Consider the following 60857-nt stretch of genomic DNA (forward strand, 5'->3'; position numbering starts at 1 on the left):
GTGGATAAGACGGAGGCTTCTTCTTTTCCATATCCCCATCTGAAGATGCTCCAACTCACCTGGTTTTGACCTCGCAGGGGAAAAGACATCTTTTATCGAATGGCTCCAAAAGCTGTCTGATTCTTCCGGGCAGAAGGAAAAGCAGGTCTTTCTCGTTCAAATTGTAAGCTCAGGGCTCTTCTCTTTTCAAACACAGCTGCAGGGATTGCTTTATCAAGGAGAACTGCATGGCCAGACGGAGGAGGGGTGGGACTTTAACCCTTTCCTCACTCTACTGTCTTCTTGCTGGAAATGCTCACCTGATTGTACCACCACCACTGGAGAGAAAAAATACAGGGAACCACAAGTTTTTCTCCTGGGAGAGGTGTTTTCTTCCAGGCAGAAAATGTTAGGGGAGGATAAAGTTAAGGTTTCCCCATAGTGTTGTCTTCCTTAATCAGCAGCTGTGTTTAAGAACATAAGTAGAGCCCTGATGGATCAGATCAGTGGTCCGTCTAGTCCAGTATCCTGTCTTACATAGTGGCCAGCCAGTTCCTCTGGAGGGCCAACAACAGGGCAGAGAGGCCGAGGCCTTCATAAGAACATAAGAAGAGCACTGCTGGATCAGGCCAGTGGTCCCTCTAGTCCAACATCCGTCTCACACAGTAGCCAAACAGTTCCTCTGGAGGGCCAGCAACAGGGCACAGAGGACGAGGCCTTCATAAGAACATCAGAAGAGCCCTGCTGGATCAGACCAGTGGTCCATCTAGTCCAGCATCCTGGCTCACACAGGGGCCAACCAGTTCCTCCGGAGGGCCAGCAACAGGGCATAGAGGCCGAGGCCTTCCCCTGATGTTGCCTCCTGGCTCTGGGATTCAGAGGATTACTGCCTCTGAATGTGGAGGTTCCCTTAGTCATCATGGCTAGTAGCTACTGATAGACGTATCCTCCATAAATCTGTCTAATTCCCTCTTAAAGCTGTCTATGTCTGAGGCCGTCACTACATCCTCTGGCAGTGAATTTCACATTTTAATCACCCCCTGCATAAGGAAGTATTTCCTTTTGTCAGCTTCATTGGATGGCCTCGAGTTCTAGTATGTTGGGAGAGGAAGAAAAATTCCTCGTGGTCAACTCTCTCCACGCTGTGCATACTTTTGTAAATTTGTCGTTTTTCTTCCCTCGTCTCTTTTCTAAACTGAAAAGTCCCAGACTCTTCAGCCTTTCCTCATAGGGAAGGTGCTCCAACTCAACTTGCTTGTCCTCCTCTGAACTTTTCCCAGCTCTGCAGTGTCCTTTTTGGGATACGGTGACCAGAACTGCACAAAGTATTTATGGCCGTATTAACCCATGGCCAGGTCCCTAGACTTTCAGGTATTTCGGGACCCCTCCAAAACTTCAGTCTTTCACCCCCATTACACCTGACAACCTGACCCTGACACGGTAGGTACTAGACCACAGTACATAGCCCTATATCCATTTTGAGGGTCTCCTGAAGAATTCTATTCACAATTAAAAAAAATATTTTTGTTGCGTGAGTAGAACTCTTCAGGAAAGCACATTTGTGGGGTATAACTGTTCAATACTGTAATACCTTGAAGTGAATAAATTTTTCATTATTTATTTTAAAAGATATATCATTTACGGGTAATTGTTTTAATACAAGAGACAATTTGTTCCACTGCAATAAGGAAGCGGTTAATTATCTTATATTACAGGTTATATATTACAGGCTGTCTGTGAAGAGAAAATAACAGTGCCACAGTCATGGGGGGAAAGTGATGGGCCCCTAGGCTTCAGCCTAGTCAGTATTATGGATAAATACAGCCCTGACAATATTCCAAATAAGGTTTACAAAAGAAAATAATGTCTTTTAAAATATACACAGAAGAAATCATCAGCCGTAGAAGCGCCTTCAGGGGATGTGTTTAATGAAAGAAACTGCTATCCAGAAAGAGAGGAATACGCGTAATGTGATTTTGCTCTGTGCACTCAGCTCCAGGGAGACCAATGGGCTAGAAATGAAAAGAAAGAGAATTAAAATAAAACGCAACAGAAGCACATGAGGGAGTTTGGTGTTGTGGTTAAGTGTGCGGACCCTAATCTGGGAGAGCCTGATTCCCCACTTCTCCACTTGCAGCTGCTGTATGACCTTGGGCAAGCCATAGTTCTGCCAGAGCTGTTTTTGAAAAAGAGCAGTTTCTGTCAGAGTTCTCTCAGCCCCACCTGCCTCACAGGGTGTCTGTTGTGGATGGGGGGAAGGGAAAGGAGTTTGTAAGCCACTCTGAGACTCTGAGTGAAGGGCAGGGTATAAATCCAATCTCTTCTTCTGTTCTTCTTCTTGTTCAACTTTACCACTTCAGGGGTAGGGGAAATGGCATATTTGAATCCTCCTCTGCATAAAAATCTTCCGCATGTATATCACAGCACAGGCTAGGGTGAAATCATTCTTCATAACATGTTTTTTGTGTGTAGGAAGTTTAATTTATGTGGAGAAGCTTTTGTTGGTGTGTTTGCATATTTGGGAGTATTTGAATTTAGCAGGGCTTTCTCCCCCCCCCCCCCAGGTAAACACACCAAGAGTCAGCCTGTGCCATGAAAAACAGGTAGGCCCTACTTCAGTAGCCACTCAGCTTTCCTAGGGCTTTGGCAGAGAGATGAGTACTGAAATTAATTACGCAATATGAAGAGCGAGAGATGTTCCCAGCAAATAAGTTCTCGTTTGCATATTAAAGGTGCAAATGCAACTGAAGAGGACATTGGGCGTCAACGTGGCAAAGGAGGTTCACCGTGGGCAAGTGCAAAATAAGGCACACTGGAGCTAAAAATCCCAACTATAAATGCACGTTGATGGGGTCTGAACTGGCGGAGACCAACCAGGAGAGAGATCTTGGAGTTGTGGTAGACAGCTCACTGAAAATGTCAACTCAGTGTGCTACGGCAATAAAAAACACAAATGCAATGTTGGGGATTATTAGGAAGGGAATTAAAAACAAATCAGCCAGTATCGTAATAAAGGTTTCCCTTGCTAGAACACTAGTCATATCCGACTCTAGGGGGCGGTGCTCATCTCAGTTTCCAAGCTGAAGAGCCAGCGCTGTCTGAAAAGGTTTCCATGGTCATGTGGCCGGCATGACTAAACACCGAGGCGCACGGAACGCTGTTACCTTCCCACCGAAGCGGTACTATTTCTTCCAGGGGAAACAATCTCTATCATCTGCTGATCAGTTGTAATTCTTTGAGAACTCCAAGCTCTACCTAGAGGTTACAAAAGCTGAGGGTCACAGTGTTAGGAAGATATACAAAAGTATATAGCACTGTGTATAACAGATGTATGTTCAAGGTAAATCAAATTTGGTGCTTTTCTATTTTTTCCCCCTGTACTGTTATATAAATATTGGTATCAAATATTATCAAAAATAGGTTTCATCCAAACAAACAAAGCTGCTATCTTAAGAGTTTTTGTGCTTACAAAGAAAAATTATTGCGCCTTAGCCAGTTTGGTGCAGTGGTTAAGTGCGCGGACTCTAATCTGGGAGAACCGGGTTTGATTCCCCACTCCTCCACTTGCACCTGCTGATGTGACCTTGGGTCAGTCACAAGCTCTGGCACATCTGTCCTTGAAAAAGAGCAGTTTGTGTCAGAGCTCTCTCAGCCCCACCCACCTCACAGGGTGTCTGTTGTGGGGAGGGGGAGGGAAAGGAGTTTGTAAGCCGCTCTGAGACTCCAAGTGAAGGGCGGGGTATAAATCCAATCTCTTCTTCTTCTTCTTCTTTATATACGTCAGTCCTTGAAAAAGATTCGTATTCGAAAACGGGTAAATTACTAGAGTCCCGTGGGACTGGTGGTTGTGATACTGACAAGGTGCTGTCTGAATATTGGTACAGAATATAAACCTGCACTTTGATGTTTTGCTTGGAGGTTGGCGACCTTAGCTAGAATACATTATGTTGGTCTTTAAGATGCTACTGGTCTTAAAGGTGTTACTTAAGGTGCTACTGTGCGCTATAAAATGTTATGGTCATAGTTATAGAAGGGTCATGGCAATCATATTTTTTAAAACTAATATACGCAATAGTCAGATCAGGCTAGCTTGCAGCTTTCATGCTAGTAGCTGTTTCAGCTCAGAAAGTAGAATTTCGGCTTATGATGTTACACAGCTTAGAGGGAACATTGCCAAGTACCAGGAATGCAGAGCATCACTGCCCCAGACACAGTGCTCCATCTATATGTGGTGGCTAATAGCCACTGATGGACCTCTGCTTCATATGTTTATCCATAAGAGAACATAAGAACATAAGAGACGCCAATGTTGGATTAGGCCAAAGGCCCATCCAGCCCAACACTCTGTATCACACAGTGGCCAGAAATACCAGTGCCATCAGGAGGTCCACCAGTGGGGCCAGGACACTAGAAGCCCTCCCACTGTTGACCCCCCCCCCAGCACCAAGAAGACAGAGCATCACTTGCCCCGGAGCCCCTATCTATACCTTGTGGCTAATAGCCACTGATGGACCTCTGCTCCATATGCTTATCTAATTCCCTTTTGAAGCCGTCCATGCTAGTAGCCGCCACCACTTCCTGTAGCAGTGAATTCCACGTGTTAATCACTCTTTGGGTGAAGAAGTACTTCCTTTTATCCGTTCTAAAGTTTTATCCATGTTTCTTCATGTCTGCTAGCACTGTGTTGTAAGAGCAGTGCATTACTTACAGGGGGATATCAGGTGTTCTGTGTTGAAGAAGAAGAGGAGGAGGAGGAGATTGGATTTATACCCCACCCTTCACTCGGAGTCTCAGAATGGCTTACAAACTGCTTTCCCTTTCCCTCTCCACAACAGACACCCTGTGCGGCTAAGTGGGACGGAGAGAGCTCTCTCGAGGACTGCTCTTGAGAGAACAGCTCTGACAGAACTATGGCTTGCCCAAGGTCATCCAGCAGGTGCAAGTGGAGGAGTGGGGAATCAAACTCGGTTCTCCCAGATTAGAGTCCACACACTTAACCACAACACCATACTGGCTTTGTGAGTAAGTTTGTGAACCTCTGTCTGGGGCTTAGAGATCTCCTGGAATCACAACTGATCTCCAGACTACAGAGATCAAGTTCCCTGGAAGAAATGGCTGCTTTGAAGGGTGGCTCTAGGCCATTATACTCCACCGAGGTCACTCCCCAGTCTCCACTCCAAAATCTCCAGGAATTCCCCAACCCAGGGCTGGCCACCATGCTTGGGAGGATTATTTGGTTGGGCGGGAATGAGGATATTTTGTGGTTGTCACTCAGTGTTTCTGCTTGGGTTTTTGCTCCATAGGTTAAGGCTGTAGCTCTATGCACAGTCATTTAGGGATAGGTTCTGCTGAAACCAGTTGGGTTTCCTTCTGGGTAAACACACATAGGATCAGGTCGTGTTTTTAAAAATAACGAGACTGTGCGCCAGTGTTCCCTCTAACCTGAGTTAGTGTGAGCTAGCTCACTGTTTCTTGGCCTCCGGCTCACGCGTTTTTGTCTTAGCTCGGGAAGGAGGGCTCCAGGGCAAACTAACGTAGGCAGGAGCCAAATGGCTCGCTCACAACTTTAAGGCCAGTCGCTCACAAAGTAGAATTTTTGCTCACAGGACTCCACAGCTTAGCGGGAGCATTGTATTCCTTGATACACTGAACCATGATCAAATTGTTGTACGATTTGGGGCTTTTTTGGGGGGGGGGGGAGAGGGAATATAGTATCCTACCCCGAATATCCAGAACAGAGTTTAGAGTTAAGGCGAAAATCAAAATCAATACTATCCAAAAATTGCAGAATGCCTCCCCCTTTGCCTTGGTTTCCCCCATTCTCTTCTGAACCTGGAGTAGAAGGAGAGTGAAAGACTTCTAGATGAAAACAAAAACAAAGGAGAGCTCTAAGACATCGGGGTTGAATCAGACTTTGGTTGCCAAGGCTCCATGTCCTGCCCTCTCTTCTACGATCGAGAGGGGTGGAGTGGGGCTTGGGAATGAATGGAGGGTTGGGGGAAGGGGCTGCCTTTGACCGCAAATAACCTCCCGGTGCACATAAAGTTGGGGTCTTAGAAAGGGCAGCAAAGATACACAGAGGAGTGGAGCCCAGGCATGCATGAAAAGGAACAGCGAAAACAGCACCAGAAGCAGAAATCCCACGGATGGTCATTCCCCCTGGTATGTAGTCACTGGGAAAGCCTTACCTGTTGAATTCCTGCCGGTTACAGGCAGCTGTTAAAAGCAGAGGGTCGTCACCAGGAGAGAACAGTGGCAACCGTAATTTACTAGGCTCAAATGCCAATGGGTGTTCAGGGAGAACAGAAAAAATTACTCGGTGGAATAGTTGTTGTTGTTCAGTCGCACAGTCGAGTCCGACTCTTCGCGACCCCATGGACCAGATCACGCCAGGCCCTCCGGTCCTCCGCCGTACTCTGAAGTTTGCTCAACTTCATGTTCGTTGGAATAGGCATCAGTATAAATATTGGTAAAAATGAAAATAACCTCCATGTATCTGTTTGTACGTTAGTATGTATGTATATGTTATGATTGTTTGCGTATGTTATGTAAAAAATTTAATAAAACCTTTTTGGGGGCAGTTATTAAAAAAAAAAATTACTCAGCTACTGTACTCAAAGAAAGCCGGTATTTCACCGGTGAATCGATTTGGGACAATAAGGGTTGTCCTATTTACTGGATTGTGCAATTGAAAGTTTTAAGTCTGCCGCACTGTGCCACTATATTAAGTGGGCTTTTTTTCTTGCCCTCAAGTCGCAGCTGACTTACAGCGACCCTGTAGGGTATTCAAGGCAAGCAACGAGGTGAGTTACCGTTTCCTGTCTTTGTGTCCCATAAGAACATAAGAGAAGCCATGTTGGATCGGGCCAAAGGCCCATCCAGTCCAACACTCTGTGTCACACAGTGGCCAAAACCCAGGTGCCATCAGGAGGTCCACCAGTGGGGCCAGAACTCCAGAAGCCCTCCCACTGTGCCCCCCCAAGCACCAAGAATACAGAGCATCACTGCGCCAGACAGAGTCTTCCACCTATACCTTACGGCTAATAGCCACTCATGGACATCTGCTCTTAAGAATGTAAGAGAAGCCATGTTGGATCAGACCAATGGCCCATCCAGTCCAAAACTCTGTGTTATACAGTGGCCAAAACCCAGGTGCCATCAGGAGGTCCACCAGCAGGGTCAGAACTCCAGAAGCCCTCCCATCGTTGCCCCCCTCAAGCACCAAGAATACAGAGCATCACTGCCCCAGACATAGGGCTGCTAGCCTCAAGATCCATGGGAACCGGTATCTGTTGTCGGGAGAGCTATTGTAATTCTGGGAGATCCCTGGGCTCCACCTGGAGGTTGACAACCCTAGTACTTCCTCTTGTTGGCTACAACAGGAGGGAAATCCCATCTCTGCAGCTTTAACAGGGTGAAGGGAGTTCTGCCAACGATTGTTGAGACAAAGAACAGAACATCCGGGAAGAGAAGTAGCTCTCTTTCATTTTAGCTGGCAGCCGGGAGAAGAACAATTTAAACTGCGGACTGAATAGCTACATAAATCAGGGCTGGCCCCTGCATGGGGAGGAGGAAGGGTGATTTGGGATCTATTTTACTTCATCTAGGAGCTGCGGGGCTCAAGTGGTTAAGACGCTGAACTGCAGGCTGTGGAAGGTCGGTAGTTCAGCAGTTCGAGACCCGGGTGCCGCATGACGGAGTGAGCTCCCGTCTCTAGTTCTAGCTCCTGCCAACCTAGCAGTTCGAAAGCAAGAAATTCCAAGTAGATAAATAGGTACCACTTCAGTGGGAAGGTAACAGCGTTCCATGCGCCTTGGTGTTTAGTCATGCCGGCCACATGACCACGGAAACGTCTTCAGACAGCGCTGGCTCTTCGGCTTTGAAACAGAGATGAGCACTGCAACCCTAGAGTCGGATTTGACTGGCTTTCGAGCAACGGAACCTTTACCTTTACCTTACTTCATCTATACCCCGCCTTTCCTACGAATGGGGAACCAAATAGGGATGCCATGGATCCAGCATTCGATCCACAGTTTCTCAACTGGGAGGGAAAGGTGCAGCTCAAAACCACATTCAGATACCCCTGGAGGCAATGCGGTACTGACTGTGAAGTCACTCCTGAATGGCCATAAATCTATGCAGAAGGTACCATAAAATCCGACGCTCAAAGGAAGTGAAACCAGCGTGCAGTGCGGAGGGGAATTTCTGTTCCAGCGTGGGTTTCGTAAAACAACGGAGGGAAAAGCCAATGCAGAATCAGCCATATAAAGCTAATTACCACTGTTATATTTGATGTAGTGGTTAAGTGCGCAGACTCCAATCTGGGAGAACCGGGTTGGATTCCCCACTCTCCACTTCCAGCTGCTGGATGACCTTGGGAAAGCCATAGTTCTGTCACAGCTGTTCTCTCAAGAGCAGTCCTCGAGAGAGCTCTCTCAGCCCCACCTACTTCATAGGGTGTCTGTGGTGGGGAGGGGCAGGGTATAAATCCAGTCTCCTCTCTTCTTCTTTTTTTCTTTGAAGTAAAGGGGGGGGGGAGCCACATAAATCCTGAACAGATTGGACCTAGGTTTGAATTCCCCACTCTGGCCACCAGTAGGGGATGGGGGGGTAGTAAAGTTGCCAGATCTGGCTTGGGAAACTCATGGAGATTTGGAGGTGGAGCCTGGGGAGGACAGGGACCTTAGCGGGATACAGTGCCACAGAGTCCACCCTCCAAAGCAACCATTTTCTCCAGGGGACAGGGACCTTAGCGGGATACAGTGCCACAGAGTCCACCCTCCAAAGCAACCATTTTCTCCAGGGGACAGGGACCTTAGCGGGATACAGTGCCACAGAGTCCACCCTCCAAAGCAACCATTTTCTCCAGGGGAACTGTGTGGTCCGGAGATGAGCTGTAATTCTAGGGGATCCCCAGGTCCCACCTAGAGGCTGGCATCCGTATAAGACCCGGGGATCCCCCAGAATTACAGACTACAGAGATCAGTTACCCTGGAGAACATGGATGCTTTGGAGGGTGGAGTCTGTGGCATTGTGCCCCAATGATGTCCCTGTCCTCCCCGGGCTCCATCCCCCAAATCTCCAGGAGTTTCCCAACCAGGAGCTGGCAATCCACCCACCCCCGCGCCAGTGGCCTAGGTGGGGGAATCTTGCAACTCTATCGAGGAAGTGGTGGCGGGCGGCTACAAGCATGGATGGCTTCAAAAGGGAATTAGATAGGCATATGGAGCAGAGGTCCATCAGTGGCTATTAGCCACAAGGTATAGATAGGGGCTCTGGGGCAAGTGATGCTCTGTATTCTTGGTGCTTGGGGGGCAACAGTGGGAGGGCTTCTAATGTCCTGGCCCCACTGGTGGACCTCCTGATGGCACCTGGTATTTTTGGCCACTGTGTGACAGAGTGTTGGACTGGATGGGCCTTTGGCCTGATCCAACATTGGCGTCTCTTATGTTCTTAAGAAGCACTGGATGTTGTACAACCAAACAAAGCAAAAAGGGTTTTCTCCGTGTGGCAGGGGCATCGACACTGGAGCTTGGGTGAAGCCTAAGAACTGTGAGCCTGTGAAGTAGACTCGTGCCCTCTGCTGGTACTATCGGGAAACAAACAGCTGGATCCTCCCCTGCCACAAATTTTGTTAGTCTCCAAGGTGCTACTGGACGCTTGCTCTTTTCTACAGCTAGCCTTTTGTGGCACTAGGGACAGACTAAATCTTACACTGGATACCTAGGAGCCAAATGGCATTGGAGGGAGGGACCCTCAGAGGGCGGACAGGAAGCAATCCAAAAACAAAAGTACACAATCCACCAAATACCTTTTATTTTGCCAATTAAAAGTGTTGCTTGTGTGTAGGTTGTGTTCTGAGTTGTTTTGTTGTTGTTGTTTGGCAAACACGCAGCAGGAGTCACTGTGGGTGTGGGGGGGGGAGGTATTTGTGAATTTCCTGCACTGTGTGTGTGTGTATGTATATATATGGTGCAAGCGGTAAAACGCTTGCATTAAAATCATAGCGAACAGCCCTATGGCTGTTCGAGACCCACCGCGGCCGGAGTGAGCTACCGGCCCTAGTCCTAGCTCCCGCCCACCCAGCGATTCGAAAGCAAAAGTAAGAACAATAAAGCAAGTAGATAAATGGGTACCTACCCTTAGAAGGGTAGGGGGCACCCTCCTCCGAAGGGGGATGTGGTGGGAACATCGGTGATGGCGACGGCGATGGCGGAGTAACGGCACAGTACGGCGATCCCTGGTGGCCAGAAGGAGGAAAGCAGCAGCGTCCGACACCCAGCGACGGCAGAAGTGAAGGTGGAGTCGCGGAAGAAGCACACGGTGACGTAAAAAGCACAGGCGCGGCGGAGCCGGATGCAGATATAGCCGGGACGGGGCTGCTACAGGTCGCGCGCCAGAAGATCCCGGAGCTGAGAAAGACTGGCCTTGACAGCAAGAATGGGACGCCGACCCCAGTGGACTGCCGGAGGAAGAGAGCCAGGGGAACAGCTATCCCACCACCTGGGTGCCGGTAGGCAGCCCCACCCCCTGTAATATATGTGGCCATAGTTTAGGGAATTAACTTGCGCTTGCAACACATCTGTAAACCGCTCTGAGACCTCCGGGTCTGAGCGGTATATAAATCGAAAATGTAAAGTCTGTAAATGTAAAGTATGTGTGTGTGTGTGTGTGTGTGTGTGTGTGTGTACACATGTCCACTTCAGTGTTCCCTCTAAGCTGATCTAGTGTGAGCTAGGTCACAGTTTTTTAGCTTTCGACTCTCACACTTTTGCCTTAGCTCAGGAAGGAGGGCCTCCAGAACAAACCAATTTATGCAGCAGCCAAATCGCTCGCTCACAACTTTAATGCCAGTCGCTCCCAAGGTAGAATTTTTGCTCACAAGACTCCACAGCTTTAGAGAAAGCATTTGCCACTGTGAGGTAATACCTAATATAAATTGCTACAGTTATGGCTTCAGTAAGAGCAATGTTTTGGTGTGTTTTTCTAAGAGGATGACAGTTACCCTAGCGACACAGACCCTTCTGGGACAGGCCCAAAGATTCCACTGTGAAGTACATCACAAATAACTCTCCTGCTTAGATCAAGGCGGTTAGCCGTGTCAGCCTGTCTGTAGCAGCAGAAAAGAGCAAGACTCCAGTAGCTTCTTAAAGACTAACAACATTTGTGGCAGGGTGTGAGCTTTCGTGAGTCACTGCTCACTTCTTCAGAGATGCTGCTGCTTAGTCTCACTACCTAATACTTTTTTAAAAATCCATAAAAAAATTGATTCAGTATTTCCCTATGGCACCGGCACTCAAGGCCACTCAGCTTTTAAAATCATGAAACTGAATCCCACCCCCCCAACAAAATATTTTTTGAATTGTTATCACCGCTGCGGTATGGTGGTTGGGGCGTTGGGCCGAAGATCTGGGTTCCAGTCCTATTCTTCCTGAGTGCTGAAAGGGGTACACTATCCTCCCTTAAGCTGGCGGAGGTTCTTTTGGTTTAGGAGCCTTCCTCTCTTAGAGGAAGGCTTCAAATTCTGCTTTTCTGAGTAGTAGGATACACAGAGAGAGCGCACGATATAGGGCTTAATTCTTGGGCATAAGGGCTTCTCCATTTTACCTTAGAAGAAGAAGAGATTGGATTTATACCCCCGCTTTTTACTCGGCATCTCAGAGCTGCTTACAAACTCCTTTCCCTCCCCCTCCCCACAACAGACACCTTATGAGGTAGGTGGGGCTGAGAGAGCTCTTTCCAGAACTGCTTTTCCAAGAACAGCTCTGACAGAACTATGGCTTTCCCAAGGTCATCCAGCAGCTGCAAGTGAAGGAGTGGGGAATCAAGTCTGCACACTTAACCACTACACCAAACGGGCTCTCAAGAATTCAGTGAGGTAGTGGTGTATGTGTGGAACTCAAGGGCATCCAATGAAGCTGATGGGTGTAGGGCAATTTTAGGGGTGCAGGCCTCCACCAGGGATCCCCAACCCCATTAGGGTTCTTTTCTATGGGTGGGGGGGAGTCTAGCTAGGGAACTCCGGCCTCCAGAGGCAGAGAAACACAGTGAGAACAGTTGCCTTAAACTAAAAGTACTTATTAACTCTAAAACCATACACAATTAAAACTTAATAGCATACATTCAATATCGATACCCAATAGAATATAGAAAAATCCCAATACCTGATATAGTGTACACTTCAGAAAGAACAAGGAATTCCTGGACTGTGGACCAAGACCTCATTCAAGACTAGGTGGGGTGTTGGCCAAACAGCCCCAAACAAAGCCCAAAGCCTCCTTTTTAAACTCTTTCAGCCAATAGGAATCAAGGGAGGAGTCAATTAAAATGTACCAGACTTGCCAAATATCAGCCCGTCCTATACTGATAATGTGAACTTTTGCCCAGATATATTTTATTAACTGCAGTGTCAGAAAGACGTAGACAGGCTGCGGTCACACGGAGCATTAGGCATGCTAGAGAGACGGAAGATAGGTGGATGTTCCGGGCGCGATCTCACCGCCACATCTGGGAAGCGTAGAGCTCCCGTGGCTCACCCGAGGCTTCACTCCGAAGATGCGCTGTAAAAAACCTCCGAGGTACTAGTTTCCGGAAACTGCGGGGCATGGGCAGGCGTCTGATCACGTTTCCAGTGGTAGTTCTGGCGCTCGTTCATGTCCCCTCGCAAAAAGGGTTTTTTCCCCCAGGTCTCCACGGATGCGCACAAGCACCCAACGGAGCATGCGCACACTTTAGTTTAACAAAAAACCCACAACCCCGTTTGCCCCGCGGCCCTACTTCTTTGCAGCGCCACAGGAGTGTCCTGTGATCGGCACCTCCCCCCTAACCACGGGACCTCCACGGGACCTCCCTGGGACGTCTGCTCGTGCAACCGCGCGTTATTTTGCCCCGGGGCAAACAGCCACACTTCCCCCACACATTTTCCGGCCCGTATGACCGGGGCCACAGATATGTTTAGGCTTTGGAGTCCTGCCCCATAGAATGTGAATTTAGGCAAAGGTACATCTACAGGGCAAGGGTATAGTTTTTACGCCTAGGTTGCCAGCAACAGCAAAGGCTTATGGGACTTTAGAATCAAGAAACAGAAGTCAGCTATAGCAAAATCTATATAGCATAGAAAAACAGAAAGGCCCAGGTTCATTGAACCCCACATTCTGCCACAGGGCAGCAGATTCAGACTGGACAAAAATAAATACTTCTTTACACAGAGAGTGATTAAAATGTGGAAGTCATTGCCAGATGATGTAGTGACAGCCACAGGAATAAACAGCTTTCAACGGGGGTTTAGATAGACTGATGGAGGATAGGTCTATCAATGACTACTAGCCATGGTGACTGAGGGGAACCTCCACGTTCAGAGGTGGTCAACCTCTGAATCCCAGGGCCAGGAGACAACATCAGGGAAGGCCTCAGCCTCTATGCCTTGTTGTTAGCCCTACACATTAACTAGTTGGCCACTGTGTGAGACAGAGTGCTGGGCTAGATGGACCACTGGTCCGATCCAGCAGGGCTCTTCTTACGTGTCTACTTGACAAATATTCATTCACTAATTCATTCCAACATGGTCCAGTCAGCTTCCTGATAGTTTTCCATATCTAGGCAACACCCTAAAATCCATCTTTCATGATGGCAGATCTCCCCCATATACGTGGTGAAATAGTAAAAAACCGCAGAAGACTGGGAGCATTTGTGAAGATGCCAGAAAATTATTGGCCAGGTTCCTGAGAGGTGTGGGAAGTTGGTCACAACCCCTGTTAGGAAAATCAAACTAAGCTTGGAAACTGGGTTGAGATGAACCTCTGGCTAGACCGAGCTTCAGAAATGGGAGTGTTTGCTATCAACACAATGGATACTCTGACAGAAATAATCTCCTGAGGGCAATTACGTATATTCCGCAACCTCCAGTTGTGAGGTGTGAGGTTGAAGAAAGTTGGGTGAAACCTGTAATTCCTGTCAGGGTGTTCCAGAACTTTCACTGTGTCTGTCTGTTCTTTTGTTCATCGCTCCGGAAGCCAAAAAATGTGTCATAGGAGAAAACAATGTTAAAATTCAAAATGATCACAATCCAAAGGGTTCACTGGGTTTATCTCCAAATTATGGTAAATTTGGACCCCCTGATGGCACCTGGTATTTTTGGCTACCGTGTGACAGAGTGTTGGACTGGATGGGCCTTTGGCCTGATCCAACATTGGCGTCTCTTATGTTCTTAATGTCCCTGGTTTATATCACCCAATGAGTCATTCTGATTGATAGCCATAATCACTCAACAGTCATTGTAATATCAGCTCGTTGAGGAAGTTTTCTCATACAACTTGTTGAGGAAGTTTTCTCATACAACGCACAGGACGTTTTCTCATACAACTGTATTGGAATATGGGTTGCGCAGAAGAAATTCCATTGGATTGTGTCTTGCGGGGGGGAGATGCTATCTTTCATTGCCACAATGATATCACTGTGACTTATAGCACAGTTGGGGGGGGGGCTGAAGAAACCTGTGGCAGAACGGGCTTGCTCTATCCTGCAGGCCCTGTTTCACCTTACCTTCCAAGGAGTTCCCAACTCCCTGGAGAGGCTTTTCTTTCACTCTTCAGTAGCTTACCACCACCACCTAATCATTGTAGGGATTTCCCACTGGGAAGATCAGGATTCAGTCCCAGCTTCTCTTCCAAGATCTGAGACTTTGCCTCTGTGTCTCCCGCTGCCCAGTGCCTGGTCACCACAGGGATAGTTCACTGCCTTGCGTGTCCCTGGAGGAATGGCAGCTTGCCAACTGCCTACCTTCCCCCTTCCTGGCGCTCCTTTTAAAATAGTGTGTCCAAGAAAGTGGAGATCCACGTGGTACAGAGAACCACCACCAGCATCCAAAGTTATAAAGTATTTGGTGTAGTGGTTTGGTGTCGTGGTTAAGTGCACGGACTCTAATCTGGGAGAACCCGGTTTGATTCCCCACTCCTCCACTTGAACCTGGCTGGATGACCTTGGACAAGCCATAGTTCTGATAAGAGCTGTTCTTGAAAAAGTGCAGTTTCTGTCAGAGCTCTCTCAGCCCCGCCTACCTCACAGGGTGCCTGTTGTGGGGAGGAGAAGGAAAAGGAGTTTGTAAACCGCTCTGAGACACCTTTGGGTAGTGAAAGGCGGGGTATAAATCCAATCTCTTCTTCTTCTAATTAAAAAGAAAATGTTTACAAGCATACTTTTAGCACAGCCCCAGATTGAGCAAGGAATCCAAAAGAAATGGGTAAAAATGCAAATCCTCTGTCCTTCTCACTATACATGCCCTAACAGATGTTACAATAGGACAGGCTCTTTAAGATTAGGATGTTATAAATCTCTACAGAGTTACCATTACCTTGCAGCTGTCTGGTCAAAAATGGCTGCCTTCCCAGAGGAGAGGCCTGCATACGCTCATGGTTGCAGCACCCAAGGGCAAAAGCTTTCTTCTCCTGCAAGGATGTTTTATCAGTTCTGTTTTCCCCTCCCACTGACCCGACCAGGCCAGGTCAGAGAAGCATTTCCTGGATCATCTTCCTGGAGAATATCCCTGGAGTCTTGCTAGGCTACAGTCCTCCAAATCTATGTTCCCTGCTTGGAAAAGGGGAGAGGGCTTGACCCACCCCATTGTCTCTAGCTAGATTTATTAGCCTATTTATATGAGTAAGCTGGAAAGCCATTGCACATGACTCACCCCCTCCCCTGTTCCTAGCCCAGAGGGGGGAAAGAACTGTTACAACACAAAAGGGGAGGTCTGGCTCATTTCAAACCTCCCAGGAGAGAAAAGGGCATTTCTTCATAAAGCGGAAGAGCCACTATGCCAGCATGTCACAGATATATCTTGGAGATACACTGGCAAAGCGCCCTGCTGTTGCTGTGCCACAGCTGGCTGCTGGCAGAAGAACTGCACAGACTGGACCAGAACACCGCCAGCACAACCCTTTGCGCGGGCAGAGGAAGGAGCGAACCCAGGGACACAACATGAGTTAGTCAGCAGGGGGGGTGGAGCGACAGCGGGGCTGCGCAGTCGCTCCCAACACTGCCTCCACGTTGAGCTCCTACAAAAGAATTAAAAATTTAAAAACGGACTGCAATTTAAATATCATAGACTTACCAAAAGAATGGGGGGAACGAAGGGATCAAAATGTGGCAAGAACCTCTCCAAACTGATGTCTAGAGCAACGCAAGAAAACCAAAACCCTTCTGACGAAGACTTCCCCCCCCACACCGTTGGAAATGGAGAAACCAGAAGCTCGGGCAAGTAAAAGGAAAAGAGAAGACTCCTTAACTCAAAAGCATTTAGAGGAGATGCTTACAGACCTAAAACAACATTTAAAAAGAACAGATAAGAAATAGCATCACTCCTATTATTAATAAGTTGGATGAAGTTAACAAAAAGATATTGGATGCACAGGCGAAGGCGGAGACAGCGGCTGCTGGCATGCAAAAGAACTCTAAAGAAATAGCTGGATTGAAGACTTTTGACGGATGGGCGAAAAGCAAGCTAATGTTGTTAGAAATGAGTTAGTCAGTTCCCTAAGCCACCTCCAGCCTGGGAATGCCCCTTCCAAACTGGTGTAAAATCAGGGCTATTTTTGGGCAGGAACGCACAGGAACGGAGTTCCGGCTGGCTTCCAAGTTGGCCACACCCAGCAGGAACGCATTAGCATAATAGGCCACACCCAACAGCAGAAACTCATTAGGATTGGCTACATTAGGGGTGTGTGGCCTAACATGCAAAGGAGTTCCTGCTACAAAAAAGCCCTGGGTTTGGACAACAAACAAGGTAAACAGAAGCAAAAGGTGGGTGTGGCTGGATGACCACACTTCTGGTAACATGTGGGTGTGGCCTAATATGTCAATGAGCAGTGCTGTCAGGGGTGTGGCCTAATATGCTAATAAGTTTCTGCTGTTGGGTGTGGCCTATTATGCTAATGAGTTTCTGCTGGGCTTTTTCTACCAAAAAAAGCCCTGTGTAAAATCATGCCATCAAAAACTGCAGCATAGCCCAGCCCCACTGGCAACCAGTTTAGGGTTGCCAACCACCACCTTGGCACCTGGAGATCTCCCGCTATTATAATTGATCTCCAGATGACCAAGATTAGTTCCCCTGGAGAAAATGGCTGCTTTGGAGCGACGACTGTATGGCAAGCGACAAACACAGGAGCGTCACTGTGACGACCTCTTATTTGGGGAGGTCTAGTTTTACTTTTAAAATGTTCTTTATGTTTGCTCTAAGGGTAAACTGGCTGCCACCAGGAATTTTAATAAATTCCAATTCTTCTCTTTGCTTCTGGGTTTGGTATTGTAGTGCGGGGTCTAGGCCTTTCGAGGAACTATGTGGTCTGAGGAAGGATTCTTTACTTATCTGGTAAACTTGAAGTGAATAAGATTTATTTAACGAAAGTATAAACACGAGGGTGAACAAGGTAAACAGTACTGGGAATGATTTGACCAAATGCTTGGTGTCTCTCCCAAGCCTCTCTCCACTGACAGGGATATTTCATAGGCAACTTTATAACTCCTTTCACTGTACTTTTCTTAGAGACTCTCAGCTTTTCAACTGTTACTCTTATAACACAGAGACTTTTACTTTTATATTCCACACAGGAACCTATCACACAGAGAACTCTGGACAAAACTCATATTAACTCTTTTACACAGCACACTCTGCTCTCTGACTCCTCAACTGTTTAACTCAACTGTCTTACCTAACAGACACACCAGATAGACATTCAAATCATCCACACAGCATCCATTCCAAAAACTCCTCCCCCTCTCTTTCACTCTATGGATCTCCATAGTCACTCACCAATCACACAACTTGCCTGTTTCAGCATTCTAGATTGTCCCACACAGCCATGCCAACCAACTTTTAAACACACACACACACACACACAGTAAAACATGGAATCGTTACAGTCACTTTACCAGGTTACTCAGCTTACAGAGCCACACAGAGCCACATTGCAAGTTTAGAAGAGAAATGCTCCTCCCTTTATTAGAGAAGGACACTGTAGTGTATCCAGCCCTGACAGGATTTGCCCAGGGACAAAACCTCAAGCTTCGCACCTAAAGACAATGGATCAGTAGGATCCTAGCCCGGCCCAATCAGAGGGCTAGGTCCCAGACCGTGAGGCCAATAGGCCTCTCGGTTCCTGTAAATAGCCTATCGGGAAGTGGGGTGTGTGTTATGGTGGTGGGTTCTGAGGAAATATAAGCCGGCCTGCGAGCCGGCCAAGGTGTCTTGTTCCTGACTGAATAAAGTATGCTTTGCTGAAATCACTCTCCGTCTGCATACTTTTCAGACACTTTGGATAGGAAAGAACAGGGACAGGATAGAGTACTAACTTACTAGCTAAAGGACGGAGGCGGATGGCGAGAGGCCCACCGGCCTCATGGTGCCAAGAGAGGACCGCATGTCCCTCTCTTGGTGGGTGCAGGCAGAGCGCAAGTCTTCATTCAGAGTGAGAGAGAAGCAGGAAAGGGAAGCTGGTCCCTGAGATCACAATCTGCATTGCAAAGAGGACAGTGGCAGAAGTGCAGATACAGGAAGAAAGGTCAGTTTACTGTCTTCGGTCCGGGGGGTCTCAGACAGGGGATATTGCATCTGGAACTTCCAACATGAAGCCCCTCCACAAACCCCACCCTCCCCAGACTCTATCCCCCAAATCTTCAGGTGTTTCCCAACCCAGAGTTGCACGCAACGAAAAAGGTAAAATCCCCCTCACTGAGCAGTCCTGTTGACATCTACGGGCAACAGTGTTGGGGACCCCTGGCACAGAACAATACAGCCGAGGTTCATACAGCTAAACGCACGAGCACAGCAGTGAATAGAAACATGCGACGGAGACTGTCTCTGAGTCCTGTTTCAACAACTGGTTCTCGCTTGCCAGACTCTGTAGCCCGAGAAACACCTGGGGATCTGCTAATATCATTCCAGGGCGTTGGGGGGGGGAGCGAGGCAGACAAAGGGTGTCGGAATACGAGTCAGCGGGGAAAGTGCTGACTTCACCCTCTGCTTTTCCTATCACTTTACCTGTCGGTGATGCACTCCCAAAGGGAGAGGGTGCAACCAAACTTGCACATCCTGCCGGATATTACATCTGGTGTAAAAAGATGGGTTCAGCGGCATTCTAGGAAACGAGGTTTTTCAAGGCTGGGAGGTTTTTAAGTTTCTATCGACAGAAATCCTCTTGCGGATCAGAGAGCCATTTTGGTGGGGTGGTTAAGTGCACGGACTCTAATCTGGGAGAACCGGGTTTGATTCCCCACTCCTCCACATGCAGCTGCTGGATGACCTTGGGCAAGCCATAGTTCTGACAAGAGCTGTCCTTGAAGAAGAGCAGTTTCTGTCAGAGCTCTCTCAGCCCCACCCACCTCACAGGGTGTCTGTTGTGGGGAGGGGAAGGAGATTGTAAGCCACTCTGAGACTCTGAGTGAAGGGCGGGGTATAAATCCAATCTCTTCTTCTTCTTCTTCTACTTCTTCCTTTACCTCTTGTAAAGGAGATTGAAAGGTGTGTTGTTGGCACTGCCGTTTGTAGGGATGCCAAGTTTGGGTTGGGCTATTCCAAGAGATTTGGGGGGACGCCCGGGGAGGGTGGGGTTCGGGGAGGGGAAAGACTTTGGTGAAGTATAATGCCATAGGGCCAACCCTCCAAAGCAGCCATTTTCTCCAGGGAAAAAGATCTCCCTAGGCTGGAGTTCAGCTATAATTCCAGCAGATCTCCAGGCTCCACCTGGAGGCTGGCAACCCTGTTTACCAGTCTTCACCTGTTCCCACTGCAAGAGATGAAGAAGAAGAAGAGGAGGAGGAGGAGGACAAGGAGGAGATTGGATTTATACCCCCGCCCTTCACTCAGAGTCTCAGAATGGCTTACAATCTTCTTTCCCTTCCCCTCCCCACAACAGGCACCCTGTGAGGTAGGCGGGGCTGAAAGAACTCTTTCGAGGACGGCCCTTGAGAGAACAGCTCTGAGAGAACTTGTGACTGACCCAAGGTCACACCACCAGCTGCATGTGGAGGAGTGGGGAGTCAAACCCGGTTCTCCCAGATTGGAGTCTGTGCACTTAACCACTACACCAAACTGGCTCTTTCATCTGCACGAGGATTTCTGCCAACGGAAATGTAAAAATATGATATAACAAATATGATATATAAATATGACATAACAAAATGCTCGTTGCCTGGGGCTGAACATGTTAATTTATTCTCCCTTCCCTGTTACCAAAAGATTTTGAGGTCCTACAAAATCCATTTGGCTGAAGTCTTCAGTGGGAGAGAATAAAACAAAGATCAGTACATTTGGCAATGATAACTCAAGCTGTCTTCACTATTCTGAAATGCTATTGTCTGTCTAACCGCCCCTTAAATAGGAGTGTGGGAAGTCGGGCTTCTAGAAGCAGAAGTGTGCGGGAATCCCCAAACAAGATTGCTGTTGCTGGTGTGAATGTGGGAAAAGCTGCCTTCATTTTGTGATGAGCTCTGCAAGGTAGAAGAAGAAGAGAAGAGATTGGATTTATACCCCGCCCTTCACTACCCAAAGGAGTCTCAGAGCGGCTTACGAACTCCTTTCCCTTCCCCTCCCCACAACAGACACCCTGTGAGGTGGGTGGAGCTGAGAGAGCTCTTGACAGGAACTGCTCTTTTTCAAGAACAGATCTTACCAGAACTATGGCTTGCCCAAGGTCATCCAGCAGGTGCAAGTGGAGGAGTGGGGGAATCAAACTCGGTTCTCCCAGATTAGAGCCAGTGCAAAGATAAAAGGGTTGCCATCCTCCAGGTGGCACCTGGAGATCTCCCAGAATTACAACTGATCTCCAGCCTACAGAGTTCTGCTCTTCTGCAGAAAATGGCTGCTTTGCGGGGTGGACTCTATGGCATAACAAAGAGGAAGAGGAGGAGGAAGAAGATGACGACGACAAAGAAGAAGTGGTTTTATTCCCCACCCTTCACTACCTGAAGGAGTCTCAGAGTGGCTTAGAATCTCCTTCCCTTTCTCTCCCCACAACAGACAGGCTGTAAGGTAGGTGGGGCTGAGAGAGCTCTGACAGAAACTGCTCTTGAGAGAACAGCTCTGATAGAACTGTGACTGGCCCAAGGTCACCCAGCTGGCTGCATGTGGAGAAGTGGGGAATCAAACCCAGTTTTCCAGATTAGAGTCCGCCACTCTTAACCACTATACCAAACGACACCACTACATCGAGAAGAAGAGTTGGTTTTATACCCCACCCTTCACTACCCAAAGGAGTCTCGGAGCAAATGACAATCCCCTTCCCTTCCTCTCCCCACAACAGACCCCGTGAGGCAGGTGGGGCTAAGAGAGCTCCGAGAGAACCGTGACTGACCCAAAGTCACCCAGCTGGCTTCATGTGGAGGAGGAGTGGGGAATCAAACCCGGTTCTCCAGATTAGAATCCGCTGCTCTCAACCTCTACACCAAGATGGCTCTCCAGGAATTTCCCAACCCTCAATTGGCAACCCAAAGGGAAGGGGGACGGCCTGAGATAAAGAGAAGTATAGTATAGATGTGGGGATTGGATCCACACTGAAGCATTTCCAACAAATATCTAACAAAGAAGCTGATCCACATACAAAAGAACCTCCTCAGGAAACAGGAAACCTCCTCAGGAAACAATCCATATACAAAAGAACCTCCTCAGGAAAGCTCCTCCATTAGCATGTTTCACAGCCTGGGGGAACTCCTACAAGATAATGACTCAGCCCGACCCCACCTTCCTGAGTAGATATAAATTACCTGCCTACCATTTTCTTCTCACCTTGACACAGAGAGTGTTCCGTCTTTCTGTGTTATACCTCTGAGGATGCCAGTCACAGCTGCTGACAAAATGTCAGGTCCTACGGCCACACAGCCCGGAAAATCTACAGCAGCTAAAGAAGAAACTGCCGGCATGGGCTGGCAAAATTCTCATAAAATACTTTTTAAGAGGGAGAGGAGGTATCTATCACAGTGGTTCTCAAAGTGTGTGTGTGGGGGGGAGGAGGGACTTGGCTCCTCTGGAGATGCATAGAAAACACCCAGACCTTTTTTTTAAAAAAAAGATATGCAACCTAACACCAAATGTACAGTTCCCCAAAATGTTTTGCACAGTTCAAAAAGTCAGCTTCCGAGTTCGGAACTCTTCCTCCCACTCTGTTGTCTCACAGTGCAGTCCTCCTAAGCAGAGTTATGCTCTTCCAAGTCCATTGACTTAAATGGATTTAGGACTACCAACTCGGGGTTGGGAAATTCCCAGAGATTTGGAATGCAGCCTGGGGCTGGGTGTGATTTGGGGAGGGGAGGGACCTCAGCGGGGTATAATGCGGTACAGTTCACCTTCCAGTGAGAAATAAGTAATGGAAAATTGCTGCAAACGTGCATACAAATCGATGACAATAACATAAGCACTAAACTTGTGATGCTCTGATGTTGTTTTAATTCTTGTTTCCAGCAGTGCAGTGCCAACCCAACACAGTGGTGGCGTGGAGACGAGCGGATTACGAACCTCTCGAGTAACACCGTTCGTTTCGATACAAGTCTTTGTCAAAAATCTCCTATACAGAAATAACAGTGAATCAATATCTTTTCTAAGATAAAGGGACTAACAATTCTGGTAAAGTGTATAGTAATGCAAGGACTTAACATACAATCTTCCACGGTCTTCATATATTACTCTTCACAAAATGGAAATTCTAAATCCTACAATAAAACAGTTTATAAAATCTCAATATCTTGTAGTAGTCATTTTTAAGAACATACATCTCAGTGCATAATAAGACCCATGTAAATCTTACCAAAATGCTTCCTCAGTGGCTCACAGCATACAGTATCAAAGGTAAACTTGCTGGAAACAAGAATTAAAACAACATCAGAGCATCACAAGTTTAGTGCTTATGTTATTGTCATCAATTTGTATGCACGTTTGCAGCAATTTTCCATTACTTATTGCTCCTTATTGCTGTACCCCTTGTGTTACTGTACACCTTCCAGTGAGAGCCAGTGGTTAAGAGCAATGGACTCTAATCTGGAGAACCGGATTTGATTCTCCATTCCTCCTCCATATGAGGCCTGCTGGGTGACCTTGGGCCAGTCCCAGTCTTCTCGGGACTCTCTCAGCCCCGCGTGCCTCACGAGGTGCCTGTTGTGGGAGAGGAAGGGAAGGCGATTGTCAGCCACACTGAGACACAGGAGGCCTGCTGGTTGACCTTGGGCCAGTCCCAGTCCTCTCAGGACTCTCTTAGCCCCACCTGCCTCACAAGGTGCCTGTTGTGGGGAGAGGAAGGGAAGGCGATTGGAAGCTGCCTTGAGACACAGGAGGCCTGCTGGGTGACCCTGGGCCAGTCCCAGTCCTCTCAGGACTCTCTCAGCCCCACCTGCCTCACAAGGTGCCTGTTGTGGGGAGAGGAAGGGGAGGCGATTGTCAGCCACTCTGAGAGACATGAGGCCTGCTGGGAGACCTTGGACCAGTCACGATTCTCTCAGGACTCCCTCAGCCCCACCTGCCTCACAAGGTGCCTGTTGTGGGGAGATAGAACAAGGTGGGGAGGGGATGACGTGTTAGTCTGTCTGTAGTGGTAGAAAAAAGAGTCCAGTAGCATCTTAAAGACTAACAATATTTTTTGTAGGGTATGAGCTTCATTCTCTGGCTTCCTGGTTTTAGCAGGGAGTCCTGAGATGCACGACATCATCCTCTTGTTGTGCCAGAACTGGATTAGTGCCCTGCTCAATGCAGCCTCGTACAATGGGGGAAGGACTGTATGCTCAAAGGTAGAGCATCTGCTTGGCGTGCATCTGAAGAAGAAGAAGAGGAGGAGGAGAAGGAGGAGGAGACTGGATTTATACCCCACCCTTTACTCGTCGTCTCGGAGTGGATCAGGTGGTAGGTGATGTGGAAGACCTCAATGGGAGAGCATCTGCTTGGCACTCCAGGTTCAGTCTCCAGCAAGAGGATCGGGTAAGAGGAGATGTGAGAGGCCTCAGTCTGAGATGCTGGAGAGCAGCTGCCAGTCTGAGCGGACAATGCTGACCTTGATAGACCAGGGGTGAGGCAGCTTTGTGTGTGTCAGTATATGATATAGTACTGGCAAGCTGTCAGTCAGCCATGAGCAGCAGTATTAGATCTGTCTGATCTAGAAGTGACAGTCAGGGGTCAGGTGACCGGCCGATTGCATCAGACTCCGCCATAATCACCATGAGTCAGCTAAATGTAAATTGCTGCAACCTGATTGGTCCACGTACATATATATTGAGAACTGTACAGTACTACACATCTCCTTTGTGGGATCGCTTGTCTGCGAAGCACCTTGTCGGAGTGAATTGTGAGTTTGACTCAGAAAGGACTGTGTATATATTCCAGTGTCCAGTGTGAATAAACTGTAAATACTCTGCACATACTTAAACAGAGTCTCTGCTACTTTTCGGCGTTTATAACAACCGTCAGTGTGTTCATTAAAGGTAATGGTTTCCCTCGCTCAAAAGCCAGTCGAATCTGACTTTAGGGGGCAGTGCTCATCTCCGTTTCCAAGCCGAAGAGCCAGCGCTCTCTGAAGACATTTCTGTGGTCACGTGAACGCCGAGGCGCACGGAACGCTGTTACCTGCCCACCTATTTATCTACTTGCAATTTCTTGCTTTCGGACTGCTAGGTTGGCAGGAGCTGGGGCCAGAGACGGGAGCTCACTCCGTAACGCTGCACTCGGGTCTCAAACTTCCGAACTTCCGACCTTCCGGTCTGCAGCTCAGCTTCTTAACCTCTGAGCCACCACGGCCCCCATGTGTTCATTAGGTGCGTGCAAAAATTCAGTGTGTTCACACGGCAGTGGCGGCTGCCAGGGGACAGCTGGGAAGCTCTGCAGATCCTGTAAATGTCGAAGGGGTCCCGAGTTCAAAATGTATGGGAAATCCGGATGATGAAAAATATCAATCACCTTCACCAGCCCAAGTGGGATAGATGAGGAAATATTGTGGGCAAAGCTGACGGACTAAGGAAAAAAGGGAAAGGGAGAAGATGGTCTTCCCGTACAACAAATAACAGACTCCTTAGGATGACAGCAAAATATGCACTGCATAATTGTCTAAGAAGAAAGCATCGAAGAAAAACAGAGAAATGGGCTGTCGTTTACCGTAGTACATTAATAATTATTGGACCATAGCAAGCTGTTAACAGATTCCGGATCTGCGGGGCATGCTCTGTCTTCGCCAGAACTGCAATGGGAGATGGGCCCTTCAAGCATTTCAGCGCACACCTCCATAATGAAATCGGAGTCATGATTATGAACTGTCCCAAAAATACTGTGCTCAGAATGAAATAGAACGGAGTGCTTGCAACGTGTAAATAATTACAAACAATCGGATGGCACTTCAGAAGTATAAGGTGGCCGAACAAAGAGGGCCTCCATGGGCCAGGGGTAGGGGGCAAATGCCTGTGCCGTGGGGCAAAGGTAAGGTTGGCAACTTCCAGGTGGGGTCTGGAGGTCCCCTCGGAGTTACAACTCATCTCCAGGCTACAGAAATCGGTTTTGGAGAAAACGGCTGCTTTGGAGGGAGATCTCTGTGCTGCCCTATCTCCCTGAGGCCCCTCCCCTCTCCAAACCCAACCTCCACAGGCTCAACCCCCCCAAACCTCCAGCAATTCCCCAACATGGACTTGGCATGGCTATCAGTTCCTGGTAGCGTTGCCAGGTCTTTCTTGGCTGCAGGAGGGCGCTCCAGCTGCTCCCGGATCTTCTGGCACACTGAGCAGGTCGTGCAGGGGACACTCTAGCATTTGGCCAAAAACTCTATGGTCACCATAGAATTCTTAGCCACGTGCTAGAGTGTCCCACACCAGGCACGACAGGCTCTTTGGGGTCCATTGGGCCCCCCAAAAGTGGGGGGAACCCCGCCCCCATCAGGGGGGTGGCAACCCCAGTTCCTGGGAAGCTTGAAAGGTAACACTCTCAGTTCAAACTTCTTCAACACATCACATATGGCCTACAACATATGCTGGATGATGATACTCCCCTCTCACAGGCATTGGGATGCAAACATTTTCTTGCCCACAGATAGCGTTCTAACCTTAAATGACTTCTCAACCACTGCAATATCCTTCCTAACATGGACATGGGCACTAGGACCAAGAGGCCGACTCTGTCCCCATATCCACTCTGAGAACACAATCACTGGACCTAACTACACCAGCCGTCCCATCCCAGGTTCATTCATTTGTTCATCTTCCAACATTAATCAAATGTCAGCAATGCCCTTCCACTCTTTACATCGGATAAACAGGACAGTTCCCGCCAAAAGGATAAATGGACATAAATCCGACATTAAAAACCGCAACACTCAAAAACCAGTGGGAGAACGTTTTAAACATCTTCTAGGTCATTCCATTGCTGAACTAAGAGCTTCAGTTCTCAAACAGAGAAGCTACAAGGGGAAAGTACAATGTGAGATCGCTGAACTGGTGTTCATTCACAAGTTCAGAACAATGGACCCCCCCCCCCCCCGGCTGAATAGAGACAAAGGGTTCTCTTCCGCAGGGCTCTTCCACCAGGCTTTTAATTAGGAGCCGCCGCCGCCACCACCACCACCAACTAACTGATGGGAACATGGGTTATTGGCCCATTATAAAATCGAGCCTCAGGGCTCCAACTGACCGTCCCGCCGAATCGGGCTCGGAGCTTCATCTACAGGCTACCATCTTGCTCTGATTGCTCAATAATACCGCTGAGCACTTTATTCTGATAATGGTTGTTTTATGTGTTTTACTGTTTTATATTGGCACATGGTGCCCTTTCTGTAAGCCGCCCTGAGCCCATTCGTGGGGAGGGCGGGGTAGAAATACAATAAATAAATAAATGTCATTACAGATGCTAATTTTCTGCCCCCATTTCCCCTCTGCTTTAATCAGGCTGATTACAATATGCACGGTACCTTTACTTCCCTTGCAAGCATTCTTTTTCATTTTATTTTTGTGAGTATTTTGTGTGTTCGTGTGTATGCCTGGAAGTCATGGTTGACCTCTGGCAAACCCTAGTGTGGCTTGGGATTTTCCACCCCAGAGCTGGCAACCTGACTTGTGAATGAACAGTTCCAGTGCTGCGAACAGAACTTTCCCGTCACCTCAATCACCATGATTTCCAGAGGGGCCGTTCCGTATGTTCCCCGGTGCAAGTCAAGCAATATGCACAATCAGTGCACGGGAACCAGCCCGGTGGCTTGGGTCAGACATATTGCAAAACTGTGGTGTATTCGGACCATGGCTAGCTTGTAAAACCGGATCTTGGGTGATCGCTGAAACTGTGTTTTGACGAATGCTGGTTTCGTCACCGTCAGGGGTCATTTCCTGCAGGAGCGCACAGGAGCGGAGCTCCGGCAGTAAAGAGCCCAGGGGGCGGGCACATGCAACAAGCCCCACCCCCTGCTCCCAGCAGCCCTCAGTCAGAGCAAGAAGCAGCCAGGTAAGCTGCACAGCCCCCCCCTCCAAAACAGTCCAGTGGCACCTTTAAGACCAATTCTTATTCAGCTACAAGCTCTCCCTCCTCTGCGAGGACAGATCTGCACGTTCCCCCCCCCCAATAGCTAGCAGTCCAAAACAGTCCAGTGGAGCCTGAGCGGTGGGTGTTGCCTTCTGACACACTTCCGGTGATGTGGGGTGGTGGTGGCACATGCAAATAAGTTATGCTAATGAGCTCCTGCACCTCTTTTTCTATGAAATGACCCCTGGTCACCGTCATCCCCCTCCCTCCCCCAAGACCCCAGGGATATTCTGGCTTGCCTTCCAAGGAGAACAAACCAGGATTAAGCCAGGATGTCTCAGTTCATACATCTTGCAAAAGCATCAGGTTGCTGTGCTACAGTCAACATCGAGAAAACAGAAGAGACGTGGTCAGCTGATACGAACGCCCTAGCAAGGCAAGCAGCTACTGCTCTTATGAATGGGGAAATACCTCAACAAGGGAGGGGCAGTACAGGAACAGAGAGAAAAGACATTGGAATCATCGTGCACCAATAATGCGTATGTACAAAGCCTCCGCTATGCTATTCCTAGCAAAGCGCAACACCTGCTCGATAGTACGTGGGGCAATTGATCATTAACTCATATTACATACGTCACGTGCAAGGCTGTCCCTAAACCTCAAGGCTATGTTGCTTACAATACATCTGCGTCAGTCGAATTCCACTGAAGTCAACAGGAGTTACATTTTGTGAGTGAAATATAATGTATAAATCTGACCTCGTTCTGGAATGCCAACCGGGGCTCCGAACAAAGGAGGAGGGTTGGATTTACACCCCGCCCTTCACTCGGAGTGGCTTACAATCACCTTCCCTTCCTCTCCCCACAACAGACACCCTTTGAGGTAGGCTGAGAGAGCTCCTAGAGAAATGCTCATGAGAGAACAGCTCTGAGAGAACTTGTGACTGACCCGAGGTCACCCAGCTGGCTGCATGTGGAGGAGTGGGGAATCGAACCTGGTTCTCAAGCTGGTAGAACAAACGGGCAGATTTACACGGTGTTATTTATTAGAAGACCAGTGGGGTACAGTGTTTCGAATGTCATAATAGGATCTGGAAGATCTGGGTTCGAATCCTCTGGTTGGTCGGTGTTAAAGGTGCCACTAGACTCAAACTTTGTTTTGCTGCTTCAGAGGAACACACCTAAATACCTAAATACCCCTAGGATTTAAGCGGTGATAGTTGCTACTAACTATGCTATAACTTGTTGAAATTTCAAGCCTATTGAACAGCACCACCTGGTGGCTGGAGTTTTTACTTGCGGCAGAGTTGCTCAACGTTATCACCTCGGTCCATCTAGTTCCAGTGTCAGAACATCTGCAGGCTTCCAGAAGTAGCACTTTGCCACTGGATCAGTACTTGAATCAGAGCACTTGTTGTCAGTGGCACCACATGTTCCGAGTGATGTTAAGCATACTTTTTTAGCACAGCATCAGACTGAGCAAAGGATTGAAAAGAAATTGGTAAAACGCAATTCATCTGTCCCTCTCTCTATACATGCCCTATCAGATGTTAAAATATAGGACAGGCTTCTTTAGCTTGCCAGAAGTGTAACAATACTGCCATAAGTGTAACATTACAATGATTTAAAACCACAGCTTTTTACACCCTGCCTTCCACGGCCACTACCCCCCACGGCCCCTTCGTTGTATTCTCAGTCCCGCACTTGATCCACGCCCCCTGACCAATAAAATCAAATTTCCGCCTTCGCTTTCGCTCTGGCAGACGGGAACTCTCGCGAGACTCAGAAGTCTCACGAAATGCTCCCAGAATCCTCTGCCCTTCCTTTTCCCGGCGGTAGTGAACGTCTTCAGGTAAGCTAAATGGGATCGCGCAGGGCCTGGCTTGGTATCCGCCACCGAACGCCGCCATCCCGCGATGGAGGCCCCGGGGATCATGCTGGATAGAGAGGGGAGACGGATAACCGACCTCTCGCTGCGGCATTTCCGAGATTGGGGGCTGAGAGGCGGGGGAATCGCACGGACGGAGAGGTCCTGGTTGGAAGCGGCGAAAATGGCCGCTCTTCTAAAGAACGGGGGGGCCCTGAAAGCCCCGGATGTCGAAGCGCCGGCTTGAGCAGTAGCGTGGCAGCGATGGGGAGGAAAAAGCATTATGGGAAATGTTAATGTAAGCTGGAAAAGGAGTCGAAGCTTTTTGTGGTCTTGTAGACATTAAAGGTAGGGATGCCTTTGGGACGGCTTTCGTATTACGGCGTGGAAACGAAGTGCAGCGTTTGCATGGCCAGGCCAAATGTGGATAATCTTAGAGACCAAACAAGGGACCCTGGAAGAGGCGTATGTATGTGAATAGGTGGTGTATACATGCAAGCAGTGTTCCCTCTAAGCTGAGTTAGTGTGAGCTAGCTCACAGTTTTTTAGCCTCCGGCTCACAGATTTTTGTCTTAGCTCAGGAAGGGATGGCTCCAGAGCAAACTAATTTCTGCAGTAGCCAAATCGCTGGCTCACAGCTTTAATGCCAGTTGCTCACAAAGTAGAATTTTTGCACACAAGACTCCACAGCTTAGAGGGAACATTGCATGCAAGTGGAACCCCCTTACTCATCCCATCGTTTCTGTAAATTCTGAGTGCTGCATATTGCATATTATGTAAAGCTCGTCAATTAGACTGCGTTCTTTTCAGAGTGGTCCTTCAGTGGCAGTAGTAGTTCTTGAAACTAATAACATCTGGTCAGTCTGAAACAAAGCCAATCTTAACAGGGCTGGGTTAAAATCCATAAGGCCCAGGCAGGAGTAGTACTTCCAAAATTAAAGCTGCCTTCTAAAAATCTGTTAACAAACAAACGTGAGTTTGTGAGATGTTATCAAAGGCTGGTTATTGTTGGTTTTCTTAAAGCAATCTGTAATTTACATTGCCTTCGGTGATTCTTTGTGCTACCCGAAAATATGAATTTTTTTTAGACTTGTGGCCTTGTTAATGAAGCCATAAAAAGGAACTGACTTTTGAAAGCTCATACCTTGAAAATCATATTGGTCTCTTAAGATGTTACCCTCTGAGAAAATGTATTAATGTATCATAATTGAGTGTTTACATTGTTTTTAGTAGTTGGTGAAATTCTTTAGCTCTGTGACGGTGATACTAGGTGTTCAATCCAGTACACAGTTATTCTATTGAAATCAGTGACTTTAGAGTGGAGTAACTATATGTAGGATTATACTCTAGGAAAGTGAAGTAAAGTTTTGGGAAATGGTGAATTGAGTCTGCCTTTTGCCTTTATCTTCTCTCTGTGTGTATGAATTAAGGGGCAGAAAGTCTTGTGATTAAAAGCTATGGCTGCAATGATGACTTTCTTAGGACACCTTTGGATTAACTCATGAAAATACTGTGATGTCTGAGCAGCTTTCTTTTAAATTATATCGCAGTCTCTTAGGTAATCGAGAGAACGCAGTTGCCCTTCTGTTGCAAATCTGAATCATGACTTTTCCAATTTTTTTCTTAGTTAAGCTCTGAAAATGGTCCGCTACTCGCTTGATCCAGAGAACCCCACAAAATGTAAGTAACTTTCTCAGGTGCATGTTTGAAATGCTTTAGACATAATTACAGTTATTTATTTAAAATGCCTATTAACGAGCATTCTACCTTGCACAACTCAATGTGTTATTAGAACATATATAAAAACAACTGCAAAAAAAATAACCCTGCAGTTTAAGAACACATTTAGGATGCATTAAGATTTCAGTGTTCATTTTCTTTCCCTTACAGCATGCAAGTCAAGGGGCTCCAATCTTCGAGTCCACTTCAAGGTATGTGGAATCTAACTTTGATTTTTTTTTTTTCCTCCTTAAAGTGTGAGTGTGTGGCTACAGCATACCTTTTGCTTGGTGTCGTGTATTCAGTACGCACAGTCACTGGATGTGACTGGAATATATATTTTTATAGCTTAACTTTGATTTTTGTTGTATTGTACAAGGTTAACTTAGTCTGTTTCCAGTACTGTCATCCCTTAACATAATTTGCTGTGAACTCTTGAGTTCTGCCAATGTAATAAGTAAAAGGAAAAGATAAGAAGAGATTGGTAAGGTAGAATCTTATTTCCAGGGCCCTTTCATTGCCATAGAGCAGGGGTGTCAAACGTAAGGCCCGTGGGCTGGAACGGGCCCATCCAGGGCTGTTATGCAGCCCGCAAGCAACTGGTGCAAGGGAGGGAACAGGAGCCTGCTTTGGGGGGGGGGTGGAGCCACTCCAATTGTGGCTTCTGTACGGTGGGACAACCCCGTCTACAGCAGTCAAGCAGAACCCCTTCAGGGACTGGTAAGTTGGGAGCCACTGCAGCTGCATTCATACCTCTCCACTCGGCTTGCAGCTCCAGGGATGCTGTCCTGGATGGCTGCAGGGATCAGTGTTTGCACGGGGGGTGGGGAGTGCAGATGATCCTCTGTTGGGGCATGGGAGCGTCTGCCCAGCACTGCACTGCTGGGTCTCCAGTCTGCCCGTGTGGGTGTTCCTCTGCACCAGGGGTCATTTGGGGGGGGGGACGCCACCCCCCTGGGTGAGGTGCGGGAGGGCGGGGCCTGGAGCTCCCTGCTGGTGCCCGCTGGAGGTCGCCGCCGGCTGTGGGAAGGACACACTTCCGGTGATGTCAGGGGGTGAGGCATATGCTAATGAGTTATGCTAATGAGTCCCCCTAGCTCCTTTTCTACGAAATGACCCCTGCTCTGCATCCCCCTCCCAGCCCGTGAGGACACACCAACTCGGAGCTTAGCAGTTGCTGACCTTTGTAAAGTTTATATTTCTGGTACCCAACATTACTTTTTATGGCGTGCACGGCCCGGCTGGACAAAGTGACGTGTCAGATCCGGCCCTCATAACAAATGAGTTGGACGCCTCTGCCATAGAGTCTCCAAGTTGCCCCAGATCTTGTCAGCTGTGGTTTATTAAGAGATTAGGTCGCACCTGAGTGCTCTCTCAGTTCCATGGGCTGAAGTGATTGTAATAAAACTTATCGCAGTCAACATTCCAGGACCAGGAAAAGTCAGGGATTGTATGACAGTTCTTCTGATTAGGCTTAGGCTGTGCATTAAGAATAAAAACTAAACGTGCTGAATATTTTGGAGAACAGTCGGGTCATTTCCTTCTTGGGGGGGAAGAGTTTTGTAACTGCGGTGATGACCGAGTTAGGACACCTTTAGATTCATCATGAAAACACCAGTTCGCTCTGAGCAGTTACTTCTCCGGTTAAGTTTTGGTTGTTGTACGAGGTTTGGTGGTAACTCTACAAAGCTCTGTGTGTCTGAGTAACTGACTTCAGGGTTTTTAGCCTATTTAGCTCCAAAGAATGTGTAGAAAGCAGCTGATGATGCCCATTGTTTTGCCCTTTCCCCCCTCCCTTTTCAGAATACACGTGAGACAGCCCAAGCCATCAAGGGAATGCACATTCGGAAGGCCACCAAGTACTTAAAAGATGTGACGCTGAAGAAACAGTGTGTGCCCTTTCGCCGCTACAACGGTGGGGTTGGCAGGTGTGCTCAGGTACAGTTTTATAAAAGTCTGTGGAGAAATGGGCTAAAATGTGGAAATCAACTAAACTATTAAGGGCTACATCCTATAAAGAAAACATTTTTAAAATGTTTTACAGGTGGCACTGATCACCAGACAAAGTAGCAAAATGTTATACAAATGTTTCAGGGAACTGCAGGAGGTGCAAAAAAAAAATATTGGCTCATATTTTCATATATGGTGGAGGTGTGAGAAGCTGGCTAAATTTTGGAAACCCATACAGCAACTAATAGTGGAAATAGTAGGAATAGATCTGAAGTTAGAACCAGAAATATATTTGCTTAATATGTTGCCAGAAGGGATTAAATATAATGATTTGTGTGTGACATTGTATATACTCACTATTTCTAGAATCCTTATAGCTAAATGCTGGAAATCAGATAAAATACCAGGTAGAGAAGAGTTGATTACAAAAATTATGGAAATAAAAGAAATGGATAAACTAAATATGATATTGTTGGGGAAAGAAGAAAATGTGTTTTAAAAAAGATAGCAGAAACTAGATAGATGGGAAAAAATGTGTAAAGGAACTCCAAAAGCATGATCTATATTAAAATTTTGTTTTTTGTATTTTTGTTATGGAAAATAGATAAATAAACTATATATTTAAAAAAGTCTGTGAAGGATGAAGGGGATAGATACGTGACTGTTGGCTGGACAGAGGAGACCCATAACAGATTAACTGGGAGGAAACCGACAATCAATTGTGGTACACTAAACATTGAAACCACAATGAGTATGTAAGATTATTGCAACCCAGTGCAGGAAGCGTGTATACTACATGTGGCACGGGGATAAAGCAGCTTAAAGTTTTCTTTAATCTGTCAGGTCACTGCCCCCTTGCCTGCCTGTCCATCTGGGCCCTGCAGTGCTAAATTCAGTAGCAGATTATTTTCACTGTGTTTGAAACGAGGTCTCTTTGCAGGCACTGCAAAATCCCAGGAGTAAGACAAGCGGGGAGTATATTGTGTGGGGGTTGCTTATGTACAGGATATAAATATTTTCGAGGAACTGCTTTAGCTGTAAAGTCGCTTGGATGTGTAGCACAGCTGTGGTTGCGATGATGACTTTCTTAGGACACCTTTGGATTAACCGTGAAAAGAAATCTCAATTCTGAGCAACTGCTGGAAATGGAAACCACGTGCATCTTCTGGTTTAAAAGGAAACTCAGTGTGACATTCTTCACATTCTAGGCCAAGCAGTGGGGCTGGACGCAGGGGCGCTGGCCGAAGAAGAGTGCCGAGTTCCTCCTGCACATGCTCAAGAATGCTGAGAGCAACGCTGAGCTGAAGGTAAAAATTGCCACATGAAGCCTCTTTCTACTGGATCAGACATTAGCTCCATCAAGATCAGCGTCATTTACTCAGATGGGCAGGAGCTCTCCAGGCTGTCAGGCAGAGGTCTCCCTCATCACATACTGCCTGGTCCTTTTAAACCAGAGCTGCCAGAGGTTGAGCCTGGGACCAAGGCTCCCTCTAAGCTGTGGAGTCTTGTGAGCAAAAATTCTACTTTGTGAGCTACTGGCTATTAAAGTTGTGAGCAAGCAATTTGGCTACTGCGTAAATTAGTTGGCTCCGGAGCTGTCCTTCCTGAGCTAAGACAAAAATCTGTGAGCTGGAGGCTAAAAAAATTGTGAGCTATCTCACACTAACTCAGCTTAAAGGCAACACTGCCTGAGCCGTTTTGCATGCGAAGCAGAGGTTCTTCAACTGCGCCACAGCCTCTCCCTATATCCCATAACTGGAAACACCAGTTTTTTTTAAAAAAAGATGTAATGGGAACTGCATTGAAGATGGAAGGGAGGCAGTCAGAATAGCGGAGGAAGGTGTTCAGCAGCAGGCTCAGAGGTGAAAGGCAGGGCTTGGGGGGGGGGGGTTGGAAAGAAAAAAAGCCATTCTGCTGGCTGCGGAATGAGACAAACTTACAGAAAGCAAGATAGGTGAAGAAAACAGTTGGGAGTTTAGTACCATAAAGGTGATAACTGAAGCCATGAAAATGAGCAGGATCATTCTGAGGCTTTTGGGGAGGGGAGGGGAGCGGGAGCCCTGTAGGGTAAGGGGCTGGGGTTAATGAGGTTGACCTTTAAAAAAGTGCCACGGAAACCTTCGAACCCTGGAGGTAGAACCGGAGTTCAAGGAAGGGATTTTAGGCTTCTTGGGTACAACATGCAAGTTGTGTGTTTCGGGTGTTTGTGACAACTCTGGTAGGATGCCTTTGAAACAACTCTAGTTCTTGTCCACTGTTCTGGTGTCTAGCTGAAAATAAAAACATCAGAAGAGCCCTGCTGGGTCAGACCAGTGGTCCATCTAGTTCAGCATCCTGCCTCACACACAGTGACCAACCAGTTCCTCTGGAGGGCCAACAAGAGGGCATAGAGGCCGAGGCCTTCATAAGAACATAAGAAGAGCCCTGCTGGGTCAGACCAGTGGTCCATCTAGTTCAGCATCCTGCCTCACACACAGTGACCAACCAGTTCCTCTGGAGGGGCCAACAACAGGGCATAGAGGCCGAGGCCTTCATTAAAACAGGAAGAGCCCTGCTGGGTCAGACCAGTGGTCCATCTAGTCCAGCATCCTGTCTCACACACAGGGGCCAACCAGTTCCTCCGGAGGGCCAGCAACAGGGCAGAGAGGCCGAGGCCTTCCCCCGATATTGCCTCCTGGCTCTCGGGTTCAGAGGCTTAGTGCCTCTGAATGTGGACATTCCCCTTAGTCACCATAGCTAGTAGCCATTGATAGATTCAGGGAAGATAAGTATCCGGTCTCAAGCAGTTTATTCCTGTGGCCATCACTACACCCTCTGGCACTGAATTCTACATTTTAATTATCTATAAGCAATTCCACATTTTAAGCATTCTGTACTGTAGGGACATTTGACTTTCCAGGTCTGGGTTGTTGTTGTTATTTTGTTTCTTTTGGAAAGTCTTCGCTTTGCTTGAGAATGTCTGCTTCATTGCTGGGGTTTGTAACGAGGACTGTCTTAAATGCTTCTCCCCCCAGGGTCTGGATGTGGATTCTCTGGTAATCGAGCACATCCAGGTCAACAAAGCTCCGAAAATGCGCAGGCGAACCTACAGGGCTCACGGTCGCATCAACCCCTATATGAGCTCCCCCTGCCACATCGAAATGATCCTCACAGAGAAGGAGCAAATCGTCCCCAAGCCAGAAGAAGAGGTCGCTCAGAAGAAGAAGGTATGATGCTCTTTGGCCCTGCGGATTCTGGGTCTGTGAACTAGATCTTGTGGCGTTTTTTGTAAACTCTTCGTTTTATATGAAGACTTTTAAAAACATTTAAGAACAATAAACTTTGGTGCACAAGGAATTACCTGGGAGCCAGTTTGGTGTAGTGGTTAAGTGCATGGACTCTTAATCTGGGAGAACCGGGTTTGATTCCCCACTCCTCCACTTGCAGCTGCTGGCCATAGTCAAGAGCTGTCCTTGAAAGGGCAGTTCTTGAAAGAGTTCTCTCAGCCCCACCTACCTCCCAGGGTGTCTGTTGTGGGGAGGGAAGAGGAGTTTGTAAGCCGCTCTGAGACTCCGAGCAAAGGGCGGGGTATAACTCCGATCTCCTCTTCTATAATTGTGTTTTTACAATGAGAAATAGTATTGTTTTGATTTGTGCTGATTTTTATCCAAACTTTTCTGTGGCTGTTAGTAAAAAGAGACATTGCTCGTCCTCAAATAATTTCATCAGGCTGGTAGGATTTTTTAATTTGGTCGTATATTGGAGGTTATGAACATAATAGCATCCCTGCTGCATCAGACCGGTGATTATTGTACACCATCATCCGGTCTCACGCAGTGGCCAGCCAGTTACCCTGGAGAGCCAAGAACGTGGCCTGGAGGCCTCCCTCTGATGTTGGCTTCCAACACTGGTATTCAGAGGTTGACTGCCTCTGAATTTGGAGGTTCCATTTAGTCATCATGGCTAGTAGCCATTGATGGGACCCATCCCCCATATTATGTTAGTAGTAAGTTTTAGTAAACACATGTGGGTATTTGTGGTAGACTTTGATTAATTTTATCTTTATTTTTCAGATATCCCAAAAGAAACTGAAGAAGCAGAAACTCATGGCTCGGGAATAAACACTATATTCATTTCACAAATAAAGATAAAACACAAGTTAACTGTATTTGTTTTTTTCTTACATAGCTGTTAAAAGCCTTACAATATCCTTTAGAATACATGTGCAGATTTGACATTAGACTTGGTCTCAATACAGACTGGGAGTTTGTCTGGCTTGCTATAGAAAATAAGATGTTTATGTACTTGCCAATTCATTATGTTTTGTCAATGGGCCACACCCACTCTGATGGTTTCTCTCTTGACAGCATCCTGCTTTTGTTGGTACCCTCCAAATTACCATCACACACTTGTCTCCTGGATTTTTTTAATGTCCGCAGCGTTCAATCACATATCCATTCCCCATTATTTTATGTGTACCATTGCATGCATGTGAGTCTGCCATGGAGGATAACATTTCATGCAGCTGCAGTAGACTGCAGCCCACAATTCATTCATTCAATTTTTAGGCTGCCCTTCCCCGCAAGCAGGGTTCAGGGCAGCTCACAACAGGAGGAAACATACGATAAATAATTTAGATTAAAATCCTGCAATAAAATACACAATACAGCAATAACAGATTAACACTGGTTAATCTGTAAGGTGCTACAAGAGACTGTTTGGGTGACAACATATTACATATTCATAATACATATTCTCCAAAAACAGGATAATCTCACTTCCTGTAAGCTAAAAGGACTAAATGGAGAGCAATGGCACCAGTTTGTTGTAGTGGTTAGGAGCACGGACTCTAATCTGGGAGGACCGGGTTTGATTCCCCACTCCTCCACTTGCAGCTGCTGGATGACCTTGGGCAAGCCATAGTTCTGTCAGAGCTGTCCTTGAAAAGAGCAGTTTCTGTCAGCTCTCAGCCACACCTACCTCGCAGGGTGTCTGTTGTGGGGAGGGGAAGGGAGAGGAGTTTGTCAGCCGCTCTGAGACACCTTTGGGTAGTGAAGGGCGGGATATAAATCCAATCTCTTCTATATTCTGGTCACATTATGAAAAGATGATCGTGCTAGGAGAAGTTGAAGGCAGCAGGAAGACCCAAGATGAGTTGGATTGACTCCGTCAAGGAAACCACGGCCTTCAGTTTTGCAGGACCTGAGTCAGGCTGTTAAAGGTGGGATGTGTTGGAGGCCACTAATTCACAGGGTCACCATAAGTCAGAAGCAACTTGACAGCACCCAGTGTGCAGGAACAATTTTTCAGCTTCTCAAACTTTCTAAGGGCGCTTGAATGCTGTTAAACTAGCTGAAATCTTGTGCTCACTTATCTGGCAGCTAGTCCCACGGAACGCAATTAGAATTCCAAGTTAAAAGTTGTGTTTGCAAGAAGAGATTGGATTTATACCCTGCCCTTCACTACCCAAAGGTGTCTCAGACTTGTTTACAAACTGTTCCCTTCCCCTCCCCACAACAGACACCCTGGGAGGTAAGTGGGGCTGAGAGCTCTTGACAGAAACTGCTCTTCTTCAAGGACAGCTCTTACCAGAACTACAGCTTGCCCAAAGTCATCCAGCCAGGTGCAATTGGAGGAGTGGGGAATCAAACCCGGTTCTCCCAGATTAGAGTCCGCACACTTAACCACTACACCAAACTGGCAAACTGCTGTTCCTCTGGTGGGGAGGCAGCAATCGTGTTTTATTGTGTTCAATGGTGATACATCAAGTCATTAACTGTTGTTCAGGTGGGTAGCTGTGTTCTGAAGTAACAGAACGAGGTTTGAGTGTAGTTGTACCTTTAAGACCAACGAAGTTTAATTCCGGGCATAAGCTTTCGTGTGCGTGTATCTGAAGAAGTGTGCATGCACACAAAAAACTTATACCCATAATTAAACTTGGTTGGTCTTAAAGGTGCCACTGTGCTCATACTTTGTTCTGATTAAGTGTTAGTTTTACAGGCATTTGCATCTTGTATTATCTCTGTCGCCTGGAGATGCTACTCCCGTCCTGAGAGCAACTACATGAGAGAGAAAGCAATTGCCAGTCAATTTGAATATAAGAAGGCTTCTAGCCAGATAAAAATAGTGGACTGGCTGCTACTTCTAGAAATTAAACTGGCTTGCTCCTAATGGAACTGGAAGATATTTTGAAAAAGAATTTCAGCTGCAATAAATGCAAGACAGTAAAAAAGAAGTTTAAACTGCATTCATAAGAAATTAAGCTGTATCAAGAGGTTATACCTTCCAACCCTGGAGGATTACTCCTGAGGAAGACTAATGAAATGAGTATAAAACCGGGTGCTCGAGGATATCATGATGTTGGACTTTTCCTTGAATATGTCAGAATTTCCTAAGCGAAATTTTCATGTTTGAATAGATATACATATTGATGTTTACATGAAATATTAAATATTTTTATCACAGTATTTCCTTTTTTTTTGTATGCCACCTGGAGATTGGCAACCTGGAAACTTGTTTAGGGCCAGGCTTTGTGCTTCATATTTCTAGGACGTGAAGCTGATTTCTTCTATAGTCACTAACTGGAAGAAGCCTTGTGGTCCCTAAATGGGTGGAAGCTGTTCAAATTACAAACTTCTGAATCCTTTGGAACTGTTTACCATCTGGATTTTTAAGCACTCAGAGGTAGTGGAGAAAGTAGTTGTTTCAAGGCTTGGTGCTAAAGTCTAAATGCTGTAGCTCTGAAATGAAAAAGTTTAGCTACAGGCTCACTTGGATTAGAGGGTGCCAAACAGGATTCCACGTGCTAAGAGAGTTGGGGGAGTAAAAACTGGCATCGCTGTTCAGTGAATATGTGAAGTTGAAGCAACTTATATTTGAGTCCAGTGGCACCTTTAAGACCAACCAAGTTTTATTCAGGGTATTAGCTTTCCTGTGCGTGCACACTTCTTCAGATACAAGAAGGGTGCATGCATACAAAAGCTTATACCTTGAATAAAACTTGGTGGGTCTTAAAGGTGCCATGGGACTCAAACTTTTTCCCGCTGCTACAGACCAACATGGCTACCTACCTGAAGCAACTAATACTGTATCTGACGGAGAGAGCAAAGAACATAAAGAGACTGTAATGTTGGATCAGGCCAATGGCCCATCCAGTCCAACACTGTCACACAGTGGCCCAAAATACCAGGGGCCACCAGAAGGCCCAGCAGTGGGGCCAGGGCCAGCTGTAACCCTTGAAAGCATAAAATCCATTAGTTTTTTAGCTGTTGTCCTGTCCCGTTAATCAAACGTCTCTAGGAGCAATGGTGATACACACCGTCCTTGCAAGCTATAAGAACAGAAGACGGCCGTGTCAACATTGAAACGGAATGTGAGGTCTTGCACGGGGTAAAGAGTCAAATCCATGCCGAATGGGAACACAGATTTTTTGGGGGTGGGGGAATAGATTTATTTTAAAAAGAAACCTTTCAGCAAACGTGCAATTTGTTATAAATTCCATGTATCTTCCAAATTACAAACAAATATACATATTCTAGTAACGACAACAACAAAGCAATATAACATGTACTAAACTCTGTGTTTTGTAAGCCGCCCTAAGCCACCAGGTGGTGCCTGAGCCCGCGTGCGGAGAGGGCGGGGTATAAATGAAATGAAATAAATAAAAAACTCTATGCCAAACGAGGATACGATCTTCGGGGGGGAGGCCGGGGTAGGAAACACAATTTTTAATAAGCCCATCTCCTCTCCTCTCCATGCCACGTTCCAAGAAGAACAATTCAGCCGGAGCGGTAAAAGCGCCTCTGCGATTGTGCCTCTTTGCCTCTAGTGTCATGGCCGGAACGAGTCGGCAAGGAGCCCAGACGCTTCCTTGTGCGTCACGTGGCGGCCTCCTCTCGTCCCCATTGGAGCTCGTTGAATGACGCCAGTTTTTCCCGGAAGTGAAGCGTCGTTTTTCCTCCAGTCCAAAGCTCAGTTGGAGGTCTGCGCCGGTGAGTGTCTCGTTGGGTAAGACCGCTCTTTTATTGTAAATTTTTAAACTTGGCATGGGTCTCGCAGGGCAATTCAGCTGCTCATTTGTAAGTACCAATGTTGTCGTTATTATTTTAATTGAAGTTTTGGAAATAGGCAAGGGGAGGGGAGCGTTCTTTTTAAAGAAGCAGCTGTGCCTTATGGTCATTTAAGCGTTTCCAGCTGTGACATTGTTCGGCTGTTCAGCGCAGTTAATCAGATGGTGGCAGTTTCCCTCATTTATGACATGGCAACCCGGTACCTGGGGGTTGGCACAGGGTTTCCAATCTCCAGGTGAGGCCTGGAGATCTCCCGGAATGACAGCTGATCTCCAGGCGACACAGATCTATCCCTCTGAATAAACTGGCTGCTTTGGAGGTAGGGTTACCGACTTAGGGTTGGGAAATTCCTGGATATTTGGGGACAGAGGCTGGGGAAGGTGGGGTTTGGGGAGGAAAGGGACCTTTTGGTTGTTGTTCAGTCACAGTCGAGTCCAACTCTTCGCGACCCCATGGACCAGATCACGCCAGGCCTTCCGGTCTGCCGCCGTCCTCTGACATTTGCTCAACTTCATGTCCGTTGCATCTATGACACTGTCTAACCGTCTCATCCTTTGCCGTCCCCGTCTTCTTTGACCTTCAGTCTTTCCCAGCATCAGGGTCTTCTCCAGTGAGTGCTCCCTTCTCATTGGGTGGCCAAAGTATTTGAGCTTCAGTTTCATTATCTGGCCTTCCAGGGAACAGTCAGGGTTGATTTCTTTTAGGATTGACTGATTTGATCTCCTTGCAGTCCAAGGGACTCTCAAGAGTCTTCTCCAGCACCATAGTTCAAAAGAATCTATTCTTTGGCACTCTGCCTTCCTTATAGTCCAACTCTCGCAGCCATACATGACTAGGGCCTTAGCAAGGTATAATGACATCGATCCACCCTTCCAAGCAGCTGTTTTCTCCAGGAGAACTGATCTCTGTTGACTGGAGATCAGTTGTAATTCCAGATCTCCAGGCACCACCTGGGAGTTGGGAACCCTACTGGGTGGGTGGATTCCGTGACGTTGTACTTCACTGGGGTCCCTCTCCTACCCAGACCCTGCCCTCCCCAGTCTCCACCCACAAATCTTCAGGAATTTCCCAACCTGAAGCTGGCAGCCCTAGGTAGTAACTTGATTCCAAATATCTGCATCTGAGGAAGAAGCAAGGTTGTAAGAGTTGTTTTTTAAATCTTGACTAGAGAGGCATTCTTGTTAGTCTTCTTCATTGTTCATCTTTTTGACCATTCACATTCATTCTACTTCAGCAGTTGGCAGTGTTCCCTCTAAGCTGTGAAGTCTTGTGAGCAAAATTTCTACTTTGTGAGCTACTGGCATTAAAGTTGTGAGCGAGTGATTTAGCTGCTGCATAAACTAGTTTGCTCTGGAGCCCTCCTTCCTGAGCGAAGACAAAAATGTGTGAGCCGGAGGCTAAAAAACTGTGAGCTGGCTCACTCTAACTCAGCTTAGTGGGAACACTGGTTGGGAGTGGTCTGCATCCCTTCCGGTGGGTCGCTTACACTTCTCACGGGGATCTTGTTTCCATCTGGGCTTGGCAGGGCAAGGTCCCATCCCTTGTCCTGAGAAACTGAGCTTCTTGAGCCCTCCTCCTCTCTTGCTTCCTTCTGCTGTCTGTAGTTTTGATATAAATTTGTCTGCTCCTTGGGGAAGCAGCCTCAGTCTCACAAAAGGTTATGCTGTGACAAATGGGTTCATCTTCAAGGTGACACAGGGCTCTTATTTCACCCTTTGTAGTTTACTGATGTAGATATGTGCTGACCTGGCTAGCGCAGACTTGCCTGATCTTGTCAGATCTCGGAAGCTAAGCAGGATTGGTTCTGGTTAGTAATTGGATGGGAGGCCACCAAGGAAGTTCAGGGTGAGTACACAGAGGCAGGCAATGTCTCTGAATGCCTCTGAATGTCTCTGGCCTTGAAAATCCTATAGGTTTGCTATGAGTTGGCTGCAACTCGACGGCAAAAAACACACACATACACATTTAGAGAGGGGGAGATGTACAATATGGTTGTTTAGGGGAGGGGCCGCAGCTTAGTGGTAGAGCACCTGCTTGGTATGCAGAAGGTCCCAGGTTCAATCCCTGACGTCTCCAACTCAAGGATCAGGTAGTCGGTGATGTGAAGGACTTCTGCCTGAGACCGTGGAGAGCCCCTGCCAGCAATCCAAAACTCCCTGTTCAAAGAGCAGTGGGCCAGGCGTGGAAGCCGGATATTTCCCGAGGTTAGCTCACCATACCTCGTGTTAGCTGTGAGCAGCTACCAACTTGGTTTCACAGCCCTGTGTTTTAAAATACGTTCCTGGGAATAACATGCCTCGTAAACATTAATCTGACCTTCCTGATAGACGCATGGAGAGACTCTAAAGCGGGTGTTCCGAGACTGTGGGCGCACTTGGAATTTTGAGAGTGTGCCGTCATCACAGATTGGCCGCCTCGGAGTTTGAACCGATTGTAGAATGTTGGGGGGTTCCGAGCCAAGCTTCGCCCTACAATGGAGGCAGCTGCGTCCGAAGTTGTGGCAGCTCTCGTTTCAAGGAACTGAAGGGCTCTGTGTTTTGAGGAGGAGGTGCAGTTTGGTTTAAAGGGATTGCTGAGCCCAGAGATCCAAGGTTTGTGGCCGAGCCGAGGGCGCACAACTACGATGCAACTGCCGAAGATGAGCTCACTGCTTTGCTAGTTAGTGTCCCGCAGCGATCAGTTCCCGACAGCTTTCATTCAAAGAAGTAAAGTTTATTGAGACCAGTGTTCCCTCTAAGCTAAGTTAGTGTGAGCTAGCTCACAGTTTTTTAGCCTCCGGCTCACACGTTTTTGTCTTAGCTCAGGAAGGATGTCTCCAGAGCAAACTAATTTACGCAGCAGCCAGATCGCTCGCTCACAACTTTAATGCCAGTCGCTCACAAAGTAGAATTCTTGCTCACAAGATTCCACAGCTTAGAGGGAAACATTGATTGAGACATATGATAGTATGCAGATATCTTAACCATCCTGTGTTAGAACTGACTAAAAGCGCGTGAAGCAAACAGTTATACATAATTCAGAGACCCCTGATGGACCAGGGCCAATGAGGGGCCAGGTAGAAGCCCACCAAAGTAACAGGCATTAATTCCCAAGAGAAATACTACACCAGGTGCTGAAGGTCAAGCATAGATAAGAGAAAGAGGAAAGACACATCAGAAATGGAATTTAACATTCCAAAGTCATCCTGCTCCCATGGCAGCCAGGACTAGACAGAGGCCTAGCTGACAGTCAGCTGGTGTGGAGTGACCAGAAGCTTTCTCTTTCTGTTTTTTCTTTTCTGTTTCATTGAAGACTTCTCTGAATTTTATCCCCAAGATTTGTAAGAACATAAGAGCCCTCTGCTGGCTCTGACCAGTGGTCCACCTAGTCCGGCATCCTGTCTCAGTCTCACACAGCGGCCAACCAGTTCCTCTGGAGGGCCAACAACAGGGCAGAGAGGCCGAGGCCTTCCCTTGGCTTTCCTTCCTGGCCCTGTGATTCAGAGATTGACTGTCTCTGAATGTGGAGGTTCCCCTCAGCCGTCATGTCTAGCGGCCACAGACAGACCTCTCCTCCGTGAATCTGTCTAATCCTCTTTTCAAGCTGTCTGTGCTTGTGGCCATCACTGCATCCTCTGGCAGCGAAGTCCACATTTTGATCACTCGCTGTGTAAAGAAGTGCTTCCTTTCAAGACACAGATGGGGTACCACATTGGGGACTGCTGCTCTGGAGAAAAAAACAGAAGTTCATGCTTAAGCCAGGTTCTTCAGCCTTACATCAGGAGGTGATTTGGCTTAATAACAGTGATCAGTGTTAACATAGTTTGTGTGCTTATGGGCAGGTGGTGTGGGCGTGTCAGGCCTTCTTGGTCCAACTGCCTTTCAAAAAATGAAAATTTACATACTTTCCCAGTGACTCTTTTTAGTGTTCAGGCTGGAAACTTGCGCAGCCCTATCCTGCAAGTGAGCGCCACTGAGACGTGCTTCCAAATAAATGGGCATAAAAACGGGGTGCAGTGTTCCCTCTAAGCTGAGATAGTGTGAGCTAGCTCACAGTTTTTTAGCCTCCGGGTCACACATTTTCATCTTAGCTCAGGAAGGGATGGCTCCAGAGCAAACTAACTTATGCAGTAGCCAAATCGCTCGCTCATAGCTTTAATGCCAGCAGCTCGCAAAGCAGAATTTTTGCTCACAAGACTCCACAGCTTAGAGGGAGCACTGGTTGCAATTATTCTACCTGTCCAGTTAATGTAGTGCCAAGGACAGTTAATTTGCATTTGAGGGGTCAGTTCTGAGTTACATTAGCAGTGACAGGATCAAATTGTCGTGTATGGATTTGCATGTGTTCCCCGGTCTGTTCATCTTCTACGGGAAAAGGTCTTTGTTAAAGAAGCTCGTTTAACAAAGTAGTCGGAGAGTGATTCAGCAAGAACACAGCTTTATTCTTCAACTCGAACACAACTCCAACACGGATCAACATCTGATAGCCAGAACAGCCTTTACATTGCAGCTGTCCTGCTTTTAAACATTCCCGGCTAATGTAGCCACACCCACTGTACAAATACCAACCAATAAGGTTGTTCACATAAGGACCGATCACGGATGTTCCCGCTCAAGGAGCTTGCTAGAAGGTGATTGGTCAGGTGCTTCCTGGGCTAGTAACACGATTGGATGGATTTGGATCCTAGCCCAGGACGAAGCTTTACATTACACTTCAATTAGATGTTTTAAAAACATATCATGCATTCAAGGCAGCTCTGAATACTCTACAGTCTTTGTCGTTTTCCTGCTTGTTCTCTTTTGTTCTTTACTGTTCACTAGCAAACGAACAGGACTCTGGCACCGGGATGCCAGCTTCTGGTTGGTAAATACCTGGAGATTTTGGAGGTGGGGCAGGAGGAGGGAGGGGTTTGGAGAGGGGATGAAATTCAGTGGGGCATAATGCCATAGAGATAACTTTCCACAGCTGCCATTTTCTCCAGGTGAACTATTGCCTGGATATCAGTTGTAATCCCAGGAGATCTCCAGCCACCACCTGGAGGTTGTGGATACGATAGTAGCCGACCAACACTAAAAGTGCTAAGCACGTGGCTCCAGAGTAGCACGCAAAAAATTATTTACGTCATTATAAGGATTTATTTTACAGTGCTGACACCAAACGTTAAATACTGAGAAATCAGGTGAAGGAATTCACATATCGCAAAGTACCATTTTGAATAATCACATGATAAGTTGGCAATTTAAGAATCCAACTTGGCGGTAATTTACCGAGAGCCGTAGTAAACCTGCATAGTGATCAATAAAGAGCTCTTGATGAAGACAGATGTTGAGACGGGGTGCCGAATCCAGGGCTATTTTTGGGCAGGAACGCACAGGAACGGAGTTCCGGCTGGCTCCCGAGTTGGCCACGCCCAGCAGGAACTTATTAGCATAATAGGCCACACCCAACAGCAGAAACGCATTAGGATTGGCTACATTAGGGGTGTGTGGCCTAACATGCAAAGGAGTTCCTGCTACAAAAAAAACACTGGGTTTTGACAACAAGGTAAACAGAATAAGAAGCAAAAGGTGGGTGTGGCTGGATAACCACACTTCTGGTAACATGGCGGTGTGGCCTAATGTGCTGATGAGCTGTGCTGTCAGGGTGTGGCCTAATATGCTAATGAGTTTCTGATGTTGGGTGTGTCCTATTATGCTAATGAGTTCCTGCTTGGCTTTTTCTACAAAAAGAGCCCTGATTCTACTCCCATTTGGAAGTTTTCTTCGTCAAGGCCAGCCTCTCACATTTCAATTGCAGCAGATCAAAAGCTTTCACATTTCACATTTCAGTTTCGAGGGCTGTTTAGAACATTGTGAAAGTTTTTGATATACTGCAGTTGAAATGTGAGAGGCTGGCCTTGATGAAGAAAACTTCCAAATGGGAGTAGAGTCCACCCGTCTCAACAGCTCTCTTCCTCAACAGCTCTTTACTGATTACTACGAAGATTTGCTACATTTCTAGGTAAATTACTGCCAAGTTGGATTTTTAAATTGCCAATTTATTGTGTAATTATTCGAACTGGTACTTTTGTGACATGTAAACTCCTTCAACTGGTTTCTCACTTAGTATTTAATGTTTGGTGTCAGCACTGTAAAAATAAAGATACTGATGTAAATAATTTTTTACCTGCTACTCTGGAGCCGTGCACTTAGTACTTTTTGTTGGGGCACCTGGAGGTTGGCACCCTGCACAGGCAAGACTACAAAATGTACTGGCCTTGCTGGCAAGTCCCCTCCAGCCCCTGAGCAAAGTTTGGAGCCTTTCTTCAGCTGAGGGAGGCTTCCTCAAGTTCAGGGATCCTCAGTTTTTATGAGTCTTCAGGCACCTTTGGAGATCTGCCACAGAGTGGTTGGCCTGGCCACAAAATGGCTGCCAAAGGAAATGGAGCTGACTACAAAATGGCCGCCACAGGAGGTAGAGCCAACCACAAAGTGCCAAGGAGTGGGGTTATGTGTCATTCTAACAGTAACTCTTCAACACTTCAGGCCAAAGTTATGCTTAGCAGGATGCCTTTTAATCCGCAGAGGGAATCAGAAGCTCTGCTTTGGGGTGAAAGCCCCACCAGGTCCTGCCCACTTTCTAAAAGCACTTGGTGGATGCTGGGGAAAATGTTAAGAGCAAAAGAGGAGCCATGTTGGATGAGGCCAATGGCTCACCCAGTCCAACACCCTGTGTCACACAGTGGCCAAACCCCAGGAGCCATCAGGAGGTCCACCAGCGGGGCCAGAACTCCAGAAGCCCTCCCACTGTGGGCCCCCCAAGCACCAAGTGATAGCAGGCCCCATGGTGTTAGGGACCCCTCGTTTAACTTATGTGGCTCTTCCTTAGGGTGGAGGAACTGCCTCCAGCCATGGGTCAATGATTACACGCCGCACACAGCTTGTGCCTGTTGACTCAGAAGCGTGTCGCCGTGGTCTCATCGGGCTGCAGCCACTGACGTGCTGCTGGGATGCATGTCAGACTCTTGCGCGAGGACAGTGCCTGAGGCTTTTACTGACTGTGTCGCTTTCCTTAACGGCCTAGCCCGTCTTTTCCCACAAGGACCTGGACGGAAGTGCTGCCATGGTTTGCATTCCCTGCATCGTCATCCCAGTCCTGCTGTGGGTCTACAAAAGGTTCCTGGAGCCCTATCTGTACCCCATCATCTCTCCTTTCGTGAAGCGCCTGTGGCCCAAGAAAGCCGTGGCAGGAGCAGCGAAGCAAGACCAGAAGGTCAGCTCTGGAGGCGGACAGGAGCCACTGGCCACGTATGACTCTTCCACGGACGTGGCTGACCTTTCTAAAGTAAGAGTTTAAAAACTACCCCCCCCCCGTCTTGTCTCTCTCTGTACACAGTTCCCTTTCAGACAGTCAGGTTGCTCAGCTAGTTGTGGGGGAGGGAGGGTTTCTAGGACACAAAATGCCCTCGTTCTTGTCAAACGCTCACCCGATCCGATCTGCTGATAGGCGCTATCTCCTTTCCTTTTTTCCCCCCTGCTGCTGTATCTGTGCAGTCCCCGGAGTCACATGATCTGTTCCAGAACCGTCAAGGGAAGAGAAAAAGTTTTTCATTCCAAAGCCGACATGGAAATAACACGTTAGGGCTTCGTTGTAGGACTTTTTATTTTCTCGGTAATGGTCTACTGAAGGCGGCTGAGTCTTTTCTCTAAGGCTTCGGTTCTCTGCTCATGTATAGAGGTGTCACGTGAATATGCACCGTATTCTTCCTCTGAGACAACGGACTGCCCTGGTTGGAAATGTGATATGAGAGAAAGCAGATCTGTGCTGAAGAGTGAACGTGCACCCTCCCCCTCCTTTCTCCTTCACGGAGCTGAAGTCTCTAAGAGGGTTTCGGTACATTCAGTGCCTTGAAACTCTGCCTGAGATGAGTTTGGCTTGCCAGCATTGCGTTTCTCGTCTTCCCCACGGCAGGGCCCTCTGGGAGCTCACCTGAGCATTTTGTTGGGATTGCACAATCTCTGTTGCTTGTGATGTTGCCTGGCCTGGAAGAGATTTGGGACCAGTATTGCCACGTCCTTTGAAGGGCCACTGTACCTTGGTTGGTGGGGTCCATTCGATGTGGGGGCATCTCATGTCATGCAGAGGCCTGCTCTAGAGAACCACTAAAGGTTTTTTGGATGACTAGAGAAACACATTCCTAACAAGTTACCCCTCCAGAAAACGATGCCCTGTATTCTTGTAAGCTGTACCTCACCATTGCTTCCAAGGGCAGCCCCTTGTAGGGTGCATTTCAGTAGTCTAGCCGTGAAGGTTCTCAAAGTGTGAATAAGGGCTGCGATGTCTGAATCTGAACTAGGAGGCTGTCATCTCCCCCTCCTTCTCCCCCCCCCATGCAGCTGGTGCGACACGGCTTTTGTTTACTGCCAAGAGCCAGCGTAGCATTTTGTTTGTTCAAATCTTTCTATGCGCCCTTTGTGGCCAAAGCAGCTCACAGATAGTAAAACCAAAATAAATATAATAAAGTAAATCAGATTTTATATATAAGTCACACACCAGCAGCTGGGCAGAGCACAAAACCACGATCGGTCAGCAGAGTTAAAACGGGAATGAAAGGATGCATTTTTATAAATAGATTAGAACAGTAGAATAACAGAACAGCTCAGGAGGTCACTTTGGAGAGGGACAGGATGGTAGTCTTTTTATCTTTGTAATTTGCTTTCTGTATTAACGGCGTGTTACACCTTCGACAGTTTTTTTGTTTGCATTGTTTTCTAATTCTGTAATCCCAGTCACACTGCATCGTTTATTGGTTTCATGCTGTCTGAATTGCTTTTTATATTTTGTGATTTGACCTGAGGCTCAGCAAGAAAGGTAGACTTATAAACAAACTTAATAACAATAATCCTGTAACAGTCAGGTGTGGCTTACTCTGCAGATACTTAAATCTGCAGATCAGGGCCATGCTGACTATCAACGGTTCCGCAAACTTAGGACTTCCGGTGAACGTGGCTGTTCGCTTAGAGGCACCTTGTGCTTTGTCTCTCTCCCAGTGAGGACCTTTTATCATAAACAGTTCTGCAAACCTGGAGGACTCCCCTGAGGTTCACAGAAAAATCTGAAAAAAATCATATGGAGAGAGGGTTTAAATCTCCCCTCCCAAAAAAGAGTGTTGTCTGTGCAAATGCAGACAGTGCTCAAACACTCTTATCAGACGGTGAAGAAGAAAAAGAAAAGAGATTGGATTTATACCCCGCCCTTCACTTGGAGTCTCAGAGCGGCTTACAAACTCCTTTCCCTTCCCCTCCCCACAACAGACACCCTGTGAGGTGGGTGGGGCTGAGAGAACTCTGACAGAAACTGCTCTTTTTCAAGGACAGCTGTGCCAGAGTTTGTGACTGACCAGGGTCACATCAGCAGGTGCAAGTGGAGGCGTGGGGAATCAAACCCGGTTCTCCCAGATTAGAGTCCGCACACTTAACCACTACACCAAACTGGCAGTGTTGCCAGGGAGTCAGGTTGTCCTCAGTACCCTCGCCAAGGCAGCAAATCTGCAGGAGGGCCCAGAGCTGTCCCTGGCCGTGGCAGCAAACCACAGACAGGTAAGGAAGCTTCAGGACAGAATCTCAGATCCTGCAATTCTGGTGAATGTGAAAATAATTAACCGGGAGCCAAAATGCTGGCGGTGTTGATACCTGACTCCAGGAGGGGGGTTCTGTTAACAGAGCACCTCTTAGAAGAAGAAGAAGAGATTGGATTTATACCCCGGCCTTCACTCAGAGCCTCAGAGTGGCTTACAAACTCCCTTCCCCTTCCCCTTCCCCTCCCCACAGCAGACACCCTGTGAGGTAGGTGGGGCTAAGAGAGCTCTCTCAAGAACTGCCATTTCAAGGACAGCTCTTGTCAGAACTGTGGCTTGCCCAAGGTCATCCAGCAGCTGTGAGTGGAGGAGTGGGGAATCAAACCCGGTCCTCCCAGATTAGAGTCCGCGCACTTAACCACTACACCAAACTGGCACGGTGGCCGAGAGCGTGAGCCACGAAGCCTTCAGTTAAAATCTCACCTCGGCGATGAACTCACCTGGTGGCCTTCGCTGGCCTCTCTGCTTCACCTTTGCTTCAGCGATATGGCGATCATGTCGGCTTCCATTATAGCGTTGTGTGTGAAGTGCTGTATAAGTGCTAGGTGGGCCTTAGTTCTGGGCACCCTGACGGACCCAGAAGATCCCTGGGGCTGTGGATCTGAGTGCTCAGGAAATGCGAAGTCCCATCACTACCAGTAGGAGATGAACACATGAAGCTGCTTTATACTGAATCAGACCTCGAATCCATCAAGGTCAGTATTGCCTACTCAGTCTGGCAGCAGCTCTCCAGGGTCTCAGGCAGAGGTCTTTCATTTCACCTGCTGCCTGGTCCTTAACCAGAGATGCTGGGGATTGAACCTGGGACCTCCTGCGTGCCAGTACAAGCGATACAAACAACCGTGATATAATTATTAAGATATTATTCTATGAATTTTTGTTGTATATTACTATAAAGATTTATTTTAACATGAATAGATTTTCGCAATAATATGAGTCCTCAATAATGAACAAAGTGCTGAGGTCAAGGAACTGTCCATCTTGTTTGGTGTAGTGGTTAAGTGCGTGGACTCTAATCTGGGAGAACCGGGTTTGATTCCCCACTCCTCCACTTGCACCTGGCTGGATGACCTTGGGCAAGCCGTAGTTCTGATAAGAGCTGTTATTGAAAAAGAGCAGTTTCTGTCAAGAGCTCTCTCAGCCCCACCTACCTCACGGGGTGTCTGTGGTGGGGAGGGGAGGGGAAAAGGAGTTTGTAAGTCACTCTGAGACTCCTTTGGGTAGTGAAGGGTGGGGTATAAATCCAATCTCTTCTTCTTCTTCATATAGTCACTCTGCATGTCTAACTTCCAACTTCTTCATCCGTTCAAAATTCTGTGTGGCAATCCCTCCTCTCGGTGGTCAAAGCCACGGAAGCCACGGATGTGCTATTAATAGCAGTGGAGAAATTATGTGTCTTTGCCTTTGAGGAGGGATTGCCACACAGAATTTTGAATGGATGAAGAAGTTGACAGACGTGCAGAGTGACTATATGGACAGTTCTTTGACCTCAGCACTTTGTTCATTATTGAGGATTTATATTATTGTGAAAATCTATGAATGTTAAAAAATCTTTATAGTAATATCTTAGTAATTATATCACAGTTGTTTGTATAGCTTGTATTGGTTGTTCAGCTTCTCCCGTGGTCTCTCATAATTTGTACCTTCTGCATACCAAGCAGATGGTCTACCACTGAGGCACGGGCCCGTCTGTGGTACAATGGAGCTGGCATTCCAAAAATCTCTGGTTCTGGGATACGAAGATGTTGTTCTTCCCCTGGTGAATTCATATTGTCTTTTTTCTTTCTTGTTGTCTTCTTCCTGTGTTTCAGACCAAAAGCAATGGGGTTGCAAACGGGTGTGCCGGAAACGAGCCTGCTGAGGTGTCTGACAAAAAGACGGATTAAAGGAGCGTGTGCCGTGGGGTGCAAATGGTCACTGCTCCCACTTGAGAAAAAACGTCGTTGGACTTGGAGCGGAATAGAAACTTAAGACACTCTCAACACCCACACCCTTTGGGAGACTTAGCAAAATTCTGTCTAGGTAGCTGGGAAAATACAGTTCGAATATATATCGCTCTGTTTCTCTTGACATTCCTTTTGCTGGAATTTTCTCCAGTTGGTGCAGTGGGCGGGGAAGAGGTTTTAAGGTCAAGGCTTTATTAACTGCTGTGTTTTGTCAAGCTTGCTGTTTATTTATTTCACAAACTCCCCTGAAACGAGGGTTTCCAGGTCTCCCAGTGAGCAGTGGTGGGAGGGAGAAAGCCCATGACATCCAGGGTTTCCCCTGGAAGTGACGTCACATTGCTCTAGGAGTCTCCAGAAACTCTATGGTTTTACTGGTGATGTTGTTCCCAATTGGGAAAATGTTGGTTTTACCATAGAGTTTCTGGCAGCTCCTAGAGCAGGGACCCGAAGTGACATCATGATGCACGCGATACCAGTACCCCGCATGCCACCCCACCCCCATCGTCTGCCAGTTGTCGGGACACAACCCTACCTGAAACTTTTCTTTCGAGTCAGTTCTCCTACACTTGCCTCATGCACTGTAGTCAAACAGAGCAGACCTGTAAATAGTCAGAAGTTAATAATATATTCATAGGTGGTAAATCCACTCCTGTACAGTTCTGCCATGGATGGTTTGGCAGGTACCCAATAATCTTGCAAATGTCATGGGGCAAAACGTGTTATGAGCCGGTTGGGTTCATTTAGAAGGCAGCCCTGATACCGCAGGAGACAGGGGGGAGAACATCCCAGGTTGCTTTGTGGTAGACCTTTGTGGGAAAGATTCTCTAACTGGAGCGTTAACACCAGGGCAGCAATTGGAAAGAAACCTCCATTTTACCCTTCTGGCTCGTACAGTAGCAAGCGGGCATTCTTAATAAAGTATATTTGTTTTATATGGGAGTGAACCTATGTGTGTGTTTTCTGTGTGTGTTCTGGAGGCCTGTGAATGGAGGCCAAATGACTCCAGTCCAATGAAAGCGTCAAGCCAGTGTGCTGCAGCAGTGAAAAAGGCATTTCTGTGTTAGGGGTTATTCGGGAACGGATTGAAAATAAAATGGCCGATGTTATAATGCCCCCATATGGAGGAATGGTGCGGCCTCACTTGGAATACTGTGTGCAGTTCTGGTCACTGTAACTCAAAAAGGACATTGGAGAGCTGGGAAAAAGTAAGGAAGAGGACAACCGAGATGATCAGGGGGTTGGAGCACCTTCCCTGTGAGGACTGGCTGAAGAGTCTGGGACTTTTCAGTTTAGAAAAGAGACGACTAAGGGAAGGGACATGAAAGAGTTTTATGAAATCATGCCTGGGGTGGAGAGAGTTGACAAAGAGGACTTTTTCCTCCCTCTCCCCAGATACTAGAACCCGAGGGCATCCGATGAAGCTGATGGGCAGTAGGTTCAGGATGGACAGAAGGAAATACTACTTTACACAGAGAGCGATTCAAATGTGGGATTTGTTGTCAGAGGATGTACTGATGGCCACAGCTTTAAAAAGGGATTAGACAGATTCATAGAGGATAGGTCTTTCAGTGGCTATTTCCCATGGTGACCGAGGGGAACCTACATGTTTTGGAGGCAGTCATCCCCTGAATCCCAGAGCCAGGAGGCAACATCTGGGGAAGGCCTCAGCCTCTGTGCCCTGTTGTTGGCCTTGCAGAGGAACTGGTTGGCCAACTTTGTGAGACAGGATGCTGGACTAGATGGGCCACTGGTCTGACCCAGCAGGGCTCTTCTTAGGTTCTTATGGAGGCCTCAGCCTCTCTGCCCTGTTGTTGGCCCTCCAGAGGAACTGGTCGGCCACTGTGTGAGACAGGATGCTGGACCAGATGGACCACTGGTCTGATCCAGCAGGGCTCTTCTGATGTTCTTATGGAGGCCTCAGCCTCTCTGCCCTGTTGTTGGCCCTCCAGAGGAACTGGTCGGCCACTGTGTGAGACAGGATGCTGGACCAGATGGACCACTGGTCTGATCCAGCAGGGCTCTTCTGATGTTCTTATGGAGGCCTCAGCCTCTCTGCCCTGTTGTTGGCCCTCCAGAGGAACTGGTCGGCCACTGTGTGAGACAGGATGCTGGACCAGATGGACCACTGGTCTGATCCAGCAGGGCTCTTCTGATGTTCTTATGGAGGCCTCAGCCTCTCTGCCCTGTTGTTGGCCCTCCAGAGGAACTGGTTGGCCAACTTTGTGAGACAGGATGCTGGACTAGATGGGCCACTGGTCTGACCCAGCAGGGCTCTTCTTAGGTTCTTAAAAGAGGTGTTTTAGAACTTCATGAAAGCAAGAAAAGGAACAGTATATCAGTTACCGCATGAGAAGAGAGCTCTCGCGTTTAACATGGTTCTGGTGCTTTTTGGCCCAGTTTATGCAGCCATTTTGCTGATTAGGCTTCTAAAACTAAAAACGGCACTGTACACGGGGGTGAATCTCTCTTCTGACTTGTAAGCACAAACCAGCAGTTCTGCACGCTATGCAGGTCCCTGGCAGAGGTCGAGCATTAATAGGCAAAACCTTTCTGGGAGCTTTCTGAGCAATTTGCTTACTCGCACACTGCAATCCCAGCTAGAACAAAACGGAGAGGGTGCATCCGTGTTTGAGTGAAATGTGTCTTGGGAGATCCAGTGCAGGATGTCAAGATCTTCAGAGTGCGTGTCTTTGCAATGCAGAGCCCAATCTTAACATCAACACAGCTTCTGATTTGTCGTGAGAGGCGTGGGGAAGTCTCTAGGAGCTTTTCAAAGATGAGTCTGGCCTGAAGAGAGAGGAGAGAGATTGGATTTATACCCTGCCCTTCACCACCCAAAGGAGTCTCAGGTTACAATCTCCTTTCCCCTCCCCACAACAGACACCCTGTGAAGTAGGTAGGGCTGAGAGAGCTCTCTTGAGAACTGCCCTTAAGAGAACAGCTCTGAAAGGACTTGTGACTGACCCAAGGTCACACCGGCAGCTGCATGTGGAGGAGCGGGGAATCAAACCTGGTTCTCCCGAATTAGAGTCCACGCTCCTAACCACTACACCCAGCTGGCCTGGAGATACAATCCTGGCAACTGAACAGCTCCAATAGCTCCAGGGCCCAGATGCCTTATTTTGCTCCTCGGCCAGACTGCACTCATGGTCTCCATCCTCAACAGGCTTAGGCCATGGTCAAACGGGTTTGTGTGTGTAGCGTGAAGTGCCATCAAGTTGCAGTTGACTTATGGCAACAACAGAGTGTTTCCAAGGCAAGAGACGTTCAGGGGTCCGTTTTGGTTTTGGAACCTTGAATACCCAACAGATTCTTTCAAGTGTTACAATGGGTGAAATAGCATTTTATACTTCACATTACATCAGAGAAATAAAACAGAGTTATTGGTTCCATCAAACATTGTCAAATTTCATCACCTATTTCCCATTAGGTTAAGACCTGGGGGGCGGGGGGGAGGGTTTGTTCCCAGGCAGAGTTCTTCTTTTCCTAACAGAACAATACACTTTTCTTTCGGAAGCTATGAAGCAGCATGTTGTATCTATATAACTGATATGGTTACAGAGTGCTTACTGTTCTTCATTCTAGCTAGGTTAACTCACATTAGAAACATGCGCAGTTGTCGCTGGCCAGAGCAAGCAAGGTCATGGGCAGCATAACTGAGTATCAGCATTTCAGCCTTCTTCCCAGCATGCATTCAAACAACAGTCACAAATGAACCAAAGTTAATACCTGAATACATTCATGATGTCAGAATCATATGCATTATGCAAGTGCTAAGCACACCTACCAAGTCAAACCTGTTAGGCAGTGGCAGAGTACGAAGTGGTTCATAAAATGTGTACAACACATCCAAGTACTAACCTGGGCAGGCCCACAGCCACGGGAGGGGGCACTGGGGGGGCAATGCCTCCCACAGATGAGTGCTGCCCCCTCCAACAATTTTTTTTTAAAATCTGGAAACAATAATTTGAAAAGCAAAAAAAAAAAAAAAAATTAAATGTAAGATGCACGTGGGTGTTCCAAAGTGACCCCAGGCACAGTCAGGGAAGCGTCAGTCTCATCTTTTCTTTTTTTCCCAGGCCGAAAAATAAATAGGTTTTAAAAAATGCAATAAAATAAAATTGCAAAATGCAAAAGAGAGAGAGTCGGAGATCCCCCCCCCCCCCGCTTACACAGAAAGGCAGCCTGGAATCGAGTCTCTCTAACCGAAAGGGTAGAGCCTGTTGAACCTCTGAAATCTGATGAGATCGGGCTTAGCCTAAGCCAGCCAGGTTGGGTTGCAGAGTAACAAACTGGGGAGGAATAGGAAAGAAGGTTCAAAAGGGTCGTACCTGGATCTTGGATTTCCATCCCGGTTCAGCTAGGAATGTGGACGCTCGGGCTACAGTCCTAAATACACTCGCTATCAGGGGTCATTTCCTGCAGGAGCGCACAGGAGCGGAGCCCAATAGCTAGCAATCCAAAACCGTCCAGTGGAGCCTGAGCGGTGGGTGTTGCCTTCTGACACACTTCCGGTGATGCCTGGGGGCATGACATATGCAAATTAGTTATGCTAATGAGTTATGCTAATGAGATCCTGCACCTCTTTTTCTACAAAATGACCCCTCCTGCTCGCTATGAAATAAGTCCAGCTACATTCCGTCTGCTCTTCCAGACGAGCAAACACAAAAGTGGCCGACGGAACTTCCAAGAACGACTAAAAAACGCTAAAACGGTCAGTAAACGAAGAACTTATTTTACCAGCATGGTCGACCAGTAACTTGCCTGAGTGCTAAATTGGCATTACGAAAAACTGAAATCCCCAGAAGTTCCAGCCCAAATCGGGTCCCTGGTGTTGTAGGAACAGCTTGGGCAGGTAACCCTTCTGGAGGGTGCTGTGTGGCGCGAGACCTTTCCCTCCACCTGCACGGCTTCCAGGCACCTTGGTTTGCCAACTTCTGGAGTTCCCCTGAAGTTAGAGCTTATCTCCTCTGACTACCAAGAATTCCGCAGTTCCAGTAAAAAAATAACCTCATATAATCGATAAAAGCTGTTTCGAAACTCTCAAGAGCTAATGATCCTTTCCTTCAAAGCCGATGATCCTTCTACAAACGAAATCAATTTTCACAGGTAATAAGGTACCAGATTTAAATTCTTTGGCACTGATGTACTCTGAAGCATTTAAGTCCGGAGGCATCACTAATGTACCTTATTACCTGTGAAAATTGATTTCATTTGTAGAGGGATAGCCCATTGGGTGTGGATCCTCACTTGCTAAAAGCTTCATCACCCTAATGAAGGCAGGAGGAAGCGAACTTTCTTACACAGCAGGGATAATTATTTGGAAAGTTTTCCTCTGTCAGATTTAAAAAATATTTTTATTTTTACCATTTAAGGGGATATAAAATGAAAAAGGACAAAGAGAAAGGTGAGAAGCATAAACATCATTGGTTGAACACATCTTAAGGACATTGCATAATAAAAATATAAAACAAGAAAGAGTATCTTAGCAAAGGAGTATCATAAATCAAAATATGGTGAAATAACCAGTTCAACATATTCCCATGTATGTTTCCATTATTTCCTATCTATAGGGCTAGGTAGGAAAACATATAAGCAAGAAACGTAAGAAAAGAATAAAGATTTTTTTCCCTTATATATTCACCCAGGGGTCATTTAGTAGAAAAAGAGGTGCAGGAGCTCATTAGCATAACTTATTTGCATATCCCACACCCCCTGACATCACCGGAAGTGTGTCAGAAGGCAACACCCATCGCTTAGGCTCCACTGGACTGTTTTGGATTGCTAGCTATTGGGGGGGGGCATGCAAATCTGTCCTCGCAGAGGAGGGAGAGCTTGTACCTGAATAAAACTTGGTCTTAAAGGTGCCACAGGACTGTTTTGGGCCAGGGGGAGCTCTGCAACTTACCTGGCTGCTTCTTGCTCTGACTGAGGGCTGCTGGGAGCAGGGGGTGGGGCTTGTTGCATGTGCCCACCCCCTGGGCTCTTTACTGCCAGAGCTCCGCTCCTGTGCGCTCCTGCAGGAAATGACCCCTGCATTCACCAAACAAGCTTCCATGGCAGACTAGGGATTCGAACCTGGGGTGAGCTACAGCAGTCTGAGATCCTAGTCCAGTGCTCTAGCCACTGAACCACTCTGGCTCTTAAGGTTACTGTTGGGAGTGACAGCTCCAGAAGGTGAACTTTAAGGCAGGGGTGCCGAACTCATTTGTTATGTGGGCCGGATCTGACATCAATGAGTCCTTTGACGGGCCGGGCCATGTGTGTCATAAAAGGTAATGCCAGGTAGCGGAGATATAAACTTTATAAAGGACACAAACACAAAGGTTTCTTTTTTACTTAAAATAGAAACATGCTTAAAACATTAGCACTCTTGCAATCTTTTGTTTATTTAGCAGTGTCTGATAACTGACACTTCTTGCTCTGAATTATTGCATCAGAATGTCTGCTGTTGCAATCCTGGATGACCATTTGCCAGATCTCAGAAGAAGCCAAGCAGGGCCGGTCCTGCTTACTTGGATGGGAGACCAGCAAGGAAGCCCAGGGTCGCTATGCAGAAACAGCAATGGCAAACCTCCTGGAAAGGTCTCTTGCCTTGAAAACCCTGCTGGGTTGGCATAAGCTGTTGATTTGATAAAGTCAGGTGGGGGTGGAGGTGTTGGTCTGAAGCAGCAGAACAAAGTTTGAATCTTGTGGCACCTGTAAGACTGACAAAGTATAAGGTTTCGTATGCAAGCACACTTCTGTTCCATTGTATCTGAGGAAGTGTGCTTGCACACGAAAAAGCTTATACCCAGAATTAAACTGTATTGGTCTTGAAGGTGCCCCAAGACTCACACTTTGTTCTGTGGTTTGATCTCACACACACACACACACACATCCCAGTTGGCAACCGTAGGCTTCGCCGTGCTCTATTTCTGCAGCAGCAACGTGCAGCGGAAAAACCCAGAGGCTACCTGCAGCTGCGCAACTAAAGAAACAGCACGCGCCCCAAGTGCTGCCTTCCCATGCGGGTTCAGTTTGGCGCGCGCCAGCGGCTCCTCCTGCGCAGGCGCGGCGGGTGTCGGAAGGCAGCCGGGAGAGCCGAAGTCACGGCGTAGCGCTCTCCTTCTCTCCGCCGCCGCTTTTCGAGTCCCGTCGCGGGGGGTGCAGAACCTCTTCAGAGCGCTGTCCCATTTTCCTTTTTTTAAAACACAAAACCGGTCCAAAAGAATTCCACCTTAGGGCGGCGGCCTCGCGGGCTCAACCTCTCCGCCGCTTCCCCTCACAGACCCCCCCATTCCTCCAAGACTACATTTCCCGGCATGCTCTTCGGGAATCGTGCCAAAAAGAGAGAGAGACCCGCCCCCGTTGCTTCTTTACAACCCGGACAGTCAACAAGGGGGCGAGGCCAGCAGCAGGGACGAGACAGGGGGGGCGCGTGACGTCCCCTCGACGCCCCGCCCCTCCGCGCTCCCAACTCCTCCCTCCTAATATCGTCGCGAAGGATGGAACGTTGTGACGACGTGGAAAGATGGAGGCGGTTGGCGTGAATCGCTAAGGAGGGAGAGCCGGGGAGAGGGAGAAGGAGCCAGTGCGCGTGCGCACGAGAGCGCGCGCGCGCCCCCCTTCCCTCCCAATCCCCGAGAGGGGGGGGGCCTTTCAATTAAGGTGTGCGGGGGGGGGAGGAAGGGTCGTGTGGAAGGGGGCTGATTGGGCAGAGAGAGCTGGGGAGGAGGGGTCAGTGGTAACCATGACGACGGGGGGGCTTGAGGGGTCTGGGGTGAAGGGAAGGGGGGGGGCGCTCCCATAGTCGACCCATAAGAGTGCTTACCCCGGTGGCCTGTTTCAGGTTACTCTTTCCTTCTCGACCGTTTTCAAATTGCAAGTTTTTATTATGTTTACTGATTGTGACTATGTGCTTGTCATATTTTATGTCAATTTTATGTACCTATTTTACCCCTTTTGTATTCTCTTTTGGTCAAGACTTCGGTCATATAGACCCATAATAAATTAAAATTGCAAGTTCATCCCTGTCTTTTTAAAAAAGGGTCAAGAAGGGTCACCAGTGTTAGTCTGTCTGTAGCAGCGGGAAAGAGCCAGAGTCCAGGAGCACCTGAAAGGCTAACAGAATTTGTGGCAGGGGAGGAGCCTTCGGGAGTCACTGCTGGGGTCGCCAACCTCCAGGTCGCGGCTGGAGGTCTCCCGCTATTGCAGCTGGTATCCAGGCGACTGAGATACGGTTACCTGGAGCAAATGCTCACTTTGGAAGTTGGACTCTGTGGCATTAGGCCCCAAACCCCGCCCTCCTGAAGTTCCAA

General features: G+C 47.5%; 2 protein-coding genes across 4 annotated transcripts; both read left to right on the plus strand.

The window, feature by feature from the left end:
• The first annotated feature begins 29218 nt into the window (after nucleotides 1-29218).
• LOC107121270 (60S ribosomal protein L17) lies at nucleotides 29219-37105 on the plus strand. The gene is made up of 7 exons (XM_015424157.1): nucleotides 29219-29284; nucleotides 30927-30979; nucleotides 31190-31230; nucleotides 32822-32956; nucleotides 34177-34275; nucleotides 35983-36174; nucleotides 37021-37105. The coding sequence occupies exons 2-7, from the start codon at nucleotides 30940-30942 to the stop codon at nucleotides 37066-37068; spliced, it is 555 nt and encodes a 184-aa protein (XP_015279643.1). The 5' UTR covers nucleotides 29219-29284; nucleotides 30927-30939; the 3' UTR covers nucleotides 37069-37105.
• Nucleotides 37106-40882: 3777 nt separating this feature from the next.
• Nucleotides 40883-52823, plus strand: LOC107121272 (chromosome unknown open reading frame, human C18orf32). Of its 3 annotated transcripts, none has more exons than XM_015424161.1 (3): nucleotides 40883-40954; nucleotides 48058-48318; nucleotides 52423-52823. In XM_015424161.1, the coding sequence occupies exons 2-3, from the start codon at nucleotides 48097-48099 to the stop codon at nucleotides 52495-52497; spliced, it is 297 nt and encodes a 98-aa protein (XP_015279647.1). In that variant the 5' UTR covers nucleotides 40883-40954; nucleotides 48058-48096; the 3' UTR covers nucleotides 52498-52823. The 3 variants fall into 3 exon arrangements, with proteins under 3 accessions (XP_015279647.1, XP_015279648.1, XP_015279646.1); XM_015424162.1 differs by having other exon boundaries at nucleotides 40896-40938; XM_015424160.1 differs by lacking the exon at nucleotides 40883-40954 and adding an exon at nucleotides 40959-41025.
• The last annotated feature ends 8034 nt before the right edge of the window (nucleotides 52824-60857 follow it).

This window comes from Gekko japonicus, unplaced genomic scaffold, assembly GCF_001447785.1.
Source record: "Gekko japonicus isolate JY-2015 unplaced genomic scaffold, Gekko_japonicus_V1.1 scaffold1349, whole genome shotgun sequence".
Lineage (NCBI taxonomy): Eukaryota > Metazoa > Chordata > Lepidosauria > Squamata > Gekkonidae > Gekko > Gekko japonicus.

Bases quoted from the DNA above. Each gene is read 5' to 3' on its own strand.
- LOC107121270 (XM_015424157.1), top strand. From the start codon at position 30,940: ATGGTCCGCTACTCGCTTGATCCAGAGAACCCCACAAAAT. The intron at 30,980-31,189 runs GTAAGTAACTTT...TTTCCCTTACAG, and splicing joins TCCAGAGAACCCCACAAAAT to CATGCAAGTCAAGGGGCTCC. The intron at 36,175-37,020 runs GTATGATGCTCT...TTTATTTTTCAG, and splicing joins AGGTCGCTCAGAAGAAGAAG to ATATCCCAAAAGAAACTGAA.
- LOC107121272 (XM_015424160.1), top strand. From the start codon at position 40,993: ATGGGTCTCGCAGGGCAATTCAGCTGCTCATTT. The intron at 41,026-48,057 runs GTAAGTACCAAT...TTAACGGCCTAG, and splicing joins GGCAATTCAGCTGCTCATTT to CCCGTCTTTTCCCACAAGGA. The intron at 48,319-52,422 runs GTAAGAGTTTAA...CCTGTGTTTCAG, and splicing joins ACGTGGCTGACCTTTCTAAA to ACCAAAAGCAATGGGGTTGC.